The sequence below is a fragment of the Panulirus ornatus genome, chromosome 10 (genome assembly GCF_036320965.1).
Source record: "Panulirus ornatus isolate Po-2019 chromosome 10, ASM3632096v1, whole genome shotgun sequence".
Taxonomy (NCBI): Eukaryota; Metazoa; Arthropoda; class Malacostraca; order Decapoda; family Palinuridae; genus Panulirus; species Panulirus ornatus.
In genome coordinates, this window is record NC_092233.1 from 61,106,942 (window position 1) to 61,176,933 (window position 69,992).

Below are 69,992 nucleotides of genomic sequence, written 5' to 3' on the forward strand. Positions count from 1 at the left end.
CCTCTATAATAACATAAAAGCACATAAACTAAATGCCCTCAGAACACTAAATGGAACTAAATTTCTGTAAGAAAAATACAAACCTCCAACGAACTTGTCCTCTGCTCTACTAGACTACGCCCTACCTGCCTGTTCTTCTGCCCTCTGGAAGGCAAATGTAACGAAAGCTGCAAACCACAAAATGGTGCACTCAAAACGCTTGGTTGCTTAGCAACCATAAACACTCGATACAGTGAAGTAAAGATCATCTTGTAGAGTCCTACCTCAATTCTATGCAGTAGCACCAGACCACTCCATAAGTAACCACCCAAAGCCAAATAGAAAAATAAAGCTTACTACAGCCTCATACGTCAGCAACCTCTACTTACAGATACCCCCCAACACACACGCACACATCAAATACAACACTTACAAAATACATGCATACTGAAGTAACAGGTTCATCGAGCTCCAAACATCAGCAACAAATCACTTCAGAGGTAAATTTCTATACTTTGATGCTGGTAAACATGGAAGACCATGAAATATATATATATATATATATATATATATATATATATATATATATATATATATATATATATATATATATAATCCCCTGATAATGTGATTATTACACGAAAGTGCACTTGGGAACTTATCATGTTTCATTTTCCCCGGGAACGGAAAGTGGGAGACAAAATTGGAGGTGGAAAGATGGAGTGAAAAAGATTTTGAGTGATCGGGGCCTGAACGTGCAGGAGGTTGAAAGGCGTGCAAGGAATAGAGTGAATTGGAATGATGTAGTATACCGAGGTCGACGTGCTGTCAGTGGATTGGACCAGGGGCGTGTGAAGCGTCTGGGGTAAACCATTAAAAGTTCTATGGGGCCTGGATGTGGAAAGGGAGCTGTGGTTTCAGTGCATTATACGTGACAGCTAGAGACTGAGTGTGAACAAATGTGGCCTTTGTTGTCTTTTCTTAGCGCTACCTCGCGCACATGCGTGGGGGAGTGGGTTGTTATTTCATGTGTGGCGGGGTGGCGATGGGAATGAATAAAGGCAGGCAGTATGAATTATGTACATGTGTATATATGTATATGTCTGTGTGTATATATATGTACTCGTTGAGAGGTATAGGTATGTATATTTGCGTGTGTGGACGTGTACGTATATACATGTGTTATGTGGGTGGGTTGGGCCATTCTTTCGTGTGTTTTCTTGCGCTACCTAGCTAACGCGGGAGACAGCGACAAAGCAAATAAAAAATGATATATATATATATATATATATATATATATATATATATATATATATATATATATATATATAAACCAAATACCAAACTTGCAAATTTTAATTATTTTCCACATTTCTCCTGACGGGAAAAGCTGGGATGCCATCGTCAGTGGAAATGGTAAGAACATACTTGGAAGAAATTTCATAAAGATATCAATAATAGAAAAGGGAACATTTGTGTCAGTTCGTGGTAAGACGATTAGTATTCTAGATCTATGCCAAAGTGACTGAAGACAAGTGTAAAGAAAATAAAGTTTTCTAAGAAAATAGCACTCAAGAATCTCGGTGAACAATATCTATAATGATAAAGTTACGTAAATTTGTGTTGTGAAACTGCAGAACCTGTACGTCAATGTGAAGTGTTGATAATGGAAAATACAATTAGAAACCCAAGTGAATTTTAGGAACGTAAGTCTCACCACAAAATCAATCTTTCTGATAATTATGGAAAACGTTATCTTGGTTCAATAGTCTTAAAGGATTGTTTTCCCTCTTATGTACAAATGAAGAAACAGCTCATTTCCTAGATCCAATCCCATCCTTAGAAGAGAATACTCGGCAGCATGATAAGGGAAAACGCTAGAAGAGATATTCTACAGTGTAATAACAGACATTTTCAAGATATACTATCAGCCCTACATGGAATGACAGTGAACTGAATGGCAGCCCCAGATGAGTTTTACTCCCAGAACAATGAAAGCCCAAAATGTCGAATAGATAATCCTTGAATATTCCTTTCATATTATACTATGAAATAATGTTTAGAAGTATTTTGTACAGAAAAAAAGGTTATTTTCTTAACAAAGAAACCCCTCGACCGAGAATTTACTCTCAGATTTCATTTCCGCACTTCCAAGGGTTCTCCAATAAGCCCCTCCAAAATTCCTGAACTCTCAGAATCTGTCTTCAGTTTACGATCAAGAAAAGTATTACTTATTATTACTACACATTCACGGGCTGGAAAAATGTGCAAAAAAAAAGTTGATTTCCATCAAAAGATGTTTCAACAATACTGGAAACGATTGTTGCCTTCTCCAGAGATTCCTTTCCTTGCCTAAAGAGATTGAGGCTTAACAGAACTCTTCTACAAATCATGATCTAAGTGAACGATCAGCGATTTCCAGTCTCGGGCTGGGTACTTCGTGGTAGGAGGGTTCACTGGCCCACCCGAGACACTGTTGGAACGGGCCGGGTGGAGCCGCGGGCGAGCGTTCGTGGCGAGCCGGTGCTAGGCGGCGACGGCACGACCAGCCTCGCCTGTCGCTCCCTCAACCGATTCTCCGCAGGGAGCGGAATACCTTCCTTCGGGACCTCTTTAAGGTCGACAGTGCCTGGAGTCGCCGTGCTTTCGTTGACGGAAAGAGGCCACGCATTCATTACTTTGGTATCATCACCAATAATTTGTTCCAAACTGACCTGTTTCTTGTATCTAGGTATACATTAGATTACATTTGCATGTGTAAGCCTCTTCCTAGCACTACTCTTAATTCGGATAGAGTCAAAACTCAGGCAGCCTTAACCCGTTCATTTAAATTTGCCTTGCAGTTGACCGAGCTTGTGAACTTTAGACTTGACTCGTTACTCTAGGAAGATTTTGACCAGCTGGGATAGCCTTAATTAGAGATGAATTTCAGAATGTCATGGAAATTATGACCGGTGTCTTACGTACGTTATGATTTTCATATCAGCCATGTAATGGGAAAGCGGAAACGGACCATTCAAAGACAATTTCCAGATTTGGAGTGATAAAAGGATGATATTCACTCAAGTAAATTTACGGTAATGATCGCGGGACACAGTAAAAGGAGGCCTTAATATGAATATCATATCGCAGGAATCTGTGGGTGAGAGGTGACTTGGGACTTGATATCTTCCCTAACCTGTTGTCAGAGTCCTCCATTAGGAGAATAGCAAAGGAGACAAAATAGCGACGGGCAAATACTAGAATAGTATTCTAGTACATGGATAAGGAAATATACAGCAGACTGTTCATTTCCTACATAAGGCCAGAATTAGAATAGCTTCTCAGGTTTTAGTTACAGAGCCTGAAGAATAAGCACCAAAGGGTTAATGCAGATCAAGAGGAGAGCAACAAAGATAGTACCAGTATTAAGAGTTGTAGGGACGGGCTTGAAGCCTCATATTTGTCCACCATAGAAGAGCGAATAGTGAGAGGTGACCTCATCAAAGCTAAATTTTCGAGCAAGATTATGACGTGGAGAGTGAACAGTTCTTCGAAAGATGTAAAGACACGACAACCAAAGAATATACCAAGAAACTCGTAACAAAAGATTAGACTTATCTTTATAACACACAAGTGTTGGATTAATGGAATAAAACGAGAGTGCATTTTATGTGAGCAGTACAATGACTTTTAAAAGGTTTTACGATAGCAGCGGATTATCAAGACATGGGGCCCCACGAGTGTAAAACTCTCTGCTCTTTCTGCACAGATATTTGATTACACAAGATGTATGATGATAAATGTGCATATCACAAACATGAGTAGTTTTACTATAACTTCCGTTGCTCGAAGGTGATCCATGAAATATCTCTCCTAATCAATTCTTAAAGACCAAGATGTCAACTACAGGTTTGGCCCACATAGCTACACCTAACCTGACCTTGTCCAGTTCCAGGTATCTGGCACTCCAAACCTTTTCTCTCCGAAGCAGGGACTTGGGTCGAATGTTTGTCACTCGAGTATTCTCTCGCTTTGGTTGGCAAAAGGAAACTCGAAAGCCATAGTGAGCCAGGTAGTGAAACACCACAGTGAGCTACTAAGCCACGTAGCATTCTTATCTGGAATTTCACCCTCTCTGTATCTCGGAATCTTAACCTCACTATACCTCAAAACACAACAGTATAAAACCCGACTCTTCAAGCCGTAATGCCTCGCTTCCTTGGAATGCCAGCAACCCCACCGTCGACAGCAGCGTCAGCGGTAGTCGACGATGTCAGCAAAGTAGCAAAAATATCACGAACAGCAACAATCTCAGCGGTGGGAACAGCAGAAGCAACAGCAACAGAAGTAGGTAACGGCGCTGTGACTACTTTCAGCAGCAGGAAGAGCGTCAGCAGTGGCAACAACGTCAGCAGCAGTAGCGGGACCAGCAGAAGAGAAGCAGGTTACAGCAGAGCGAGGGTAGAAATGAGGGCGAGAGTTGCCTGCAGGAGGCTTGTGTCAACCCGTACCAGGCCAAACCCTCTTGTGTCTACCACCACTACTATTCTACATCTACCGTTATCTTACCTCCCTGCGTCTACCACTACCATCCTACATCTACCAACATCTTACCTCTGCTTCTACCACTGCTACTCTACATCTACCATGACCCTACCTTCCTATGTCTACCGCTGCTACTCTACATCTACCACTTCCGTCCTATATCTACCATCACAAAGTGGTGTGGTGAAAAGAGAAGAGGTGGTCAAAGCCTTATGTAAGGCGAAGTGTGGCTAAGCGGGTAGAGTGGATGGGATTGCAGCTGAATGTCTTAAGAAAGGTGGGTAGGGTGGTACTTGTGTTGTTGATTGTAGTTAGGATTTCCAGCACATCTATGGATCATTTTGAAGTGCCTGGGAATTGGCAGGATGCACGTATAATGAAAGTTCAAATTACAGAGATACAAGTTTATTGAGTGTACGTAGTAAGTTGTAAGGGAGAGTGAAGCTTGTGAAATGAGTCTGTTACTGTTTGCTGATGACACGGTGCTGGTTGCAGATTCAAGCGTTAAACTGATGAAGCAGGTTTTTGTGTCCGTTCGGGTGTTTGAACAGAGAAAGTTGAGAGTAAATGTGAATAAAAGCAAGGTTCTTAGATTTTGCAGCGGAAAAGGACAGGTTACTTGAGGTGTTAATCTGAATGGAGAATTTTTAGAGGAAGTGAAGGGTTTTGTATACCTGGGAGTTGACATGACAGCGAATGGAACCATGGGATCTGGAGCGAGTCATAGGGTGGGTGAGGGGGCGAAGGACCATGCCGCATTGAGGAATCTGTGGTAAGAGGGGTCAGCACCTGCGGTGTCATAGTGGTCTCGAAGGTGATGTAGAATGCGAGGCATGGGCTCTAGAAGACAGATTACTGTAGAGGATGGATCGGTTGGAAAGGAAATGGTTGTGGATGATATGTGGTAAGAGGAGAGCTGAAAGAGTAAGGATTGACAGGGCAAGAGAGATGTGTGGTAGTGAGGAGAGAGAGAGCTGAAGAGGGTGGGCTGAAATTGTTTGGAAATATGGAGAGGATGAGTGAGGAGAGGCGGACTTAGAGGGTATATGTTCCTAGAGTGGAGGGGACAAGGAGAAGGGGGAAACCGAACTGGAGATGGAAGGATGGAGGTTTTGAGGAGTCGGGACCTGAATATACGGGAGGGTGTGAGGCGTGCACGGTATAGAGTGAACTGGAGCAGTATGGTATACAAGGGGTGACGTGCTGTTAGTGGATTGAACTAGGTCATATGAAACAGTCAGGGGAAACCATGGAAAGCCCTGTGGGGACTACAGTTTCAATGCATTATACGCAACAGCTGGAGAATGTATGTGAGCGAATGAGGCCATTCTTCGTCTATTCCTGACGCTACTTTGCTAACGAGAGAAACAGCTAATGTAACACCCACCGAGCCGGCCCACCCCACACCCGTGCCTGGTGCCTGTCGACCTCACCTGTGTCTCCCGGGCCACGCGTCATGACCCCGGGCCAGCCATGGCCACGTTGGCCTCACGGCCCCGTCTCTCCCCTCCAACCCCCCCCCCCCCCCCCAGGAGAACCAACCCATCCCCCTCCCCACGTAAAATATACATCGTCATATAAACTATTCATATTTCTAATCTGGTTTAAGAGACTACGGGTATTGTTGAGACGAGAGGGAGTTGAGGGGTGGGGACACAGAGAGAGAGAGAGAGAGAGAGAGAGAGAGAGAGAGAGAGAGAGAGAGAGAGAGAGAGAGAGAAGAGAGAGGGGGGAGGGGGGGTCAATGATCGTTGATGACTTCAGCATCGTGTGTGCCCTGTGATTGGCTGACACCAGGACACAGAGGTTACTGACCGCAACACAGAGTCATACATACCACACACCTGACCTGGACCTACTGAACCTAGACCTCTTGACTGAGGTTATTATTTTGGTCGTACCCTAATCGTCAGAATCTATGCCATTCTGCATCATATATCTATATACTTATATCAAGGATCTGCATGTTAGTATAACAGAACTATAACCATCACTTCTACCATCATCAGTAGTTAGATAGTGAAACACTTATTGATGTCATAGGATGAAGTGAATACCTTTAGTCCATACTTAAAGATTTATGTGTCTAAATTTATATCCAATATCCATGTTAGGTTTCTATAAAGCTTTGAACATTATTCTTAGATAGACGATAGAGACTGTAAGATTTTGCAAGACTTTCGTAGGAAAATTGGTTAATTCATATTGGATTGTTCTTAAGCGAACGCACATGGTGTTCATTTCACACACACACACACGCGCGCGCATATGTATGTGTGTGTGTGTGTGTGTGTGTGAACAGAAAATCACAACAAACAAGTGACTTCATGTATGCAAAAACATCACCAGGAAAAGAAAACACGAGAATCCTGAGCGCTTTCGTGTATTACCACATCTTCAGAGAACTGGTTACAGAGATGTAACTCTGCCACTAATTCTCTGAAGATGTGGTAATACACGAAAGCGATCAGGATATACATTTATACTCTGTACTTGCTCGCTGTTTCCCCGCGGTAGTGGGTAACAGCAGGACGCTTTTAATGGGTGCCATGCAGGTTCATGCCACTAGGTGACGTTTACGAGCAAAAGGGAAGAGGGAAAAATGAATGGTAGAATGACAGAGGTGTAAGTTACGTTGGGGTGTGGTCGTGTACGTGAGGGCTAGGATAGGGGAAGGTGTTGTGGATGAAGCAGCTGTGACAAGCAGGATAGGCGGCAGACCTGATGTTGGGTCTATGAAACCCAAATGGCTTATTAAGTTATTGGGGGCCCCTGTGGCATATGTCGGCCCCCTGTGGAATATGGGGGGCCCCTGTGGAATATGGGGGCCCCCTGTGGAATATGGGGGCCCCCTGTGGAATATGAGGGCCCTTTGGAGTGTGCAGTAGGAACCTCTTATACAGAAAAGCCATTTTCTTTTCTATTCTACAGGGGCTGAGAGGTCGTTTGTGGCCCGCAGGCTGGAAGTTTCTGTGTACCACAGTCACCACCATGGACACACCTGTTCCTCCGTATCTCCAAATCTCCTACATGACCTCTGTGTGTCTATAGTACAATCACCCGTCCATATAACACCTGTGGACACACATTTTCTATTGTGTCATGAGACGAGGTGTGGCGGGTTATAACCAGGGAGGGTAGGCACAGTGTGGAGGCGACCCCGCCCGTAGCAGGGAAACATCGTCCACGTCACCAAGCCCTCTCGCTCAAAGCTTACCGTGTCACTCCCACCCTTACCTCGCTCACAAGGATGATCTCTCTCTCTCTCTCTCTCTCTCTCTCTCTCTCTCTCTCTCTCTCTCTCTCTCTCTCTCTTAGTTCCTCATATGTGCAACATGTCAAAAATATTGTTCATTCTCTTCTCATTATTCGTTTACCCCACACCCCCGTTCTTTCCTTTGTCCCCAACTTTTGTTTATAATCTCCACGTAAATGCTGTTAGACATAGACTCGTTTTTTAACTTAGTCTACCTATGATGTGGGTCGAGTTCAGTTATCTGGAAGTGATAAATAAGATTTGTTTGTTCTCGAAAGCAAAGCTGTGACGTTGATTTTATCCTCCTCATACCTCTCGTCCGTTCTCCACGTCAATTGGGGGCAGCGCCAGGAAAACGAAAAAAAAAAGAATCCTCATTTGCGCCCGTCCACACTCTGTCTGTCGTGCAGTAATACAAGAAAATAAATGGTCCGTTATCCCCTACCAGGCCCCCGCAGACCTCCCCGTGGTGTCTCCTCGACCGCTTTATACACCCTGGGTCAGACCATTGACCTATGACCCTCTGGTCTTTAGCCGGGACAGAGGGAATCCAGCGGGCTCACTCACAATACGTTAATGTTCATTGAATAACATCAGCTGTTCTTCAGACCAAAAGTGGCCCCATCGTAGTGACTTCCACACCTAAAATATCTGATGATGTCTGCTATGCTCTATCCCTAACACATCGAGATAATTCAAGAGCTGGTGTAGAAATCGACATGCATTATATTCCTGCCGAGTACACACAATATGTCCATGAGTGTAGGTAAGGAACTCCTCGTATATATGTATCTGAAGTGCCATGAAGATCCGGTCAGTGATCTTCGTGAAAGTACTTTGAAATGAGTCTTCAACGCACTATATGTTAGATGTGGTTCGAGGTTGGTTCGGTGTTGGGTTGCCTGGTGAACTGGGAGGGGCTTTAGACCCTATCAGTAGCTTGGGGTCGTTTAAGCCATCATCGTTAAGTTATAACCATCACCCAGAATTATATTTGATACATTTAAATGTTAAAAGGCAGTTTCCTAGGATCACATATACTCTCTCTATGTATATGAAAAGAAGAAAGAGTGTGCTCATAACTCAGAGTTTACTAAGCTGGTTCGAACTCTGGTTTCAACTCAGTTTCGAAACACTTCTGAATCACCACAAGTGACTAAAACTGAACGAGTCTTTCGACTATTCAGTACAGGTGTGTTTATATGTTAGTGACCAACTTTGCCACCCTTGTGTGAGGTGGGCGAGTCAGGAGTGATATTTTTTTTTTTGCTGTTCGTGTTTATGGTTGTTATTCATGTCAGCACTAACCATTATTCTTGCAATTAAAGATCTTTTATCGGGCGAAATCGTCATGGAATGTGATGGTGCATCTTCGGACGACCATGATACAGTCCCATACAGTATACTGTAGTAGGATGCGGTGCGATCTCCCAGGGGACAAAGATAATCATCATGTCATGTTTCACAGTGTATTGACATACTTGATCCTCGTCCAAACAATGGAATCTAATGCTACAAACTAGTAAGAAGATATGGGAAAAGGAGAAAACAACAATAACAACAAAAGACATTTTGATTCACTTCGGGGGTGGTGTACTGGGGAAGGGAGAGGTGTCAGGGAGGGCAGAGAGAGAGAGATAGATAGAGAGAGAGAGAGGGGGGGGTCAGGGAGGAGAGAAAGAGGTGTCAGGGAGAGAGAGAGAGGGGGGGGGGTGTCAGGGAAGAGGAGTAAAAGAAGGATGGAAGGATTCTGTTGGTGGTGGAGGTGGTGGTACCCAGCTCCTCCTTTATGACCCCCTAGATTGATGGAGGTGATGACCTGTGACCCCCAAACTCGACCCGAGTGTGAGGCTGTGCCATTATGATATTGTGGCGGCTGGATGGTTCTTGCGAGTCAAGAGCGACGTGCATGTGGTCAGAAGAAGCGCTGTGGACGATGAGTCGTCACTGTAGGAAGACGGAAGTCAGGACTGTATGAGACGGGGGATCAGGACTGTAGGAGACGGGGGGTCGGGACGGTAGGAGACGGGTCATGAATGCGGTAGACGGGCCGGGAGTGTAAGGAGACCCTTTCGATCACTTGGTGTATCTTAACAAGCAGGGGGTAAGGTGGCGCCAGCCACAGAACACATGAAGAATAGGGAGAAGGTGGTGGAGGAGTCTGTGGTGGTGGTGGTGACGGTGAAGGTGGAGTAGACAGACGACCATATCTTTAAGGCCAGGTGAGGCTGGGGACCCGGGGCCTTAATGCCATCCACTACATCGAAGATGCCACCAGCAGCTGGTCTGGCTTCTCTCCGAAGTTCCTCGTCCACAGACCCGCTCAGAGACAACCTGGAATATCGTTGATATAAATATGATTCATTCCATACTGAGGCAGGTATTCCTTAGGGTAATCATCACTCACGAACGAGAGTCAGGCACTTACGTATCACCCAGCGCCTCAGGGTTAAGTTTCGTGATGGTGGCGACCCTACGTCGACGCTTGGCGCTGCAGACGTTGCTGGAGACGGTGAGGGCGCAGGTGAGGGGCACTGTGGTGGTGGACGTAGTCACCCTGAGGATCGTCGTCGTCTGCTTCTGCGCCAGGAACCGCTCCTCGTCGCCGTGGGCACTGCCGTCCCCCAGCAGCCCTGCCGGGGTACAAGGACTGGTACAGGAACGATGAAAAGGACGCAAGGACTGGTACAAGGACAAGGAAAAGGACGCAAGGACTGGTACAAGGAGGAGGAAAAGAACGCAAGGACTGGTACAGTTCATACTAACTACAGTCACTATGACTTCAGATACAGTCAGTACAGCTATAGCTACAGTCACGAGATATCACCATCAAGAACAGATAATTTTTCAGAACGGAATATTTGGAAAAACAATTTTTTCAAAAGGCAGTTTACTCCGAAGACCATTTTTATTCCCACTACAGCTATGTCCAAGAACAAAATATATTTCCAAAGGCAGTTTATTCCCAAGGACAATGTACTTAAGGCTGACTTTACGTTAAGTAACTGATGCAAGTTATCAGGTTTCATGTACTGAGCACTTAATGCGACACACTTAACACACTTACGAAACACTTGAGTGATAATGATGAAAATCAACCACTTACTTGGCACTTACCGTGAGTCAAACTCAACAGTACTCACCGTGAGACACTTGGCACTCACAGTGAGTCAGACTCAACAGTACTCACCGTGAGACACTTGGTACTCACAGTGAGTCAAACTCAACAGTACTCACCATGAGTAGTGCCCAAGAGAGCAATGAACACAAGTGCTAAGGTTCCCTTCATCCTGTTGGATAGAAATGGTGTTTATGGATCAGTTCTGCTGTTTGTACAAACAAATATACATATATGTGAAGTTGTTACCTACAGCTAGAATTACGTGTGCAATGTTGATGTTTTTGATAAGAATAAAAATTGCTAAATGTTACTAACATATTAAAAAAAAAAATCTACTTAAATGTGCATAATTTTACCTTCTTATTCTTTCCTGTAGAATTCCCACGGTAGTATATTCTCTCCATACAACGTGGTGCTCTCTCTCTCTCTCTCTCTCTCTCTCTCTTGGCATTTTCCCTAACCTTACAGTTGAGCCGGAGGGAGAGGTGGGTAGAGAGGTGCTATCTGCTTTACTATCCTGTCTCCACCACAAATAAGATCATGACCGTAGGACAGTACTACTATCCTCCACGTATGATGATAACCTCGTCATGGACCAACAAGTCTCCTAGTACTTGTCCTCTCCTTGTACCCATGTACCACAGGACCCAGAGATACCTCACTAGTGTCCCAGGTACCCCACCATACCGTAGCTCCTGTACCTCGCCGTACCTTTCCATACCTCACCATACACAGGGGCATCTCATCTGGATTGATCCGAGTCCCTCTAACATAATTTGTTGTGGGAGAGAAAATAAGCCTCATAATTCTTCCATATGTGTGTTCCTTTTAAAGTCGAGTGTGACCTCTAATTGCCCAAGTAAGTATGCTGTTCAAGTATGACTGTGCGGTCTAATGATTGTTTCGAAAAATAATCTAAAAATCGTGAATTATATGAGTTTCTGAGGCAGAAATATACAAAGGTGCATTATATTTTTTTTTTTTAAAGGTGATCGAATCTTCATCAAATAAAAATTTAGATTCCCCTTTTGTCTCCAAGACGATCACGTATCGAATAGTACAAACTTATATTTTACTTATCTGTTACTTAAATTACCTCGTCACACACACAAAAAAAGGCGGACTCACCTTCTGTAGTGATGGCGAAACAAGTGGTAAAATGTCCTCTCCGTCTGGCCTTTTTATACCCGTATCGAGGGCCTGTTTATCATAAAGCAACGCCTGAAGACAGACCCCATGTGTATAGGCCTATGAGTTTCCAGTGGAAAAGGTCCTGGATATTTTCAGTGGTGGGGAGTTTCTCGTACATTTTCCTGAGGCAAAGTCTGCTAGTCCTCACTCTTCGCTATCTACCTGCCGTAGGAGGAGGAGGAGGGGAAGTTCCTGGCGAAGAGTCACCCACCTGCATAATATACGTGACCTGAAAATGCATAGGTGGTGTGTGGGTGTGTCGAATCCCTTGGGTCTTTCCCACATAATGGGGGTGATTCTTACATCAAGTAAACCCCCTACCTACTGGTTGTAGACACCTTTTTGTTATTTTAGGTTGGGGGTCTTCTAAGAAAAGGGCTCTGTATCTAAATCTTTTTTCTAATTATGGTCCGACATCACTAGGTGGTTCCTACAGTAAGCTGGGCCTTAGGTTGGTCTCACACTGGCTGGGTCCTGTAATTCGTGACACACACATAGTGGCTGAGTCTGACAGTGTCTGAGTCGTCCTACACCGAGTGGATTCCACACTAACAGTATTCATACTCAGGACGGAACCTACACAAAGTGTTGAGCAATACGCGAAGCACATGTCGTCAATCTAAGATACGTTTTCTCATGTACTCGGGCTAAATAATACTTACCCTAGGACACAAGTATGCATTATGCATACTTTCGGCATGGATGGTTGGCTGTAAGTATACATATAAGTTAATGTGTTCACTATCAGATATAGGTCTTTTCACGATACGTGTTAACGTCTCGGATTACATGCATTTGTCTTGCTACCACGACACTCATTACCACCATCAGTCCTTCAGAAACTCTTTCACTGTATGTGTGCTACTTCCTATGCTCTCTTACTACATCTACGAGTCAATTCGCCCGTAGTCTACAGGAGCTTGATATAATAAACGTGTTAGAGATTTGGGGTTGGTAATGCGTCTGGTTCTCGATATTCTATGGACTATTTGGGGTTTCACGACGATAAATCGGATCGGAATATGTGTTAAGCAGGATCAGAATGTGTTTAAACCTCACGCCGGATGCAGTCCTGTTTCTGAGTCATATGAGACGTGTCCTCTTCTCTATGAGAAAACAATAACAAACTTGCGTAAAGTAACCTTTCTGTGCTACGCAGATACAGTCTCAAGACTTATTGTCCAGTGTCGCTCACGCGTTTGCTATTTATAGTATACCTACTTACCTACCTGCTCACCTGGTTACTTCCCGTCATCCATACGGAAGATGTTAGTATTTCAGTGATAGGACAGGACGCCCTCACACTGGTGGTAATAAGTTCGAAGACTCCTTCCCTCCATATGTAAGGAAACAGTCTCAAAAGTTTCAAATTTCATGTAAGAATTTTCCTTGAGTTCAGATTACTTCACAGTTTCCAGAGAATGACACTTACTCTAAAGTTAAATAGAATGTCATAATCAGATATTTTCAGTTTACGTGAACGTTTTGCTTGTATGTGCGTTTAATTCCCTCCGTCTGTAGAGTCCTTTTAGAAGTGACGCGATGTTTACGCATTTCTAGGTGTGTAGGTGACGATATGGAACCATACACCGCGTCTATATACAACAGCCTCTCTTATTGACTGTCTCCTGTATCATCCATCCCGTTCCCCTTGTCTACGAGTCTACAGTGATGAAGTGCATCGGTAACACCTCAGACTGCCTCAGTGTCAACTGCCTCTGCGCAACGTAAGTGTTCTGTGATTTTTTTTTTTTTAAGAAAGTGACGCAAAAGGCCAATAGGAAAGATAACTTGTTTAAGTGACACCAGAGACGGTAGGGATAACTGAATCCCTAATCACAGTCAATATATATATATATATATATATATATATATATATATATATATATATATATATATATATATATATATATAAACCAGACGAGTGAATCCCTCACGTCAACGTCTGATGTTTTGTGACCTACGGTGCCATACATATGTAAAGTCCTATATATATATATGACCATTGCGCTTGAGGTAAGATATAAACCAGAGGTAGTTCAAGCAATATATTTAGAAATATTTACATCGTTGACCCCTGTAAAATCAGCTGATGGTATGGTGTACTCGGACATGTGTCGTAAGGTAAGTGTAAGTTATGTCTTGACAGGGACGGTGACCATCCTCAGTGGCGTGTGGATGCAGATAGATAGAGATAGATAGAGATAGATAGGTAGATAGTTAGGGATTCATAGCTATTTGATGGTCACGCCGTGGCTTGAAGCGAGGCTGTGAAGTCCTCCACATCAACGTCTCAGCAGAATTTAAGGTGACATCTTGCATGAGGGAGATACCATTGTAGATATTTTCTGATCCTTGACGAATTCTTCTGTATCTTAGAGAACCTTTTTCATGTCAGACACCCACACACTCACACACTGAGGGCGGTCCGGCCGTCTCCTCCCGTCGAGTCTCCACTCGCCCTTCTGTTCCTAGCCACAGGCAGGAGGGAGCATGGCCCCGTTAACGGTGCAGAAGAAGGAGAGGGAGAAGGTTATGGCGCTGTTGATTGAGGTCGAGGTAACGGTGAAGGTGGAGGACACGGTAGATATAATCCTAATGGCCAGGCGAGGGTCTCGGTCGTCAGAGGGTTCGTTTTCCACCACTTCACTCAGCGACCCGTCGATATCTTGCCTGAAAGATGATTAGGCTACGATGCAGACCAGGCCGAATGTAAAAGTGGTGTTACTCCATTAAATTACATTGATATTGGAAACTATTAAGGCAGTACTAATGTATATGAAGGAACCTTGCTCAATATCCGTCTCTGTAGTAACCCTGTTTGCATACTAAGTATTGAGTAACTTATACTTTAGCCACTTTACACACAGACACAGACAGTTGAAGGGAGGATGATAAGGAGTTGGATCATCATGCAGGATAATGGGGAGATTATTTCGACTTTCGAGGACAGGGAGTGAAGGACGAGTGTCAGAGAAGCTATCGTTGGTGTGAGCTGTGAGTCAGTTATTGCGATATATTTTGAGTAGATTATTCTTAATTCTCTTTTTTCATCTATGAACATCCTTGCAAGAGTGGTTCTCACACTAACGTTGTGCCTTGTTAGCTGTCTCCAACAGCTCAATATACTAAATATGTTAGCTGTCGCCAACAGCTCAATACACCCAATACGTCCCTTGTATTCTACTGGTTTAAGCTCCTTATCTGCTGCTGACTGTTCCTCGTTCCTGAAAACTCCTCCGTGCCATGTTCTCTCTCTCTCTCTCTCTCTCTCTCTCTCTCTCTCTCTCTCTCTCTCTCTCTCTCTCTCTCTCTCCACTGCTACATCAAGCATCACACCTGAGCCTATCACATCCCCCCCCCCCCCACGCCAAACAAGACATTGCTCGCCCTACCTCTCCTGTCCGTAGTCTTGGAGGAGGAGGTCGGAGTAGCGCCTGTAGCGTCGTCTCTGGCAGGCAGCAGCGTTGGTGGCCAGGGCGCAGGTGAAGGGCGTGACGGTCGTGGAGGTGGTGAGGACGATGGCCGTCTTGGTCGTCCTGGACGCTGCGATTCGTGCGTCATCGCTGTCACGACCTGTCCGATGTAAACATACGAATGTAAACATGAGGTCTGTTAGCTAGGGTGTGTGTGTGTGTGTGTGTGTGTATACACTCATTGGACCCTAAGTTGATCCAGTGGCCTCCACACGGCAGGGTCTGGAAACTGAGGGAATTTTAAGCTTCACACACACACACACACACACACCAGAGCTTAAGGAAGGTACCCAAGGGCGAAATAAAAAAGACTGAGTAGGATGTGGGCCAACTCCCGCGCCCAGGAATCGAACCTTAACTATAGCCAGTGACACGAGTGTTATTTGGACAATACTTAATAGAACTTTGTTCCTGTTCCTTATTACAACTTTTGTACTCTAATTCAAATGACATCATATACTCTTTCTAGAGGGGTTTGATATATGGATAGAATCCTTAGACTTGAAAGTGAAAAAGAAGCTCTACTGCTAGTGTATTCAAGAGCCTGTGATTCATTGTAGAATTTGTCACATAAGTTAGATATGATGTATAGGAATATTCTGTGTGAATGAAACCGGTAGGAAGAGAATATATGAAAACCCGAGTGAAAATGGAAATATTTCAATGTGTCCAGAGTGAAAGTGAGAATGTTCAAATGTGACCTGAGTGAAAGAGAGAACGTTGGAATGTAACAAGAGCAAAGACCCTCTGCTTTATGAAGACCCATCACCATCAGTTAATATGTCATTCAGTGACATATTAACTTACAATCTAGCAGTTCGTAGCTGCCTTTGTAATAGTGAAATTGAACTCTTCCGTGACTTAGAGAAATGTCTCCTCTCTTAACGGAGGTAAATCATTTATATTCATAATCAGTTTCTCAGAGCAAAACTATACGAGACCCTTTTTATAGTTTGAAGATTCGGAACCTAATGTCCTTACCTTCTGCCAGGCATAGGATGCCCATGAAGATGCATAGAAGAACGAACCGCTTCATTCTGTAATACAGATAAACAATTTTGGATTAAGTAGTGTGATAAATAGCAGCTCGATATGTACAGGCAGTTGCTCAAGGGAATAAAACAACAACATACAGTTGTTCAGTAATGATACATTGATGTATCAACATCAGTGAAGCATCACAATGTCAGTTACAATCATCAGTATGTTTTTAAAGCCTCGTTAAGGTCGTTCTGAGTCAAACGAAGCAATTTAAGTCAAGTTTAAGTCTTTGCGAGCCATGAGTGAATGTGACCTGTGACACTCACGTAGTACTGGAACATGAAAGAGAAGCGTGAATTTCAGTGCATCGTAATTCTCTTTAAGGTAAGATAAACATAGGTTGAATAAGTGAATGCCTGATTCGTAGTTAGGATAAACATAGGTTGAATATGTGAATGCATGAATCGTAGTTAGGATAAACATATGCTGACTGTGAGTGCATGATTCGTAGTTTGTTATCTTTGTTGACAAACGTTCGTTTCATAGACCAAAGCCATTATTCGTCATTATCTATGTCACACATTCAGGGTTAGGGGTTTACAGGTGTTCTGCTGTGATAAACATCAGGTTAAGGGGCTGCAGGTGTTCTGCTATGATAAACACAAGTTAAGGGGTTCCTCTTAGTGGCCCGTGTTGGATACACAAACGGTTAGGTAGTCTTTCTTCGTCAAGCGAGATGTTCACCGCTGAATCACTTCCCAGCACTTAGCTGAAAAAAAAAATTGAACCATGGCGACCGACTTTATGATTTTTATCCCACTGATTATTTTTTCTCCCTCAATCTCACATAAGTTTCCTTTTTCTCTCTTCTCTCAAAATCAATTCTCTCTCTTTCAGACTTGCATCTGCCTTTGTGTGATTAGGCAAGAGTATACCTACACTTTTCTAATCTCAAGATCCATCCCAAAAACCTGATTGTTTTCCTCTATGAGTGTGTCTCACACAGTTGCAGTAGCAGTGTTGATATCCGCCACTATTTAGCACTCGCATGCAAGTCTCCCACACTTGGCCGAGTCCTCAATTACATTTCTTGGGAATTCTCTGGTCACAGGTCCTTTCACACAATCGACGAATCTTCTTTTCCATTTGCTGGTAATTTCTTAATTCCAGACCCAACCGTCAGCCTCCTTGATCGTCTCCCTGCACGGCCAGCGGCTCCCGAATCAGTTATCCAGCAAACTATTTTTGGTGTGTTATTTGTTCTCCGGATGTATATCTTTGCAGTCTCAAGTGACGAGATTTATATCAACCTATTGCTGCTATCGACGGGTGTGGTTGCACTCGTATTATCTTGTATAACCAATAGTCATATTGGTAACCAATACGGCAGTTCTAAGGTTGGCTGTATTTTTTTTTTTTTTTTCCTCACTTCGCCAAGCTTTAGGAATCATGACCTTCACATATTTCTCCAGACCACTATACAAACTTGCGCCTTTTTTTTTTATCAAGATAGATTTTTCTCGTCTTCAAGAATTCATGGGGTGATTCCTTCCATTTCTTCCTCAGTTCATCGTTATGTCGTCTCAATGAGAAATTTTTGTTCGTGACTGGAGACCTTGATATGAACGACTGCTTGCTCTCTGCAATGGCAAAAGTAACTTGGGTCGTCATATGTATCCGAACTTACTTTTGATTTATGATCTACAATATCAGAGATCACATGAGTCAGTTTGGATGTCATTTTCTACAGTACCATCTATTTACATTCCTTGTTTCACACTTCAGTGTGTGCGTGAATGTATTGAAAACCAATGACAGCGTTTAGTTGCACTGAACATTGTGATATTTAACCTGGTGACGGTGTTCAGCTGTGCTGAACATAATGTTTATAACCTGATGACGATGTTCACTTGTATTTAACATAGTGTTCTAACTTTAGGACGATGTTCACTTGTCCAGAACCTGTTCTTCACTGGTCAGAAGTTCTTGAAGACGATAGAAAAAAAAAGGGTACGTTTTTTTCCAAAGTCTACCATAGTGACTTAAGCCTTATTTCCATGTGTAAACTCAACGTTCTGTTTACGTTTTTTTTTTTTATCTAAAAGAGAGCATAGCACACTAATCAGGTAATTACGGCTTATCAGCAGGTGTCTGTGCGTTCACGATTCACAAATTACAGTTTCACAATTTCATTGTATTCTCATTCCAGATTTTGCAGGACATCATCTTGCAGAATGCAGTGCATTTCAACTTTTTTAAAGTTCAAACAAATTATATTCGTCTTCGTCAATCGTGTTATTTCTTTGTGGGCGTTTGCATGTGATGGTTAATCATTTACGTCTTATGGGAAGTCATGCAGCGTTCGAGGCTCCGCTACACTTAGGAGCAGGGTAAGGTCGGTTCCCTTGGGTCGAGAAGGTCCTTGACGACTCTCTCCTCGTTTCCCTCTATCTCTGACGATGATCGGACCCTCGTCCATGGTGATTAACACGTCCTCCGTGCGAACACTTGCAGGCGATAACAAGCATACGATAATCCATACTGATATGCGAAAAAGATAAGAAATTTGATACTGAGTTTTTTGAAGTAGAATGTCTGCGGGTGTCTCGGCCACTCGAATCCGGCCGGTGCCTTATTGCTATTTTGTTTTATCTCTAAAGTAAAAGGAAGAATCTTCTCTTTTTTTTCTTAAAGGAACGCCATCACTATGAGTGAGGAGCCTTCGTACCCCGTTCAAGCCGAGAGACCTTCGCCAGGTCAGGGTAGGATGATGTGTGACTTACATCGTTGCCTGGTAGAGGGTGTGTGTGTGTGTGGGTGTGTGTATGTACGTATCCAGCCGACGGGGAATCGAAGCCCCGACTGTCGCCCGGGTTATATACCACTCGTTGTAGACGTACCGTCTCGTCGATTCGTATAGCTTTTTTCCTTCACCACAAAAGGAAAGAAGGGAAAGAAAGAGAGAAAAAAGAGAATTTAAAAGTAATGTAGATCTGTATCATGTGCCTGGCTGTTATAATAATCGACCTGTAATACCATTACTGATATCAGTTGGTAGACGTCTGACTAGGGTACACAACTTATCCTGTTTACATCATACTGATCTAAAAAATCGAAGATAAAGAAAAAAATATATAGATAGAGATGAGTAAATAAACCTCACAAGTTTCCTGATGGGATCTGTGCATCTCTGTGTCTATCCTGAGGTCTGTGTGTGAAGCTATATTTAGCGTCAGGGGACGCCCATGGCCGGCGAAACGAGTACAGAGGGTCGAGTCTGTGAGCAGCTACAGTGCAGAGGGTCTTGTGTCCAGCTACAGTGCAGAGGGTCGAGTTTGTGCTTAACTGCAATGCACATGGACGAGTCTGTACCCCAGCTACAGTGCAGAGAGACGTGGCTGTACCCTAGCTACAGTGCAAAGGACGAGTCTACACCGTAGCGAGACAAAAAAAAAAAAAAAGTTTGTATCCCATCTGCGGTAGAGAAGGACATGTGTATATACCAACTATGGTGTAAAAGGACATGTCTGTATCCCACCTATGGTGTAGAAGAACGTGTCTATACTCCATCTATGGTGTAATAGGACGTGTCTATCCCGTGTATGGTATAGACGGATGGGTCTGTTACCTCACCTACAGCATATAGTAACAAGTCTACACTGACAATATTTTTTTCCCCTCTGAGCCATTATGTAATACTCAACAACAAAGAAATAGAATAAGACTCAATATGAAAAAAAAAAAAATCAGAATCTCGTAGAAAGTAAAACATAAAAAAGGGGGAAGTAAAACCAGGAAATAACGAATGATTATTTTGTGCTGCTTTATCTGCAACCATCATCCCCTCCACGATTCGATCTAATCTACTCAGAATCATCAGTTTCTACGAAGGATTTACAGAAGGAATTCAAACAGCAACAGACCCCCGGGTCCTCTCGAGGTTGTCTATGATGGATGATGTTGCAAGGAACTCACAGATCAGTGTGGTAAGACTTGGACATCCATACAGACAGATGTTTTGAAAAGAGGAAAAAAAAAAAATGTTGCAGACTTTTCGTGTGACTAAAAAGGTGCAGATAATGTCAGTCGTGGACCTGAAGGGAAATATTTATGAAATCTCTTCCAGAACATGTCTGTGGCACTACTTTCAACCCACTCACTCATTAGAAGAAAAAGTATTTGGTCTCATTTGAGGTAAAATGTTTTCCCACGAGTTGGTGTCCATTGCCAGGAGTATAATCAGGCGAAACAACTCCTTTAAGTAGCTGCTTAGATCGAGATAATCGAAGCCTTTGATGATTCTAGATGCCTGTGTTAGATCACCTCTTAACCTTCTCTTTTGTTAAGGTAAACAGTTTGAAGTCTATGAGTCGATTTGCATAGGATTTGTATCTCATTCTGGGAATCATCTTGGTAGTTCGACGCTGCATTCTCTCTTTCCATGACTTTTTTTCTAAGTAGGATGACCAAGACAGACAAATAGTCAAGATGAGGACGCACCAGCGAACTTAAAAAAGTGACGATGGTTTCCATGCACCGTTTACTGCCTCTATACACTGCTCACTTGGCTTTAGGTCACCAGAGATCATTATACCGTCTATTTTTTTTCTTCATGTTTATTTATATAACGCAATAGATCTCATATTGTAACTTGTCTTCCCCTTCTCACAATCGATATGTAAAGCTTTTCACTCAGCGATATTAGTATACATTTGCAACCCAATGGTTTATATTAATTCATCTATGTCAGTTTAAAGCCACAGACGTTCGTTTTTTTTTTTATATATTTATTTTTCGACTTGATATCGTCTGCGAATTTCGTTATATTATTACAATGCAGTCCATTGTCAATATCATTTATGTACATGAGAAAGAAAACTGATCCCAAGACAGATCCTTGCGGCACTCCACTTGTTACGTCTAACCATTCTGAGGTTTGACCATTCATCATACCTCTTTGTTTACAACCAGTCAACCTGCGTCCTGACCATCGCACTGTCCGACATGAGCTATTTTATCGAAAGCCATATCGAGGATCGTTCATCAAGCGATGGTTTTCTAGATAGTTTAAAGTCTTTTCCTTGAATGATGGTTTCCATTAAGTTTTCCCAACTACAGACGTGAAGCTAATTCGACGATATATTCCGGGCAGTGACTGACTGTCTTTTCATCTTTTGAATACTGGCGTAGCACTGGCAAACATCCAGTCATCTGGAACTTTTCCTGCAGTAAGTGAAGAGGTTATTGGGATGAAATCAGAGCGATGAACTGCTCATTCCAAAGGAGTCCATCTTCCCTTCCCTGCGACTCATTTATCTGAATTTCATACGTAGGTCAGGCTTGTGACACAGGCCGTAGTGATAAGATGATAAGGAAAAATAGAATATAGTTTCGAAGCAAATTATTTTTTCTTCTTTTTTTTACACATTTTCAAGAAAAAACATTTGATGCTTTTTTTACAACAACATTGAAAACAGGGGAGAAATAACGATACAAAGATGTATATAAACGTATATACATATTTACATAATTGACCTCTGTATAGAAACTATCCTTATCCATCAGTAAGACTTAAAAATCTAAAGAAGAAAAAAAAGATATGAATACGTCTCAGTCCGTTGCAAAAGGTTGATTGGTTGTTTGCAAGTAAACTGCTGGTTCTCCGACGCCTTGCTGAGGTTTCTGGGGTGTTCTTTAGCTGCTGTTCCTGGAAGCTCCTTGTCCTCCGCACCCTCTCGGTCCATCGACCGAATACATGGAGCTGGGACTCATCTACATCACGTTTCTTCTCTGGAAAACAGTCGTAGCGACAGCGTCCCTCCGCCGACGCGTCTGTAAAAGCCTTCATCGTCCTTCCCTTGTGTGTGTGTGTGTGTGTGGGTGTGTGTGGTGTCAAGTCACTGGACCCAAGAACTCTAGCCGCAGGCGGGTGGCAGAGCGGCGCCGTTGACGGTGCAGAAGAAGGAGAGGGAGAAGGTGGTGGAGCTGTTGATGGAGGTGGCGGTGACGGTGAAGGTGGAGGAGAGGGTCGTCCAGACTACCAGGGCGACCCGTCCCTCCCTCGGGTTGGCGAGGGGTCGTCCACCTCCCTCCCCGACCACGTCATCGTCCATGGACCCGTCAAGGAGCAGCCTGTAAATACACGAATTTTTTCCCCGCCATTTAGTAACAGCATTGACAGGGCGGTGCCCCTCTGCAGTCCCTCCCTCCCTCCCTCACGTGCAGCAGTGGTGAGGTGATCTGTCATCTCATGGGTGACGCAGGTGGGGTAGTGATAAATAATCTTTGTTAATGTCGTTTCCACTGTGTCACAGGCACTTAATGCCTCGTAACACACCCTGTAACGGGCATACTGTGTCACAGGCACTTCATGCCTCGTAACACACTCTGTAACGGGCACTTCATGCCTCATAACACACTCTATAACTGACACTTAGCCTCGTAACACACTCAGTAACAGGCACTTAGTGCCTCGTAACAGACACTGTAACAGGCACCTAGTGTCTCGTAACAAATTCATCAGTGACCAGCTCTCTCATCTCCCTATATGAACCCAAGAATCACCCTTTCCTCACACCATATAGTTACCCTATATCCACTCTCCCATCACGCTATAAACACCACACGTAATCACCCTCTCATAACGCTATAAAGACCGTATAATCACCCCCTTATAAACACCCATAGAGAACTTCAGACTCTTTGAGTATTCACTCACCCGTCGGCCGCCAGCGTGTGGGTGTTGAGGCTGGAGTAGCGCCTGTAGCGTCGCCTCTGGCAGGCGGCGGCGTTGGTGGCCAGGGCGCAGGTGAAGGGGGCCGCTGTCGTGGAGGTGGTCAGGACGATCGCTGTCTTTGTGGAGCGAGCAGCAATGAGCCGTCCGTCCTCGGCCTCGCGACCTATCGTGACATGAACACACACATCAAGACATTCATACGAGTCTACGGGGAAAATTGGGAACTTATCGTGTTTCATTTGATTATTTCTGAACACATACGATAAGTGACCCATACTTTTGTCTTTATGTATTATTATATTTGATAAGTGAGGGTTGGTAACTAGGGAGATTTAATTAATTGTCACCAGCTGGACAGGTGAGGGACGTGACTGTTTTGAGAATGAGAACTCCTTGGTTTAGTCGTATTTCGGAAGGGAGAAATGACTCAACCAGTGAAAGAAGTGATGGAAATGAGGGAACTTGTGAAAGAAGAGGTGGGAAATGAAAGCGAAATTAGTGTGTGTTTGTGTGTGTGTGTGTGTGTGTGTGTGTGTGTGTGTGTGTGTGTGTGTGTGTAGACAGACGTAACTGGTGAGACTTGAGTATGTTCGTTGAGCTGAAAATTTCTGTATCGCTCACATTACTGTAACTCCGACACAAGAGGATATGCAATTCTGTAGCAACGTTGAATACCATGTAACTCATGATCTTATGTTGTGAGTGTTACCTCACAATCCTCATAATCTCTGGCTCCCTCATGAATGTCTCTTTGAGGTCATTTATATCAGACGTGTGTGCAGTATTTGACGTACCCTCACAGTTAAATGTATTGGATGTGTTTCCTCACCTTGAGCCAAACACAGGAGACATAGCAAGCTGCCGACAGCCAACCACTTCATTCTGAAAACAAAAACAAAAAGGAAAGTGAATACATATTAGTGTACGAGATGATAGAACGAGCCCAGCAGGTGATTCGAGGGAAGTTATTCAAATGGCCAAGATAAACTAACCTCGCACAGACGGATTCCAGGGTCAGTGTTCTCTCTCTCTCTCTCTCTCTCTCTCTCTCTCTCTCTCTCTCTCTCTCTCTCTCTCTCTCTCTCTCTCTCTCTCTCTCTCTCTCTCTCTCTCTCTCTCTCTCTCTCTCTCTCCCAAGGAGCAGTCCTCTCTCTCTAACCCTCTTCAGTCACTCCTTACAATGACCCCACCGCCATCACCACTTGCAGACCACAGCGTGAAATTCCTCTCGGATTGCAGACGACCTCGCCCTCACATCACGCCACCAGTGTACACACTGCTCATACAACATCACAAAAACACGCAACACTACATTACGCAGTTAGAATATTGGCTCACTCAAGACCGAACGTCCACATCGTCAACGAAATCTACCCTCACCTTCTTAAACCCCTGACAGACGTAAATCTATTCCTACTTAGCGGAAATCCGGCCATATTAGGCACACACACACACACACACACACACACACACACACACACACACACACACACACACACACACACACACACACACACACATCGTATCAGAAGCAAATATAACAAAGCAACAGACCAGAGAACTCAGAACAATCACCAGCTGCCTGAGAAAACAGCAGACACTCAATACTTGCACCATAACACAAAAGTACTCTCAATACAATATCACCTCAAGTCGCGTAGCACCCAGGTCTTTACTACAACACTAGACTCCTCAAAAGTCCCACCAGCCTTCAAGGAGCTCTTACCCCATCAAACACAACATCGACAGAGCATTTACACACTGTATTAAACACAGCAGACCACACACCCGACCCAGTTATAATCTCCACTCCACCAAATATACACCCATCTGAAACTACAATCCCCAGGCATATACTAGTTACACTTTCTCCTTTGCGCTCTGGACATCACTCATCTCTCCCACACTACAAACACTTATTCAACATTTCTCAAGAATCCCTATAGTCCCAAGATGCATCTTTCATAATAACGACACTAAGTACGTCCTCCTCCACCGTCTCACACCCATCCCTCAAAGACGAACACGCATCATCATCATCATCATCATTGCACTTTGTTACTACGAAGGTGTTTGTTCTTGCGTATTGTTCATGCCGAACGCATGAACGCACATTATAGAACAGTGAGGATTTTTATGAATGACCAGCTGTTGACCTTGTCTTAATCTCATTCAATCGCGTCAACCATCCATCCACTGTTGGAGGCTCTGGCCAGCGTACGACAGTAAACCATGCCATGGTGCATCATGAATTGCGATGATATAATCAAATGTTAATTGCACCTCCTGGTCATAATTCAGCCATGGTGTTGACGTAATGGTGGCACGGTATACGCAACAAAATACCAGGAATGATGGTACAGTAACCACCGGTGTTTTCAGCCGTAGACTTAACTGCCTATGGTGCTGGTCTGTCAGTAAGTAGGGGAGGGAAGGGGATGGATGGATGGTTGAGCTCGGGGTGGCGTTATCTGTGATGGGAGAACCAATCTCAAACGCTACAGCTAAACGAGATGAGAGTCATAGTATATACACCTCACGTCGACTGCACCTCACTGCTATATCGAGAACGGGGTTAGACTCGGGTTATATCTCCAGTAGAAACCTTAAGTATATCCTTGAGACGGGTGTCTCCCACCTCCAGAGCTACGAGGGTTATATACCTCCACTGATATGCTGCCTGCCAGCCGAGTGAGGACACGCAATCTATATATAGCTTTGCTTGCAACTTCCCTCTACTGTGTTGGGCGGTGGTGTAGACGCACTCAGTCAGCCTCCGTCCAACGTGTCGCTATAACCCAGCAAGTTATTCCGTAAATCTGGTATTCCAGATGTGCTTTACGACACGGTGTTGACATCTGTCCTTCTTCATTCACCTCACGAGAGATGGTATTCCACAAACGTGTAGGGGATGGGAAAGAAGGTAACTTCGATGCGCAATTATACATTCAAGTTTTCCTGAGAACGTATTTAGCTGAGGTTTTATCCTGGACGCTGTGAATTCTGGGTTGTAATTATATTTCTCGCTCGACAGCGTTAGGGTCCAGCTGTGTTCTGTTCACACACCTTGTGACAGCACTCCCGCTGGCGCTCTCGCCCCTCCCCTCGATGTACAGTTACACTCTCGTGCTTCTCCTGTGAACCTGTTTGTAAAAGTGTCCCTTGAAAGTAGAGAAGTAACTGTTCCATTGCTACGTACGGCCTTATCCCGCCAATATATAGACTCGAACGCGTGAAAATCTGTCTAGAAGTGATATATGGTCACTGGAAGAGAAGAGAGAAGAGTATATATATATATATATATATATATATATATATATATATATATATATATATATATATATATATATGAATTTAGATGCGTCTGATGTTATTTTGAATCAATCATGCATGGATAGTGTGGTTATGGGGTCTTAATGACCCATGTATGAGGATGTATGACATGTATATAGTGCCCCGGCGCATGACATGATCCGCCTAAGTATACAGGGAGACTACTGTATGATGGCTGTATCATAACCCATCATGAAGCAGGCTAACCTAAACACCCGAAAAAAAAACAAAAGGGTGTTGTAAAATATCTCGAATGGTTGTTACAACTTCAACGGCCTTAATGACCCTGGTAATTGATATTCGTATAGTCCTACATAATGAGCCTAGTCAGTCGAGCAGCCAATATGCTTCGTTTCCGTCCATTAGCCGCTGGAACATGAAAGGTGAATCTGCGCTCCTGGAACGGAGCCTAAGGCATTCATATCCGTGGTCGAGGGTACAGACGCAGGAGGAAAACTCAATCAAGAAAAAGAGAAAACATCCAGAATGAAAGTTGTACAATATATATTTACGTATTTACATAATTGACCCCTATATATTAACAAATGATTGTAACAGTGAAGTTTGAAGTAACGTAGAACATATGAGGAAGACACAAACGAGTGGTCGGGTTTGGACAGACCAAATCCTCCAGACACGGCAGGTGAAGACTCCTTGCAGCCCAGAGTATAGTACTGGAAGACCTCGCTGCTCACAATGTGAGTTATCACGTTTCCAGCAGCATCAGAGGGGCATGAAGGAAGTCTTCAATACCTAACACCCATGCATTATGAAGGCTTCGGTCCGTTCCTTTTGGTCCTTGCGTCCGTTTCAGATCCGTCCGTTCCTTTAGTCCGGACGTCCGTTTCAGATACGTCCGTTCCTTTGGTCCGGACGTCCGTTTCCGATCCGTCCGTTCCTTTGGTCCGGACGTCCGTTTCAGATCCGTCCGTTCCCTCCCTTAGCCACAAGCGGGAGGGAAGGCGACTCCGTTGACAGTACAGTAGAAGGAGAGGGAGAAGGTGATGGCGGTGTTGATGGACGTGGAGGTCACGGTGAAGGTGGAGGAACTTGTGGTCCAGATGGTCAGGGCGATGCGCGGGTCGCGTTCTTCCGCTGGGGCGTCCCGCTCCGATCGGCTGTGTTCCTCATCGTCCGCCAAAGAGCCGTCCAGCAGTGCCCTGGAAATACAGAAGATGCCGGTTACGTCCATTCTCATTCTCTCCTGGAATTCTGGAGGCAGAATGGAAACATTCTGTCGAATAGATCATTAGCGACGCCATTTGGTAAATGGCGTCCTAGCTTCGCCTCTTCGATGTATATTAACTGACTTCTATTTCTCTCTTGTGTCTCCCCAGATGACGTGATTATTACACGAAAGTGCACTTGGGAACTTATCGTGTTTCATTTTCCCCGTGGACTCGTAGGAATATATATATATATATATATATATATATATATATATATATATATATATATATATATATATATATATATATATATATATATATATATATATATATATATAGATAGATAGATAGATATATATATAGATATATATATATATATATCCCTTATTTCACCTAGGTCTTGATGTGTGTGGCAATAAAAAAGTTATGACTGACTTGACACCGTTGTCATCTGGATTATATCATCATCCACTCCATTTCCTTCGGCTCCCGCAGTTTTCCATCAAATTCCAGTCACTCACCATTTGTCCCTGCCATTGTGGAACACTTATTAAGAATAGTGTTCTCCTACGCAACATTTCTCACCTCTTCATCATGGACTTTGCGAGTCCTAAATGAGGCAACGTAAGGGAATTACGATATATCCTCCCCGAGGTCGCCTCACTTTGATGATAGTAGTCTTGGCGGCGTCTGTACAACTCCCTCACAACATCGTCTCCTCCAAGTACACGTTTCACCACCACAACACAACTCACAATCACCCATAACACCCGTGCAAATATCTGTCTGTCTCTTCAGAATATTCTACAATCTTCTCTCTCCTCACTCTACCCGTCTGCCTGACCTAGATCGGACTAGAATAACACGGCATCCATCCTCAAACGCTGTAAAATATGTCTTACTTTTTCAGTAGTCTGTAGTAGAATGACCTCCAGCAACCCACACGTCAAGGTAAATGTCTTACCCCCAGCAAACTGATTTACATTGTCCAAGCACCACTTCAATGCAAATTTACGAGCAGACGAGCCAATGGAACACGGTCTGTCATACTATCAGTACTGTCATTACGATCAATGTTTACTACAGTAATCCCATCACCGCATCACTGTGTACTACAGTGGTACCGTCACCACAACAGTTACCACAATAACCCTATCACCACAGCAACGTATGCTACAATAACACCTTACTCCGTCAGCGTCACTCACTCATCCTCCTGCAGGTGGTTCTCGTTGATGGCGGTGTAGCGCCTGTAGCGACGCCTCTGGCAGGTGGCGGCATTCGTCAGGAGGGCGCAGGTGAAGGGCGTCGTTGTGGTCGAAGTGGTCAAGATGATGGCCGTCTTGGTCGACCTGGTGGCTATGACTCGGGCATCTTCGCTGTCTCGACCTGAAGGAGGGGACGTCGAAGTGTGTCATCCAATTTTGGTAACCTCTGTCTACCCTTAGAGGGAACGTATTCACTAAACTCTATGTGTATTATACATTACGCCTCTTACCTGCATGAGATGTATGGAGGAAGTGAGTTCATTCCCACAACTTCCAAGTTAAGTCTTTGAAAGTGACGCATCACTGACGAAGGGAGAGAAGAAAAAGAAAATAAATAAATGGTCTGACTACTTGGAAAGAGAGGCTGTAAAATGAATCGCAATTGTATCAAGAAGTTGCGATTTAGACCAAACGCGTATGTCTAGAGTCTCAGTAACTCAGTAAACAACTCAGTTTGAAAGTCTTGGGGAAGTCTCGCACTCCAAGTAGCTTACAGCCACCATATACAGCACAGAGGCAACCGTGTGCGAGAGATACTGTTTAACAGACCTCCAGTGTCTCACAAATGAGGTAAGTCAAGAACCTATGTTTAACCTAGATAGTCGAGAACCTATTTTAATCTTAACCTTAAGATTACGAGCACAAGAAAGTGTTTTTTTGCCAACTGCAGGTTCGTCTGTCTTACCTTCAGCCAAGCAAAAGATGACTAAGAAGATGCCCAGAACCAACCACTTCATTCTGTAAAAGATAAAAGTGAACCAGTTAGATAAAGATATTAAAAAGATACTATAGTGGCATCTGAGGCTACAGGGCCGGCGTGTCAAATCAGACTTCGAACCACCGTTCGAAGCTGTTTCATGTGGTCGATACCAGCCTTTGAACACTCGGGTGGTGTCTTTGATTCCAAAATGTTCCCGATTGTCTTCATCAAACTCCAATCATGACATAGGTTACGAGAAGTTGTGCCTTACAGGAATGTCATCGAAAGAAGGTAATTACATGCTCAAAATCTGGAAGTGTCAACCACGAAAGATCTTTATCAGATGAGGAATATTTTGCGTGCTAGAATACTACTCAGTGTTTTTTCTACTTTTTTTTTCACTGCACCATATACTCGCCTCCTTCCACTCGCCCGAGCAAACATGCGAACCATATCAGTCACAAGACAAGCTGCTTTCAGAACAAGATTAACTTACTCATGTACAACACATGTGCTTTTCCATGGTTTATCATGTCCAGGTTCAGCCCATTGAGAACAAACTCTCACTCGTTCACCTCGTTCATCTCATTTCGCTCTGTCCCATGCATGCCTCTCACCCTCCTACATGTTCAGGTCGCCAAACACTTAACGCATCTTTCACTCTCTCCTTTCCTATGCTCTACCTCCCCTTACCCTCGTTCCCTCCACTTCTCACACACAGATCCTCTTAGTCACTCTCTGTTTACTTAACCTTTCCATACATCCGGACAATTTCAGAACAGCTATCTCAACCATACTCAACATACCACTACCACACACACCTCTCTCTTTTACACTCTCATTTCTTAAAGGCTCACACGATTAAGCCACACCACATATCGTCCTCGAGCATTTCATTTCTAACCCATCCACTATTCCGTTCTCGTGCGACTCGTCCCCATACAGTATCGTAGTGAATACTGAACCCTCAAACACACCAGTTATAGTCCACTCACCCACCCTGTGGTTCACTAGATCCCCATCGTTCCATCCGCTGTCATTTCTGCAGTTTGGTGTCTGAAACATTCCACTTCCCTCAGGTTCTCTTCATCCAAACTCATACTCAAACCACCTTGTCTCTCTCTCGCCTGCTAAACCTCATAGTCATACTCTTATTCACATTTAAGTCTCAAACCCCTCCTTTCTCACTCTTTTCCAAACTCAGGCACCAACTTCTGCAATTCAAGTGTGCCATCAGATCCGCGTCATCCACAAACAGCAGTTGACTCACCTCCCAGGCACTTCTAATGCTTCTGGTAGTTTTCCTCCTATTCCACACATTCGTAGCACCTTTTGCAAAGCATCTCTTTCAACCCTATCATGCGCCCTCTCCAGATCTATAGATACCTCATACAAATCCGTCTCTTCCTCCAAGTAATTCTCTCACGCTTATTTTTCAAAGTAAACACCTGATCCACACATCCTCTATCACTCCTGATGTTGTCACTGTTTCAATCATCACATTCCCGCGCAACGTACAGAGTATACCCAACAGACTTTGTCTCTCTTACTTTCATATATAATGACATTGTAATGACACTCCACCAGTACTCAGAGACATTATCTTGAGTCACATTTCCCTTGAAAACTCTGACTATCGAATCAACAACGTTGTCATCCCTCTCTTTGAGATACAATCCTATCCACAGCAGCCGCTTTGCCACACTTCATCTTACGTAAGACTTTCACCACCTCTTCTCTTTTCGCTAATCCATTCGCCATGAATCTTTCGTTCCGCATACAATCCTTCAATATACTCTCTCTATCACCTTTTCACCCCTTCTTTGTGTGTTATCACTTCCCCATCTGCTTCCCCCTCCTTCACTGATGCTCCCATTCATTCTCTTGTTCTCTTCACACTATTCACCTTCCGAAGCATTTTCGTATTACCCCCCCAAAGTTTATCGAAAATCTCTCATCCTTTCTCATTTGCAATCATCTTCAGCTTCCGCACCGCCCATTTAGACGTGCTGTTGCAAATTACAGACGTTCTGTTGCCCGTCGATTTGCAGTGTTGCACGATGTCCAGGTAAACGAAGTCGTTCAAAACACTGAATCACCACATCAGAGTGACTTCAGCACTCCTGTGTGTACATAGGCAGTGAACTGTGAGATATCTAGGACTTCGAAAAAACAGGATTTACTGTAATGATTTTGACCTCAACAGAAACCGCACGTTGGGTACTACGACACAGAGCACTAAAAGGCAAAAGTTAGATCGAGAATATATACGTTTACCACGGCAACACTTCCCTGGGGACCCCTGCACCGATTTAACTGTAATGGTTTATAGGAACATCTGCAGCGTTCGAGCCTTCAACATCCATGGCGACGTCTGTGGCGGCATTTTTGATCATAACTTGTAACCTGGTGTGTTGTCTGGAGTTACCGAACGTGAACCACAGGATTAATCAATGACCAGCGTTTCTTCCTATCTTACGAGGGAAGCATCTCTCATTCCAAGTTTCCATCCTATCCTACAAGGGGACTATACCCCTATCCTATCCTACAAGGGGACTATCCCCCTATCCTATCCTACAAGGGGACTATCCCCCTATCCTATCCTACAAGGGGACTATCTCAACTTTCTCCCTATTCTACAAAGAGACTATCCCTAAACCTCGGGCCATCACCCTGTCTTCATCCTAACCCCCACACTAGGTCAGGGTGAGGAGGAAAGGTGAGGACATATCTGGCTATCTCCACAGAGAGGGAGCTGTCAAGGACGATTGACAGATTTACGGGAAATCGTTTACAAGACTCGTATTACTTAAACCCCTTAATTCATTTTAGGTCATACAGACGGTCAGAGATGACTACATGTTGGTGGAACGTCTCGTACTTATTGCAGTTAATCCGGGAACCTCTCGTTTGTAACGAGATGCTCAAACAGTAGGATTTACGACGACTGTCAAGCGTGTTCGACCTGCTAACCCGCTCAAACATCGTCTGAACGCGTTCGGACGCTAAGTTTTGTGCGAGGCAATCTACACTGAATGTTGTTTTGGAGCTGTTGGAACATACGGGAGAAAGAGTGTTGAATGTTGCCTGGCTTAGACGGTCTTGGCTTACAATACCGTAAATCATAGGTATTTTAGTCTTATCTGGAAGTAGATTGAACCTTGAGACCACATGAAGCAAACGGAAGAGATTCATGGTTCTTAAAACCCCTTAGAGAGACGAAGGACGTTGAATATACGGGGCGAAGTTACTGATCAGACATGTGAATGAATCGCTCAGTTTAGGACGTCAAGAGGTACCCTATTTCATCGAGGTAGACCCTATTAGATACGTTCACCACACTCAGGTGAAGTCACAGTCTGGTGAAAACTAACATTACCTCCACTCTGTGAGTCGCTACTCCGCTCGACCTTACGTATACGATCATATCGACACAAACTATGGACATTTCACAGGATAATGACACTGTCGCGAGACATTTGTTTAAGGCGAAGTAATGTCGGGGTAAACCTTTAGTCTCAACCACCAATTCCAGTTACCAGTACTGTTATTGTAAGAGGGAAGCAACACGTAGAGACTTTCATATATGGATGTACTTATGAGGATTCAAGACAACAAAGAGCCATCTATGATAACCTGAGTATATCCTGGCGAAGGAATGGGAACTGAAGCCTCCGATGTTGCCCTGTTTATATACCTGTGGTAGTATGCGATCCACTTCCTCGTTGTCAGTATACTAAGACAGGGAGGGAAGAGAGAGAGAGAGGGGGTCCACTTCCCTATACACTTACCTCCCATATACATATTTTTTTTTCTCTCTCTCTCATCCAGGAAAATATTATTCTACAACTATTTCCTGTCGACTTCGTCTTTGTCTTTTTCTCTGGAAGAGTTTCATTACCGCCATCCCTAAAAGGAGACATGATTAATCATCAGCAAATGGATGTTATGTGCTCTAAGTCACCACAGTGTGTCGAGATGAAGGAGGTCCTACATTATCATCAAGAGCTCCTCTCTCAGGATTCCTCTGGCAGCACCAGGAAAAAGACGAGGGGTCGATGTGGGACATTGCAGCGTGACCCATACACCCGTTGACAGCCCAGCGTCTCGGCACGGCTTCCCCACCACACACGCACACACGCACTCCCTCTCGTCCGTCCACAGCTTCCCCACCACACACTCTCTCTCTCTCGTCCGTCGCGACCAGACGTGGGACCATGGCTGGGAATAGCCAGTCGCCTTGTGTCTGGTTGTTTTCAGTCACGCGTTACTACCCAAAATGATGCGTAAGATGGGTTTTACTTTAACGTGGGCAAGCGTCACTGGTGTGGAGAACTTGATCCTGGAGCCTTGTAACTTTCCAGGGGCGCCCCCCCCCCCCCTTTTTGTGGTGGGGTGGGCTCTCGCAGCGCTCAGGAAGTCTGCCACGTTCACCGGCCAGGATCACAGGTCGTGTAAAGTACCACTAAGGCAGCTGTAGAAGTCCCCTTAAAGACGTTCCGCTGATTAAACATCACTGTAGGAGTCCCTTCATGAAGTTCTACTATCACAGCATCAATGTAGAAGCCCCTTAAGGAAGGTCCATTGATGTAGCATCACTGTAGAAGCCCCTTGAGGAAGGTCCATTGATGCAGCATCAATGTAGAAGCCCCTGAAGGAAGGGCCATTGATGTAGCATCATTGTAGAAGCCCCCGAAGAAAGGTCCATTGATGCAGCATCACTGTAGAAGCCCCCGAAGGAAGGTCCATCGATGCAGCATCACTGTAGAAGCCCCCGAAGGAAGGTCCATCGATGCAGCATCACTGTAGAAGCCCCCGAAGGAAGGTCCATTGATGCAGCATCACTGTAGAAGCCCCCGAAGGAAGTTCCATTGATGCAGCATCACTGTAGAAGCCCCTTAAAAAAGAAGGTTCCACTGGAGCAGCACCAATGTGATGGCCCCTATTAAAGACGTACCACTGAAGCAGCCGCCTCACAGAATCTCACCACTGGAGAATCATCCCTTCTGCAGCCCTCCCCGCTACCCACCTTTCCCCTTTAAAAGAAGTACTACAAACGAAGGATCAGTGAAGCGTCTTCACAAAAGACGATGATGCTAGGACAGCAACACAAGCTGTTACACGTACAGAAAGAGATTACCTCTCAGTCCTTCCGTGGGGAGGAGTGGATGAAGGCAGGAAGGTACCCATTTTATCAACGAACACTTAGGGTTGGATGAACAGCTGCTGGGTTTACTGTGGACCGACTGCAACGACCAGGATTCGAACTTATGCACTCAACTATGGCCTTCCCGGGAATGCATCACGGTCAAGAACGCTAGCCACAACACCATGGATGTCCCTGTGTCTTACACCCATTGTTTCAAAGTACCGAATGAAAGACTCTCAACTGATTAAATGATGTCTGATCTGGATTCATTATTCTCCTTGTGATTTGATCAACAGTCATTGTAGGATCCGAGCAGTTATGTTTGGCATTCAGGAGTTTTTAGTGTCTATTTCACTGTATTTCTTGTTTCACATGCCTGCAAATGTATACCTTTCAGATCTAATGTATAACACATATTTTAATTTTCGGTTTTCTATCCAATGGGGATGTAAATCGTTGGTGTATATATATATATATATATATATATATATATATATATATATATATATATATATATATATATATATATATATATATATATATATCCTTTAATAACACATGCTGTAAAAGACGATAACGTAACAGATCGCCTTAGATATAAATGTTTCTCATCTGTGTATATAAAGAAAATAATGGGAAAATGTCCCCGATCTGTTCACCAGTAAATAGGAAACACGTTCTATTCTTCCCTCATCAACCACTGGAACACGGAGGGTCCAGCTCACCTCCCAGTGTCAGAACGTAAATGATTTGCTTAATGAAGTGGATTTGCCCCTGAATATGTTTGCTAATGATCCTCAAGTCATGCAAGGCGTTGCTACGCCCCAGGAACTGTGAAGTATTACAAAGGGACCTCGACAAGATGTAGCATTAAACAGAGACTGCTAAAGATTACAAAGGGACCTCGACAAAATGCAGCATCAAACAGAGACTGCTAAAGATTACAAAGGGACTTCGACAAAATGCAGCATTAAACAGAGACTGCTAAAGATTACAAAGGGACCTCGACAAGATGCAGCATTAAACACAGACTGCTAAAGATTACAAAGGGACCTCGACAAAACGTAGCATTAAACAGAGACTGCTGAAGATTACAAAGGGACCTCGACAAAATGCAGCATTAAACAGAGACTGCTAAAATTACAAAGGGACCTCAACAAAATGCAGCATTAAACAGAGACTGCTAAAGATTACAAAGGGACCTCGACAAGATGCAGCATTAAACACAGACTGCTAAAGATTACAAAGGGACCTCGACAAAACGTAGCATTAAACAGAGACTGCTGAAGATTACAAAGGGACCTCGACAAGATGTAGCATTAAACAGAGACTGCTAAAGATTACAAAGGGACCTCAACAAGATGTAGCACAGGTCGGACATACATTATCTAACTCATGAGATCTAACGGTGGAAAATTGAAGGCCATTGGAGGAATAGAAACAGACCCACTGCATCAGGTGAACTGGAATATCTTCCAACTGCAAGAGGGACCTAAGATCTGTTGACATCACACCGATCTGGTCGCGAAGACAAGTGAAAACAATCGTGAGAGAAGCGAAAAAAAAAAAAATATATATATTATAATCCGTCGGTGTCAAATAATTTGCGGATGTTTTGAATGATGTCCACGACCAGTCTGGTCTCTTCACTTGGAGAATCACTTCGAATTTTTCGAGAGGAAAGCTCGCATTGCCCATACTGGAGGAGAGAAGAGTTAGGGGAGATATGAGAACTGTGTATGGATTTCAAGGACGCCATTGCCATCACTGACAAGACAGGAAGTTAGGGGAGAGGGGAGGCGTACGGAGGGGCGTGAGGTGGTGTACGGAGGGACGTGAAGAGGTGTACGGAGGAAGGACGTGAGGAAGGAAGGATGTCTGTCTGTCTGTCCCGGAAAACCTTTTAAAAGACCATAAAACCCAAAATGGCATTACTGGAACCTGTATGTGTGTGTGTGTGTGTGCGTGTGTGGTCACCTCCCTCGCCATACCATCATATTTCATATCTTCCCCGATGGGGAAATAACCAGTCGTGTGGGGGATATTCTTTTCCCCCCACTTTTTTAAAATCATTTTTCAGCGTCTTTTTCCTGAACGCACATGACGAGGAATGAGAAAGAGAGGAAATACTAGATTTATTTGCTCATAAAGTGTGAGGCATACACACACACACACACACACACACACACACACACACACACACACACAAGGTATATAAAAGCAGGCAATATGGACGACCCTCTCTGCTTTCATGCCTTGTGCTTGGATAGATTCAGGTGATGAAGATCGTGTTGTTCCTACAGTGTTGCTGCTGTGTTGGTCTGGCAGTGAGGTGTACAGAGTGTACGGTGTAGTACAGATGGTGTACATAAAGTTATTTCGAGGTGTGTAAATGTGTGGGTTTTTTTTTTTAAGATGATAAAGAAGGATGCTAATCTCTGAGCACTCCTCAGATGGCTGTCCAGGACGATAACTGGAGTTTGAAGCCAAAACAGACGAGGAAGGACGAAGATAACTGGATTTATTTATTCATTAAAAGAGAAAAAATTCTTAAAAAAACGAAATTTCTTAAAAGAACGAAAGCAAAGTATGTATATTTTTTCTTTAGAATGACGAAGAAAATGACAGTCCTTTTTTTCTTAAAAGATTGAAGACAAAGAGTCGATTTTTACTCCGTTTTTTAAAATTGATGAAGAAAATGACCAATTCCAGTTATGATTTTTTTCTTAAAAGAACGAAGACTGAGGGTTGATCTTATACAGATATCTACATAAACAAAAGACACGACTGGGTTAGATATTTATTTCGAAGAAATTGTATGTCTGATAAGCGAAAAAATGTATGGTTTCCATCTGATAGGGACGTAAGTACATTTCAATAAACAACCTCTCAGTTATAGACCAAAAGGCCAACTATATATATATATATATATATATATATATATATATATATATATATATATATATATTTCGTCCTGATAATGAAAAGAATTATTGGTTCTGATTTCAATCTATTGCAGGATGAAGTGGGTGATTCTCGCCGTGTCCTTCCTTAGTTTCCTGGGAGCGACGCAAGGTGAGGCTGTAGACATACCTCTCTCTCTCTCTCTCTCTCTCTCTCTCTCTCTCTCTCTCTCTCTCTCTCTCTCTCTCTCTCTCTCTCTCTCTCTCTCTCTCTCTCTCTCACATACACACACCTCATCTTTCCACGCATTATCTCATTCGTTCTTTTCCCAAGAAATAACGCAGCAGATTTTCAGACCTCACCGAGAATTGATCAGGCATTCCATTTTGAAAAAATTTTCCCCCCCCTTTTTTTTTTTAAAAAAAAAAAAATTTGGGGGCCCCCCCACACCCCCCCCCCCACACCCCCCCAAAAAAAAAAAAGGGAAAAAAAAGATTTTTTTTTGGTTTTTTTTTTTTTTGGGGGGGGGGGGGGGGGGCCCCCCCCCCCCGGGCCCGGGCCGGGGGAAATTAAAAAAAAACCCCCCCCGGGGGTTTTTTGGGTTTTTTTTTTTTTTAAAAAAAAAAACCCTTCCAAATTTTTGGGTTCCCCAAGGGAAAAAAGGGTTTTTCCCAAAGGGGGGGGGGGGGAAAATTTTTTTTTTTGGGGGAAAAATTTTAAAAAAAAATTTTAAAAAAAACCAAAAATAATTTTTGGGGGGGGAAAGAAAAAAAATTTTTTTTGGGGGGTTGTTTTTTTTTAAAAAAGGAAAAAAAAAATTGGGGAAAATTTTTTTTAAAAAAAAGGGGGGGGGGGAAATTTTAAAAAAAAAAAAGGGGGTTTTTTTTTTTAAAAGGGGAAATTTTTTAAAGGGAAAAAGGGGGGGAAAAAATTTTGGAATTTTTAAAAAAATTTTTAAAAAAAACCCAAATTTTAAAAAAAAAATTTTTTTAAAAATAAAAATTTTTTTTTTTTTAAAAAAAAAAATAAATTTTTTTAAAAAAATTTTTTTTTGGGGAAAAAAAAATTTTTTTTTTAAATTTTAAAAAGGGGGGGGGGGGGTTTTTTTTTGGGGGGAAAAAGGGTTTTTTTTTTTTTTTTTCCCCCCCCCTTTTTTTTTTTCCCCCCCCCTTTTTTTTTTTCCCTTTTTTAAAAAAAACCTTTTCCCCCAAAAAAATTTTTTTTTGGGGGGGGGTTTAAAACCCCGGGGTTTTTAAAAATTTTTTTTTTAAAAAAAAAGCCCCCCCCCCCCCCCCCCCCCCCCCCCCCCCCCCCCCCCCCCCCCCCCCCCCCCCCCCCCCCCCCCCCCCCCCCCCTTTTTTTTTTTTTTTTTTTTTTTTTTTTTTTTTTTTTTTTTTTTTTTTTTTTTTTTTTTTTTTTTTTTTTTTTTTTTTTTTTTTTTTTTTTTTTTTTTTTTTTTTTTTTTTTTTTTTTTTTTTTTTTTTTTTTTTTTTTTTTTTTTTTTTTTTTTTTTTTTTTTTTTTTTTTTTTTTTTTTTTTTTTTTTTTTTTTTTTTTTTTTTTTTTTTTTTTTTTTTTTTTTTTTTTTTTTTTTTTTTTTTTTTTTTTTTTTTTTTTTTTTTTTTTTTTTTTTTTTTTTTTTTTTTTTTTTTTTTTTTTTTTTTTTTTTTTTTTTTTTTTTTTTTTTTTTTTTTTTTTTTTTTTTTTTTTTTTTTTTTTTTTTTTTTTTTTTTTTTTTTTTTTTTTTTTTTTTTTTTTTTTTTTTTTTTTTTTTTTTTTTTTTTTTTTTTTTTTTTTTTTTTTTTTTTTTTAGGGGTAGGGTTATTGGGTTAAACGGGAGTTGGGGGTTGGGTTTTCCCGGATGATGGGGGGGAAAAAGGGTTTTGGGTGGGGGGAATGGGGAAAAGGGGGGGTGGATTGGGTTTTGGGTGTTGGGGTGAAAAAGGGTTTTCCCCCGGGTTTTGGGGGATTAAGGGGTTAATTCAAAATTTTGGGGGAATGGGGAATTCAGGGGATGGGGGGAAAAAGGGCAGGGTTTTTAGGGGGTATGGGGGTTTTTACAGGGGTTTTGGGGGATAAAAAGGGGTTTTTACAGGAGTATGGGGGATAAAGGGTTTTTTTACAGGATGTATGGGGGTAAAGGGGGATTACAGGGTTATGGGGTGAATTAAGGGTTATTACAGGGGAAAAAGGGGGGATATAAAGGGGTTTTTACGGATGTATGGGGGGATATAAGGGTTATTAAAGGGTTATTGGGGGATATAAGGGTTTTTACGGATGTATGGGGTGATATAAAGGGGTTTTTAAGGATGTATGGGGTGATATAAGGGTTATTACAGGATGTATGGGGTGATATAAGGGTTATTACAGGATGTATGGGGTGATATAAGGGTTATTACAGGATGTATGGGGTGATATAAGGGTTATTACAGGATGTATGGGGTTTATATAAGGGTTTTTTACAGGATTTGGGGGATTTAAGGGTTATTACAGGGGTTTTGGGGGATATAAGGGTTAATTCAGGATGTTGGGGTGATTAAAAAGGGGTTTTTAAAAATTATGGGGTGATAAAGGGTTTTCAGGAAATTTGGGGATTTGGGAAAAAAAAAAAAGGGAAAAAAAAAATTAAAAAAAAAAAAAAATTTTAAAAAAAATTTTTAAAAAAAAAAAAAAAAAAAATTTTTTTTAAAAACAAAATTTTTTTAAAATTTTTTGGGGGGAAAAAAATTTTTAAGGGTTTTTTGGGGGGGTTATTTTTTTTTTTTAAAAAATTTTTTTAAAAAGGGGGGGGCCCTTTTTGGGGGGTTTAAAAAAAAGGGGGTTTTAATAATTTTGGGGTTTTGGGGGGTAAAAAGGGGGGAAAGGGGGGGGGGAAAAATTTTTTTTTTAATTTTAAAATTTTTTTTTTAAAAAAATTTTTTTTTTGGGGGGGGGAAAAAAGGGGGGAAAAGGGGGTTAAAAAGGGGGGGGGAAAAAAGGGGGGGAAAAGGGGGGGGGGGGGAAAAGGGGGGGGGAAAAGGGGGGTTTTAAAAAAAAGGGGGGGAAAAAAAAAGGGGGGGGGGGAAAAGGGTTTTTTTTTTTTTTTTCCCCCCGGGGGGGTTAAAAATTTTTTTTTTAAAAAAGGGGGTTTTTTTGGGGGGGAAAAGGGGGTTTTTCAAAATTTGGGTAAATTGGGGTTTTAGGGGGGTTTTTTTTTTGGGGGGGAAAAAAGGGAATTTGGGGGGTTTAAAAAATTTTTGGGGGGGGCCCCCCTTTTTCCCCCCCCCCCCCCGGGGGGCCCCCCCCCCCCAACCCCCCCCCCCTTTTTTTTCCCTTCCCCCCCCCCCCCCCCCCCCCCCCCCCCCCCCCCCCCCCCCCCCCCCCCCCCCCCCCCCCCCCCCCCCCCCCCCCCCCCCCCCATTTTTAAAAAAGGGGGGGGGGGGGGGGGGGGGGCCCCCCCCCCCCCGGGCCTTTCCCAAAAAATTTTTTAATTGGGGCCCCCCCCCCCCCCCCCCCCACGAAAGTAACTCTTTTTTGGGCCCATTCACGGGCATGTGTTTTTTTTTTTTTTTGGGGGAAAAAAAAAATTTTAAAAAAACTCGTTTCCCTTGGGGTTTTTTTTAAAATTTTATGGGTTTTAAAAAAAAAATTTTTTATATAAACGTGTGTGTTTTTTTTTTTCCCCTTCCCCAAAAGTCGACCTTAAGGAATCCTACGAACCATAATGAACAGACGGGAAGATGAGACAGGAGGTTCATCAGACAGACCAAAGTCTACTACAGACGGAGGTCAAGATAATGATACAGGTTCAATAAAGAGGCATACCTAGATATATTTACGGGCGTTGATACGTTCAAAGTGCCCGGGGTTGTCATCTGCATGAGTCCACGTGAGGCAATTTACGACAGCAGGTTTTTTATTATTATAAGCCAAACGATGGTTCATCTAATCAAAGCTAAAATATTTTGCTTTTTAATTATAGTTTTTTTTATATTTTATTCCACTACGGAGACGGAAGGTCAAGCGTGAATGTATATCACGAATTCATTGACTTTTTTTTTTCCTTCCGTCTCGAACGCACACGAGAGCTCCCTTCGTCAGCCAGAATGTAAACACTTGTTTGACGAAGCAAGGGAGAGACTCTGTTGTCTTTTTACCTCCTGTTCTGACGATCTAGAAACCCTTTTCGTTGTGTCGGGATAAACATAGAAAAAGGATTTTAAAAGTGATTTATTATTGTTGATAAAGAAGGAAAATAAATGAGGAGGAGAATCAGGTTTTACAATATATTCTATCCAAACATCACTCACACATCCACTCGCTCATTCTCCTCACCCCACCTCCGAAACAGTGTGGTATTACCAGGTATGTGGCCATGTGGTATTGCTACGTTATCATGTTTTATACGAGGTGTGTGGCCATGTGATATTGTTACGCTATCATGTTTTATACGAGGTATGTGGCCATGTGATATGGTTACGTTATCATGTATTACGAGGTATGTGGCCATATGGCATTATTACTAGGCATATGGCCATGTGGTATTTCTATGTTATCATGTGGTGTTACGAGGTATGTGGCCATGTGGTATTGCTACATTATGTTGTATTTCTAGGTATGTGGCCATGTGGTATTACTACGTATAGGGCCATGTGGTATTTCTATGTTATAATGTGGTGTTACGAGGTATGTGGCCATGTGGTATTGCTACGTTATCATATATTACGAGGTATATGGCCGTGTGGTATTATTACTAGGTATATGGCCATGTGGTATTTCTATTTTATCTTGTGGTGTTACGAGGTATGTGGCCATGTGATACTACTATGTTATCATGTGGTATTACGAGGTATGTGTCTATGTGGTATTACTAGGTATATGGCCATGTGGTATTGCTACGTTATCATGTTGTATTTCTAGGTATGTGGCCGTGTGGTATTATTAGGTATATGGTCATGTGGTATTACTATGCTATCATGTGGTATTACGAGGTATGTGGCCATGTGGTATTGCTATGGTATCATGTTGTATTACTAGGTACGTGCCCTGGTATTACTAGGTACTAGTAGGTGGTTGTCAGTGGTAGGTGAGTTGTCATTGGTGTGTGTTGGTGGTAAGTGGGATATCAGGGGTCAGTGAGTTTCAGTGGTAGGTGAACGTAAATAGTAAGTGGGTCTTGTTGGTTAGCTGGGGTATCAGCAGTAGGTGGCTGTCCATGACTAGGTGGTGGCAGTGGTGGTGGTGGTGGTGTTGGCAGGCAAGTACACAGGGGGATGACTTCCTCCATCCTGCGGATTGTAGCGCATCAGGACCACCAAACCCTCGGGCTTGTACACTCTTGAAGACGTTTAGGGAGAAAGAAAGAAAGAGACGACACATTCAGGTGATGATCCATGGCGAACTCCTGTGTTTATAACCGTATGTCAACCTGGGGTTGGTGTTGTTAATTATCATGACTACGAGAGGATACAGACATGGTAGAGATTTTGGTTATACCACTCTCTCTCTCTCTCTCTCTCTCCCTCTCTCTCTCTCTCTCTCTCTCTCTCTCTCTCTCTCTCTCTCTCTCTCTCTCTCTCTCACCCCTACCCCTCGTTCCATGCTCCCTACCCACCCTTATGCTCCCTTTTTACCCACACACTCCTTTCCCTCTCCCTTTCCCTCTCCTCATCTTCCCTCCCTCTCTCTCTCTCTCTCTCCCTGTGGTACAGACGAAGGGGACTCACGAGAAGGGGGAGGTCGGCCAGGCCACCAGCAGGAGCGGGGTGCCGCCCCACCTCAGCCTCCACACCAGCTTGTGGTGTCCGCGCACGTCCAGGTTCCACAGCCTCAGACACTGTGGGCACAGACGCACACACACACACAACACCATTAGTAACACACAGTGGAAATACGTGTATGTGATGGATGGAAATACGTGTATGTGACTAGCGAGTGGTTATATCGTCTTATAACACACTTAGTGAGTATCTAGACGTACTTATTTTGTAAGTACCGAGTGAGTACATGGATTGACTCACTAGTAAGTACAATGTGTAAGTGGATGAAATACCTCATATATGATTGGTGATGGACGAATCGAGTTATATGCGCAGTAAGTAAATCAGATGGACTTGCTCGCGCAGTGAGGGAGATAAACAGTTGTACTTACCGATAAGACGCCTAAGACAGTGTAGTCGTCCACCATCTCATTCATCTTGATCCACAGTATGTGATGAGTGGTCTGTGGGGGTCAGAGAGGGAGAGAGTGAGTGGTTTGTAGGGGAAGAGATGGATGGTGAGGGTTTGTGGGACTCAGAGATGGATAGTGAGGGTTTGTGGGACTCAGAGATGGATAGTGAGGGTTTGTGAGACTCGGAGATGGATAGTGAGGGTCTATGACACTCAGAGATGGATAGTGAGGGTCTCTGTGACTTAGACATGGATAGGTGACTGAGGCTGGAGATGAATAGAAGGAACTTGATATTTATCTTTGGATATCGTGAGCAATTCTTCTCATCAAGATCTGTCATGTTCTACCAAGTGTCTGTGAGGACGTACGGAGTTGCGAGGTAGGAAGTCACTACTGCAGGGGTTGACGTCGCTGCCGTTCAGGTGCTTCCCGCCCTCCAGCAGCTCCTGCAGAAGGGCGTCGTATGTCTCGGGGCCAAGCCTGGAGGGGTTAGAGGAGAGAGGTAGATGTGTGTGAGTTAACCACGCGGACAAAGAGGACAGTGTCTCTGAGAGAGGTCGTGGTGGACTGAGGAGAATCGAGGTGATGACTGCTAACTCAGGACGCCTGAGACCTCATCTGGGACACTGGTGCCCTCAGAATAACGTTGGCTGAGAGGAATATTCTCAGCGGAAACTTACTCTCAGTTCCGACATCGTCACGATACTAGAAACAAGGAAGAGCGTTTCTGTGGTGACGATAGTGCAAGAATACTTGTTTGTTTTTGCATCATAAGGCAAGAAAGTTGCACTATACGTTCTTTTAGAGTAAGGATATGCATATAAGTATAGTATAGATATAGGTATAGTATAGATATAGGTATACGTATAGGTATACGTTTGGTATAGACACAGGCAAGATAAGGCAGACGAGAGGATGGCTTGTATGTTTCTAGGAGGAAGGGTTGTGAAGGATACGTATCTGTGTATGATGTAGGACAGGCTTGGCTGGCAGATGGTTTAACAGATCAAATGGTTGTAATGAAGAAAACAAGGTTGAGAAGGAATGAAAGTTAGATAGTTGAGTATTGAGATTTGGAAACGTAATTTCTAAGATGAATTGAATGTCGACATGATTGGACTGGGAGAGGAGGAGGAGGGTGAAGTGCTGAGGTAGCTTAAATTGACATTACTGGTAGCAGCCGGGCAGGTGTGTAGCGCTGGGTGTATAGGTTAGAGAGAGAGAGAGAGAGAGAGAGAGAGAGAGAGAGAGAGAGAGAGAGAGAGAGAGAGAGAGAGTTTAGAAGGTGAAGGTGTTGAATATTTTGGCGTCATTCGAAGACTGAATAGTGAGGCTCCACTTGGACACGTCTTGCCCTGAATTTTCTGAGGTGATTCGCCTGTACTGCCCTCTTGCTTGTGAAGACCCTTATACCATCACCTGCATCCACTCACCTGTAGAGGACCATGGGACTGGCACCAGCCACCAGCATCCACTCACCTGTGGAGGTCTCTAAGCCTGACGGCTGAGCGGGTGTTGAAGGACGTGTTGGCATAGTAGGTGGACTGGAAGTAAGCCGTGAGGTGCGCTCCAGTGGTTCCATAGTGGAAGGTCCTGGAAACCTCTGGAACTAGGCATTCCCGACCTCTCTGTTGTGCTGGAAGCCGCATCCACATATCCCAGTCCGTGAACTGTGGGGGAGGGAGGAGATGGTGGAGTGAGTGGTGAGGGAGGGAATGGTGGAGTGGGTGGTGGATCTGTGGCTTACTGTTGGAGGAGGGAAGGAATAGTGGAGTGGGTGGTGGAGCTGTGGCTGACTGTGGGAGGGAGTAAAAGGGGACGATGAGGGTTGAATTGTGGGGTGAATGGTGAACTTGATACCGCGACTGTGGGAGAATGATGGTGTTATGAGAAAGGTGATGGGGCTGTGGGAGGAGAGGTGATGGGGCTGTGGGAGGAGAGGTGATGGGGCTGTGGGAGGAGAACATGAGCATTTCACAGCCAATCGTGTGAACTGACCTGGTTAAGGACTTAACAACACACCTTCTCGTAAGCCGGCCATTTAGGTATGATTTCCTCGTATATTCTCCTGGACAGTAACCACCCTAGGCCAGCCATGGTCTCAGACCTCATGACCAGCGCTGGGTCGCCCCCAGCGCCGGCCTGACCCAAGTCGTTCCAGGCCGAGATGCAGTAGAGTGTATGGTCGCCTTCCAGGAGAGGGGCAGTCTGTGCGAAGAATCTGGAATATATGAAGGAAAAAAGACTGTAAGGTTAGTTTGGTCTAATGAACTAGAAGTAAATAATCTTTAAGGATGCAGAGACTAACTGGAAGATGAAAGAAGAGGATTGAGGTCAAGGAGTTTACATGGATCGAGAGGTGTAGAGGTCTGGAAGTAGCTGGAACATCAGAAGATGGTATAGGGTCTGGAAGTCAGGTTGAAGTACCTGGAACATCAGAAGAAGGTATAGGGTCTGGAAGTCAGGTTGAAGTACCTGGAACATCAGAAGATGGTATAGGGTCTGGAAGCCAGTTTGAAGTACCTGGAACATCAGAAAGTATAGAGTATGGAAATCAGTATGAAATACCTGGAACATCAGAAAGTACCTGGAAATCAGGTTGAAGTATCTGGAACATCAGAAAGTACCTGGAAATCAGGTTGAAGTACCTGGAACATCAGAAAGTACCTGGAAATCAGGTTGAAGTACCTGGAACATTAGAAAGTACCTGGAAATCAGGTTGAAGTACCTGGAACATCAGAAAGTACCTGGAAATCAGGTTGAAGTACCTGGAACATCAGAAAGTACCTGGAAATCAGGTTGAAGTACCTGGAACATCAGAAAGTACCTGGAAATCAGGTTGAAGTACCTGGAACATCAGAAAGTATGAGATCTGGAAATACTGGAATCTACCTTATATTTACCTATTTGTAATCACCTATTTGTACTGTATGGAGAAGCGGGGGAAGGAGATATAACATTCATGGGACCCGACCTCTTCACCACTCTCCTGTCTCCTGTCGGCTGATTTAACTTTGTCTCTTACTCTATAAAGGATCTTACTCGCTGGAGTCTTCCCTCTCGCCGAAGTTCCTCACCTGTAGAAGTCACTGGCGACGTACAGGTCCTCCTCTAGGATGATGACCTCCCTAGCCTTGGGGAAGGCGCTGAAGGCAGACTCCATGACCTTCTTGTAGTGGCGGGTGATGCGCAAGGTCACGTTGTTTCCCCCAGCATCGTGACCTATGAACTGTGAGGTGGGGTGAGAGGTCAGCTGACTGAGGAAGGAAGTCATATGGTTTAAGGGTCACTGACTGAGGAAGGAGGTCATATGGTTGAAGGTCAGCCCTCAGGTGTTGGGATCAGGAGATAAAGAGGTCAGAGGGATGAAGGATGTAAACTAGAAAGGTCAGGTCGTTAAGTGATTGCTGGGTGGGGGGTCACATGAGAGGGAGGTGAAGTGGCTGACCAATAGGGTCAAGCCAGTGAGTGGTTACTTTAAGAGGTCAGACAGGCTAGGGGTCATTGGCAATAAAATCAGCAGTAATCATTAATTACTCGACCTGAGGACAAATTGAACAAAGTTCCAATTTTGACGATAGTTTGAATGACAGTGATTACGACGAGCTCACAAATCCGTCCAATCACAGACGAAGGACGTTCAGTCCTGACCTTCATGCCATAAAGGCTGACCAGTTCTCTGACCTCCCTCAGGCCCTCGTCTGGGTCACCGTCAGCCACCACTAGCGTCAGACGAGGATGACCCCCGGAAACAGAGGTCAGTCGACGGAGGCACCTGCAACGAGGCAGTACGGAACAGTTCCCTGGGTCAAAGGTTAGCGGAAACCAAAGATAATTGATAATTAATGACCTGTTTCATCAAGCATTTGGTAACGGTGAAGGTTGAGTGGCGTATGGATCGCCAGTGAGAGATTTTTGCGAACTGTTGTATATACACACAAAGCTATAATACCAGCCAAAATCAAATTACTGTTTGATATATGAATCTCGTCATTAGAAAAAATGTTTATATATATAAAGATTTGTTAAGTGTTTATGAATTGACTTACACGGCGTGTTGGGGAAAAACAAAAACAAAAGATGGAGGGGCTGGATACTTACTTATACTTACGAGTACTTACTTACGAGGTATTACGAGATACACTGAGGGATGACAGACAGACAGACAGAGAGACAAAAAGACAGACTGACTTACCTATCTAGACAGAGAGGTCGCTGGCTGGCCACCACCACTGTGGGTATATCAACCTCCTCCTCTTCCTCCTCCTCCTCCTCTGCCACCTGCGGTGAACAACAGACTGATGATCCAACCGAGGAACTGAATGAAATTGTTAATATATCCCTTTTCGCTGGTGTCTGGGGTCAAAACAGTATCCCGCAAGCCAATATTATCAGTCACGTACTTATATATATATATATATATATATATATATATATATATATATATATATATATATATATATATATATATATATATATGGGTTTGTGTAGTGTGTCATGTTACTAAAAACATATATTGTAATATATCAGATTTCATAACACATATCATATATATAATTAATACACTTAGCGGTATCAAACAGCTTAATTATCGTAATTATTCAACTTCACAACGAGCATGAACAGTAAGGTCGTAACAGCCTTAAGATGAATGACCTTGTTGTAATGAGATGGTTGTGGGGTCAGGAGACGGGGTCGTTCACACGAACAGAGATCACCGTATCCCTCATACCGCTGGCAGAACTCACGTCTCGCGTGCCACTCCCTCTCCCGAGGCCACGTCTCGCACTCGCTCTCTGCCGACGAGAACGGAAGGCTCAGAGTGTGTCAGGCAAGGGATTAACACACTCTAACCACTAACGCAGGGGCAGTAACACACCCTAGCCACTAACACAGAGGCATTAACACACCCTAGCCACTAACACAGGGGCATTAACACACTCGAACCACTAACACAGGGGCATTAACACACTCGAACCACTAACACAGGGGCATTAACACACTCGAACCACTAACACAGGGGCATTAACACACTCGAACCACTAACACAGGGGCATTAACACACTCGAACCACTAACACAGGGGCATTAACAAACTCGAACCACTAACACAGGTGGCATTAACACACTCGAACCACTAACACAGGGGCATTAACACACTCGAACCACTAACACAGGTGGCATTAACACACTCGAACCACTAACACAGGGGCATTAACACACTCGAACCACTAACACAGGGGCATTAACACACTCGAACCACTAACACAGGGGCATTAACACACTCGAACCACTAACACAGGTGGCATTAACACACTCGAACCACTAACACAGGGGCATTAACACACTCGAACCACTAAAATACTGGACCATCAACACAACCCAACCACTTAACACAGCCGTAATGAAGAGACAGACGAGGAGCAAAGGAGAACGAGTGGAAACTGAAAACAGTTTGTATCTCGTGTCGTCTGCAGTGCAGCACAGTTCTATGGAACACTTATGGCGCTTGTAGCACTGTTCCATGGAACACTTGTGTCGTCTGCTGTGCTACACAGTTCTATGGAACACTCGTGTCGTCTACTGTGCTACACAGTTCTATGGAACACTCGTGTCGTCTGCTGTGCTACACAGTTCTGTGGAACACTCGTGTCGTCTGCTGTGCTACACAGTTACTGGGAAAGACATGAGCTTTGGGTATACTATTTGGGAAATATTAAGTTCCAATGCCAAAACTGGTGTCATTAAGTTATGTGAGTCAATCTAAGTCCCAGGTTAAAGTTATGTGAGTCAATCTAAGTCCCAGGTTAAAGTTATGTGAGTCAATCTAAGTCCCAGGTTAAAGTTATGTGAGTCAATCTAAGTCCCAGGTTAAAGTTATGTGAGCCAATCTAAGTCCCAGGTTAAAGTTATGTGAGTCAATCTAAGTCCCAGGTTAAAGTTATGTCAGTCAATCTAAGTCCCAGGTTAAAGTTATGTGAGCCAATCTAAGTCCCAGGTTAAAGTTATGTGAGTCAATCTAAGTCCCAGGTTAAAGTTATGTCAGTCAATCTAAGTCCCAGGTTAAAGTTATGTCAGTCAATCTAAGTCCCAGGTTGTGCCTTTGTATATGGGTCATAACTTTAGGGAGAATCCTAACCGGAGTTATGGGTCTGAAGGTATTCGGCTGTATGAAGTTTGATGAGTTACCTGGTGGAAACTTCCCAAGTTATAAGCAGGACAAGTTATGGTCGGGTCAAGTTATGACCAGGCTGAGTTATGACCTGGCCAAGTTATGAGCAGGTCAAGTTATGACCAGGCGAAGTTATGACCAGGCCAAGTTATAACCAGGCCAACTTATGACCAGGCCTAGTTATAACATGGACAAGTTATGAGCAGGTCAAGTTATGAGCACTCCAAGTTATAATCAGGTCAAGTTATTCCCCAGGATTAAGGTGAGGGATGATTCCCGACTACATGTGATCACGGACGAAGGACGTATTGACCAATGGACGGACAGTCCCTCAAAATCTCTTGCCACTGCCACGCAGGCGACGGAGGAAGTACATACAAGTTGTACTGGCGATTTGCTTATACTCAACCAGGCTGCTACTCCAGCCATACATCCTCCTCCTCCTTAGTCGAACTCTATGTCTGCTTTCCCCCTTGACTTACCAGGTCGCGAGGAGCGGGGGACCTGGACCTGCAGGCGAACGGGTCCAGCTTGCTTGACGAAGTTGTCTGGGTGGGTAGAGAACACAGCCCCCTCCGCCCATGTTCTTCCACCTTTCGTCCAGATCCATGCCCACCTGGAATACATTCATACCACAAATATCATACCATCATCACTGAGGAACATGATTATCAACACTTAGTTTGTAAAGACGATGAGTAACATCATGACACGACTTTGAGTGACGGAGGAACAGACATACGACCCCGCGTCGTTGGACAGAAGGTGAGGGACGTTCACCTGTCTCCCATGGTCATGTCCTTGGCGGCCAGGGACCCACAAGTCCTAAGGAAGTCCAGGAAGTCCTCCGACACTTGCATGAATCCTTCGTGCTGGGTGGAGAGATAAGATAAGCCTGTCAAGTGACATCTTCGTACGCACACAGGTTCACAGATAAGTCTCACAGCAGATGACGCTGTCGCCCCAACGCCAGTGATATGGAACAGGGAAGAAGAGGAGGTCTTGGAAAGCATTGAAATTTTTAAGGGAGACATTAACAGGATTACTGAAAGGTGTTGAAGAGGCTCTTTTTCCCCAGTGAGACGTTCTCTTAGAGAATCAATTCTTAGATACGTGTGATTAATAAGGTAAACATTCCATTCTAGATAGGTACTGATTGGCAAGAAAAGCTAATGACTGAAGGAATGATGTGAACAAATACCTATCTGCCAAACTGATAGCGTATTCGTCCTTAAAAAAAATCTATTCCTGTATAGAATTAGATTCTAAGCTCTAGATTACGTATAGAAAAAAGGACTGATAATCAGATATAGTTCACTTATCGTAGTAAGCCACAGGTATGTAATATATGCGTCCATCTTGATCTTACAAGAGGAAATCTATATTTTTTTCCCCCGCTTCTGAGTATGACTCGTTGCTACCTACCATAGCAGCTAGGATGACTATCCTCCCGGGTTGAACGCCCAGCAACACCCTCCATAGGTCGTCCTCGCCAGACACCTCGAAGGTCCTGTGTCTAGAGGAGTGCATGAGGTCGGCGGTGGCCTGGTGGAGCACCGTCAGGTACAAGCCGCCCTTCCTCATGTGCCTCACGTCAGACAGAGCCATCGTCTCTCGCACCACCTGCGACATGGGTAGAGATCGACGTCAGCTCTCTCTCTCTCTCTCTCTCTCTCTCTCTCTCTCTCTCTCTCTCTCTCTCTCTCTCTCTCTCAGAGGTCATGCTATTCTCCGTACAGTGGGACAGATTACCTTCCTTCCATCGGCTGTGATCAGCAGACTCCATTTGCCAACAGTGACCTCGATACGAATGTCCTGTGGAGCCAATTTTCCAAACACTTCATCCAGTTCCTCTTCGTCTGACGCATCGGCCCCTCTCCGTCGACCCTCCTCAAGCGCATCTCTCGTCGATGGTCTTTCCTCCGCGTCACCAACACCGACCCCCGTCGCTATGACCGGGTCTTGAGCATCTTCTTCCCGCCTTGTCATATACCATAAACCGCCGTTTTCTGTTGCAGCCAATGAGACGTGGGGGTCATCATCTTTGGGGTCATACGCATGCGCTTTGCTGCCCGCCAGCTTCGTAATGTCGTCTGTTGAAATTATAAAGAGAGCATATAGGACGTTGTATAATATCTATATCTATGTCTGTATTTAGATTCTGTATCTAATATTCATCAATACCTATTAAATAGGTGGGTGTGGAGTGGGAGGGGGACTTGAACATTGTTTAACCATATCGCTATCCCTTCCCACCTCTCCAGTGGAGAACATAGCTCGCAAAGACTGATAAAGATACGTTGATATATTTCATCTTTAACAATTGTACTTAATTTCCTATTAACCCCCATTTTTGTCTCTCAAATGATTATGATGTGATAGATATTGACAGATACAAAACTGGTCTTTGACTGTCATTGCCTGGGGTAGACATCTGAACTCGAAATATCATTGTAGCTTAACTCACGCACTTGACCACCTCATTAGACATGAGTTCACTTCCCGAACGAGCTAGTTGACTTCATGACCTCACTTGACACGCCTGTTGACCTCATGACCTCACTAAACACACGCATGTAGACTAAGATTAATACGTCACACCTGTAGACCTACAAAGTAACGCAGGTAAAAGGACTTCGTGACTTCCTAAACCTGTAACGGAGTGAATAACTCTACGTACGTAATAAGGACTCAGGTCACGTTATAACCCGGTCGTTACGAGTGGTCGAATCCGCCAGGATTTCCCGCGCTTGTGACGTAACGCGGCGCTCTCTGTCAGGCCCCGTGGGAGGATCCGAAGCTTCGGACTTGTTACTGTGTTTTGTTATATTACTATATCATGTTAAGTTTTCATGTTATCCTTATCATTACATTATCAAATTGTACTTTTGTACGTCTTATAGTACTGGAATTCCTGTAGAGTAGTTCAGTATTAGTGTAAAGTTTGGAAGAATAGCATTGGTTCCGAAGCGACTCTGGTTCGACTTTGCTGTGTCGAACAAGAAGGGATTTTGGTGGTAGTCTGAACCCTGAAGCCCAGGCAGTGTGCAGCGGACCAGCTCCTAGCTAAGTTGTTTATATTTGTAATTCTGATATATATATATATATATATATATATATATATATATATATATATATATATATATATATATATATATATATATATATATATATAGAACGTGTTACATCGAGTATAGGCATATATTTACACCAACGAAGCTGTGTTACGAACATTGCTGTCAACGGTTTGTGCGAAAGCTTGTAACATTGTTCGTAACGAAGTTGAAAGTGAATCCAGACCAACGTAACAACGCTTTGGTAACGCTGTGGACAACGCTGTTAATAGCTGTAGTGATTTTACGGTCCACACCAGTGGTGGTAACGACCAGTGTTACGAACGATAAGATCGTCAGTGGATGACATTTGCGTTATCAATATTATCCCTAGTTATGATCGTGAATGCGTTACTGCATTGCTGATAATACCGCAGCTCACACACGTTACCAGTGATAACAATGCTCCTAACATTCGTTACCACTGATAACAACGCTCCTAACACTCGTTCCCACTGGTAACAAGGCTCCTCACACTCGTTACCACTGATAACAACGTAGTTAACACTCGTTCCTACTGATAACAACGTAGCTAACACACGTTACCACTGATAATAACGCTCCTAACATTCGTTACAACTGGTAACAACACACGTTACCACCAACACTTGTTCCCGTTGGATCCACAAAGTCGTAACACGACTATCAACAGGGTCGTTCTGTATGGGGAAATAACGATGCCATTAAATTGTTACACACACACACACACACACACACACACACACACACACACACTGCTAATTATAACAAGCTATTATCTTCTAGTCCCGATCCTAAAAGGCTTCACAACGTCTCCTATTTCATATGATAATTGGCTAATTGGTTATCGTAAACACAAAATATTTGAATTGGTTTAATCTACTCCGATAAGGTAATCTTTTACAGTAAACTTTTGACAATAGTTTAGATTACTTGATATTTTTTTCATTGGGGTTTGTTTAGATTGCTCTCTTTGGCCAATCTTTAGGGGGTTGTAAACACCTGAAAGTTTACCTTGTAAACACCTGTATACTCACTGATTCAGTATTCAGTAAACCTGTTGGTTGATCGACTCGCAACGAAGACGTGTGATTCATTAAGAGTTTACTTAAGAAACTTGAAAGTTTACCATTTAAACTCTCGAACTCGAGAGATGCACATACTCTCTTAGCTTGTTAAGTTTACATGTAAACTCCCTAATTCCACTCACGTGCAGACTTCCTCATTCCCTAAATACAGTTGTAAACTCGATTAACTCCCTCATCCCATTGCAAAACTAATTTGTTAGTTTACCCAACACTCGGGCAGACTAAAGCCACTTGGTTTACCCTACAGACACATCAGTTTACTTAGTACACCTGTACAAACTAATAAGTCAGTACACCAGTTTCCTTAGAACACCTGTTGACTTAAAGTAAACACCTGTAAACCCCTTGGAGCAAGATTTAACATATGTTAAAAGTTACCACCCCAGTAGAGCAAGAATAACATATGTTAAAAGTTACCAACCCAAACCTACGTTTCCAAACCCTTATCTGTCATATGACACTCGAGTCACAAGACTTACCTGGCATGAACAGATGGCTATACTTGTAGAGCAGTAGGGTCAAAATCACAAAGTAAAAGAAGGCGACGGCGACCGTCGCCGTTGCCCATACTTTCTGCACGGACAGGAGATAAAGAAAATGGGAGGAGGCATGAGTAGACATTGTTGTTATTCATATATTTCAAGATAAAAGATAGTATTTTGGGAGTGAATAATGAGAGGTAGTTTGGGGGTTGTCCTTAACCCCTCTATAGTAGAGGTTTATAGTCCTATTTAAAAAATATATCACTCTATAGCTTCTAATTGTGGCCCTAGTTAGGAATATAACCTCATATGATAACAATTATGATCCATGATACGAAAATTGTACTAAAATGACCATTTCTCAACCTTTCCCTCCATCTCAAACATAGATTGGATTAAAGTAAACGATGAACAAGAATGAACATACCTTCATATCAATTCACTTTTGGATCTAATGTGTTGAATTAGAATGTTTTTTTTTTTCGTAATGGATTAAGAATCATAACTGTTCTTCACATCAGTCGTCACTCGCGAAACCATTATCCTGGTCCAAATCTTCCTTAAAAATCAGTTTTCAGTCGCGAAGGAAACGAAATGCATTTCTCTCATTATTCACTTGTTATAGAGCTGAGCAATCACTGTTTTTTTTTCACTGTTTCACTTCATGTGCATTTTGTTTACTGGCCTCTAGCTAGATCACTGTCCTGAACATTACAGATCCAACATCCTGACTGACCGAGTTGCCCTCGAGCAATGGGATTGCTTACGTGGTACGTTTTCTCTAATGCGATAATTGAAGTCTAAGAAAACGAGGCAGGAGGAGATAGTTGGGTAACTTTGTTATATTGGCTTCCTAGCTATTTTTCACGTAAAGGAGATAAGTTCACATTTAATTCGTGGTCTTCATTCGTAGGGAATACTATAGACGCTGTGACTTTAATTCGTCAACCCTCTCTGTCTCTTTCTGTCTGTCTGTGGCAATATTTTTGGGGTTTTCTGTAGGTTATGAAAAACGGGTGTTCGTTAAGTTTTAGTCTATTTTTTTTTTTTCTTTACGCAAGTCGAGGAATTTTATATTTTTGTATGACTCACTTGGAGCTTAGTGGCCGGCCATCCTTACTCACGGAGTTTAGAGACTTGTTGATCAGAAGTCTTGGTGTTGAAGACCATAAGGTCAATGGTTTAACTATATCGACGAAAAATATTTAGAACATTATTCACGTCATTTCCCCCTGTGACATAGAGAGAACAGGAACTTTATATTTTGATTTTGACCTGATCCTTCCCTCAAGGCTTTTGACCTGATCCTTCCCTCAAGGTTTTTGACCTGGTCCTTCCTCGAGGCTTTTGACCTGGTCCTTCCTCGAGGTTTTTGACCTGATCCATCCTCAAGGCTTTTGACCTGATCCTTTCCCGAAGGCTTTTGACCTGATACTTCCTCGAGGCTTTTGACCTGGTCCTTCCTCGAGGCTTTTGACCTGGTCCTTCCTCGAGGCTTTTGACCTGGTCCTTCCTCGAGGCTTTTGACCTGGTCCTTCCTCGAGGCTTTTGACCTGGTCCTTCCTCGAGGCTTTTGACCTGGTCCTTCCTCGAGGCTTTTGACCTGGTCCTTCCTCGAGGCTTTTGACCTGGTCCTTCCTCGAGGCTTTTGACCTGGTCCTTCCTCGAGGCTTTTGACCTGGTCCTTCCTCGAGGCTTTTGACCTGGTCCTTCCTCGAGGCTTTTGACCTGGTCCTTCCTCGAGGCTTTTGACCTGGTCCTTCCTCGAGGCTTTTGACCTGGTCCTTCCTCGAGGCTTTTGACCTGGTCCTTCCTCGAGGCTTTTGACCTGGTCCTTCCTCGAGGCTTTTGACCTGGTCCTTCCTCGAGGCTTTTGACCTGGTCCTTCCTCGAGGCTTTTGACCTGGTCCTTCCTCGAGGCTTTTGACCTGGTCCTTCCTCGAGGCTTTTGACCTGGTCCTTCCTCGAGGCTTTTGACCTGGTCCTTCCTCGAGGCTTTTGACCTGGTCCTTCCTCGAGGCTTTTGACCTGGTCCTTCCTCGAGGCTTTTGACCTGGTCCTTCCTCGAGGCTTTTGACCTGGTCCTTCCTCGAGGCTTTTGACCTGGTCCTTCCTCGAGGCTTTTGACCTGGTCCTTCCTCGAGGCTTTTGACCTGGTCCTTCCTCGAGGCTTTTGACCTGGTCCTTCCTCGAGGCTTTTGACCTGGTCCTTCCTCGAGGCTTTTGACCTGGTCCTTCCTCGAGGCTTTTGACCTGGTCCTTCCTCGAGGCTTTTGACCTGGTCCTTCCTCGAGGCTTTTGACCTGGTCCTTCCTCGAGGCTTTTGACCTGGTCCTTCCTCGAGGCTTTTGACCTGGTCCTTCCTCGAGGCTTTTGACCTGGTCCTTCCTCGAGGCTTTTGACCTGGTCCTTCCTCGAGGCTTTTGACCTGGTCCTTCCTCGAGGCTTTTGACCTGGTCCTTCCTCGAGGCTTTTGACCTGGTCCTTCCTCGAGGCTTTTGACCTGGTCCTTCCTCGAGGCTTTTGACCTGGTCCTTCCTCGAGGCTTTTGACCTGGTCCTTCCTCGAGGCTTTTGACCTGGTCCTTCCTCGAGGCTTTTGACCTGGTCCTTCCTCGAGGCTTTTGACCTGGTCCTTCCTCGAGGCTTTTGACCTGGTCCTTCCTCGAGGCTTTTGACCTGGTCCTTCCTCGAGGCTTTTGACCTGGTCCTTCCTCGAGGCTTTTGACCTGGTCCTTCCTCGAGGCTTTTGACCTGGTCCTTCCTCGAGGCTTTTGACCTGGTCCTTCCTCGAGGCTTTTGACCTGGTCCTTCCTCGAGGCTTTTGACCTGGTCCTTCCTCGAGGCTTTTGACCTGGTCCTTCCTCGAGGCTTTTGACCTGGTCCTTCCTCGAGGCTTTTGACCTGGTCCTTCCTCGAGGCTTTTGACCTGGTCCTTCCTCGAGGCTTTTGACCTGGTCCTTCCTCGAGGCTTTTGACCTGGTCCTTCCTCGAGGCTTTTGACCTGGTCCTTCCTCGAGGCTTTTGACCTGGTCCTTCCTCGAGGCTTTTGACCTGGTCCTTCCTCGAGGCTTTTGACCTGGTCCTTCCTCGAGGCTTTTGACCTGGTCCTTCCTCGAGGCTTTTGACCTGGTCCTTCCTCGAGGCTTTTGACCTGGTCCTTCCTCGAGGCTTTTGACCTGGTCCTTCCTCGAGGCTTTTGACCTGGTCCTTCCTCGAGGCTTTTGACCTGGTCCTTCCTCGAGGCTTTTGACCTGGTCCTTCCTCGAGGCTTTTGACCTGGTCCTTCCTCGAGGCTTTTGACCTGGTCCTTCCTCGAGGCTTTTGACCTGGTCCTTCCTCGAGGCTTTTGACCTGGTCCTTCCTCGAGGCTTTTGACCTGGTCCTTCCTCGAGGCTTTTGACCTGGTCCTTCCTCGAGGCTTTTGACCTGGTCCTTCCTCGAGGCTTTTGACCTGGTCCTTCCTCGAGGCTTTTGACCTGGTCCTTCCTCGAGGCTTTTGACCTGGTCCTTCCTCGAGGCTTTTGACCTGGTCCTTCCTCGAGGCTTTTGACCTGGTCCTTCCTCGAGGCTTTTGACCTGGTCCTTCCTCGAGGCTTTTGACCTGGTCCTTCCTCGAGGCTTTTGACCTGGTCCTTCCTCGAGGCTTTTGACCTGGTCCTTCCTCGAGGCTTTTGACCTGGTCCTTCCTCGAGGCTTTTGACCTGGTCCTTCCTCGAGGCTTTTGACCTGGTCCTTCCTCGAGGCTTTTGACCTGGTCCTTCCTCGAGGCTTTTGACCTGGTCCTTCCTCGAGGCTTTTGACCTGGTCCTTCCTCGAGGCTTTTGACCTGGTCCTTCCTCGAGGCTTTTGACCTGGTCCTTCCTCGAGGCTTTTGACCTGGTCCTTCCTCGAGGCTTTTGACCTGGTCCTTCCTCGAGGCTTTTGACCTGGTCCTTCCTCGAGGCTTTTGACCTGGTCCTTCCTCGAGGCTTTTGACCTGGTCCTTCCTCGAGGCTTTTGACCTGGTCCTTCCTCGAGGCTTTTGACCTGGTCCTTCCTCGAGGCTTTTGACCTGGTCCTTCCTCGAGGCTTTTGACCTGGTCCTTCCTCGAGGCTTTTGACCTGGTCCTTCCTCGAGGCTTTTGACCTGGTCCTTCCTCGAGGCTTTTGACCTGGTCCTTCCTCGAGGCTTTTGACCTGGTCCTTCCTCGAGGCTTTTGACCTGGTCCTTCCTCGAGGCTTTTGACCTGGTCCTTCCTCGAGGCTTTTGACCTGGTCCTTCCTCGAGGCTTTTGACCTGGTCCTTCCTCGAGGCTTTTGACCTGGTCCTTCCTCGAGGCTTTTGACCTGGTCCTTCCTCGAGGCTTTTGACCTGGTCCTTCCTCGAGGCTTTTGACCTGGTCCTTCCTCGAGGCTTTTGACCTGGTCCTTCCTCGAGGCTTTTGACCTGGTCCTTCCTCGAGGCTTTTGACCTGGTCCTTCCTCGAGGCTTTTGACCTGGTCCTTCCTCGAGGCTTTTGACCTGGTCCTTCCTCGAGGCTTTTGACCTGGTCCTTCCTCGAGGCTTTTGACCTGGTCCTTCCTCGAGGCTTTTGACCTGGTCCTTCCTCGAGGCTTTTGACCTGGTCCTTCCTCGAGGCTTTTGACCTGGTCCTTCCTCGAGGCTTTTGACCTGGTCCTTCCTCGAGGCTTTTGACCTGGTCCTTCCTCGAGGCTTTTGACCTGGTCCTTCCTCGAGGCTTTTGACCTGGTCCTTCCTCGAGGCTTTTGACCTGGTCCTTCCTCGAGGCTTTTGACCTGGTCCTTCCTCGAGGCTTTTGACCTGGTCCTTCCTCGAGGCTTTTGACCTGGTCCTTCCTCGAGGCTTTTGACCTGGTCCTTCCTCGAGGCTTTTGACCTGGTCCTTCCTCGAGGCTTTTGACCTGGTCCTTCCTCGAGGCTTTTGACCTGGTCCTTCCTCGAGGCTTTTGACCTGGTCCTTCCTCGAGGCTTTTGACCTGGTCCTTCCTCGAGGCTTTTGACCTGGTCCTTCCTCGAGGCTTTTGACCTGGTCCTTCCTCGAGGCTTTTGACCTGGTCCTTCCTCGAGGCTTTTGACCTGGTCCTTCCTCGAGGCTTTTGACCTGGTCCTTCCTCGAGGCTTTTGACCTGGTCCTTCCTCGAGGCTTTTGACCTGGTCCTTCCTCGAGGCTTTTGACCTGGTCCTTCCTCGAGGCTTTTGACCTGGTCCTTCCTCGAGGCTTTTGACCTGGTCCTTCCTCGAGGCTTTTGACCTGGTCCTTCCTCGAGGCTTTTGACCTGGTCCTTCCTCGAGGCTTTTGACCTGGTCCTTCCTCGAGGCTTTTGACCTGGTCCTTCCTCGAGGCTTTTGACCTGGTCCTTCCTCGAGGCTTTTGACCTGGTCCTTCCTCGAGGCTTTTGACCTGGTCCTTCCTCGAGGCTTTTGACCTGGTCCTTCCTCGAGGCTTTTGACCTGGTCCTTCCTCGAGGCTTTTGACCTGGTCCTTCCTCGAGGCTTTTGACCTGGTCCTTCCTCGAGGCTTTTGACCTGGTCCTTCCTCGAGGCTTTTGACCTGGTCCTTCCTCGAGGCTTTTGACCTGGTCCTTCCTCGAGGCTTTTGACCTGGTCCTTCCTCGAGGCTTTTGACCTGGTCCTTCCTCGAGGCTTTTGACCTGGTCCTTCCTCGAGGCTTTTGACCTGGTCCTTCCTCGAGGCTTTTGACCTGGTCCTTCCTCGAGGCTTTTGACCTGGTCCTTCCTCGAGGCTTTTGACCTGGTCCTTCCTCGAGGCTTTTGACCTGGTCCTTCCTCGAGGCTTTTGACCTGGTCCTTCCTCGAGGCTTTTGACCTGGTCCTTCCTCGAGGCTTTTGACCTGGTCCTTCCTCGAGGCTTTTGACCTGGTCCTTCCTCGAGGCTTTTGACCTGGTCCTTCCTCGAGGCTTTTGACCTGGTCCTTCCTCGAGGCTTTTGACCTGGTCCTTCCTCGAGGCTTTTGACCTGGTCCTTCCTCGAGGCTTTTGACCTGGTCCTTCCTCGAGGCTTTTGACCTGGTCCTTCCTCGAGGCTTTTGACCTGGTCCTTCCTCGAGGCTTTTGACCTGGTCCTTCCTCGAGGCTTTTGACCTGGTCCTTCCTCGAGGCTTTTGACCTGGTCCTTCCTCGAGGCTTTTGACCTGGTCCTTCCTCGAGGCTTTTGACCTGGTCCTTCCTCGAGGCTTTTGACCTGGTCCTTCCTCGAGGCTTTTGACCTGGTCCTTCCTCGAGGCTTTTGACCTGGTCCTTCCTCGAGGCTTTTGACCTGTAAATATAAAAAAACAGTTGTGTAAATGGCTAAGGATAATCTACTCCCTGCCGTATGACAACATTTCCCAGACTATGGCATCGAGGTCTTGTTATTTTTTTTTTCTCTCCCTCATAGAGAACCCAAGACTTGTATGCTTTGATCATTACCGTCGTTGTAATAAATGATCGCTGGAATGCCCGGGACACACACACACACTCGTACCCCTCAAGGCCCACTTCCAAATACGCTGGACCTGCGTCCTTAGGTCTTATTTCATTGGTACACCCGGCAGCCAGCGAAACGAATTAATTATTTCGTTTTAGTGAACGTGACTCTCTCTCTCTCTCTCTCTCTCTCTCTCTCTCTCTCTCTCTCTCTCTCTCTCTCTCTCTCTCTCTCTCTCTCTCTCTCTCTCGTACGGCTGCTTATAGATCATTAGTCTTACTTGGAGCCAACAATGGAGCTGGTTGTAAACAGAGCCTGGCCTGGGATATATAGTTAAGCCTGGTTTGGGATATATAGTTAAACATGACCTCGGATATAGTTAAACCTAGCCTGGGATTTGGTTAGATTGTCCTGGGGTTTGGTTAACCAAACAGTGAGAAACAGTGTAGGCCTATAAACAGTCTCCTGTTGGACGTTGTACAGTCTCCTGTTGGATTTATACAGCCTCCTGTTGGTCACCTGTTCATTGTGGTTAGGAATTAGTCTCTTTTTTTGAGGTCTGTAGAATGTCTGTGTGGGTTTCGATACGATTTTGACGCCGAACTGCAACTTGGGAACGAGGGATCTCCTGTGGCATCGAGGTGACGGTGGCGTGGTGATGCAGTGACTTTATCATCCTGAAGTGTCGGATGAGGAGATGATGATGGCTTAGAGAGAGTCGAGAGGATCAGTGTCGTGATTAGGGTGTGTAAAAACGGACTGGAGAATGATCTTGGACACTCTTTTCTGGACTTTTTCTAGTAGCCACTGACGTGTTTGGAAACAGGAGACCTGGGCTAGGGAAAGACACGGGTGAGTTTGGTGTGTTTGTGTATGGGATGGAACGTCCTTTTGCTTCGCTTTAGAACTCTCCTTTGGGACAGGAAGGTAAACTTAGGTTTTGTAGTAGAACTTGAGAACAGCAGAAATGGTCTGTTTATAGAATAGATTGTATAGCAGGAGGTAAACTTGTTCAAGGATGAGAGGTAAACTCAAAGGGGCAGGTAAACCATGACCCCGACACGTAAACTTCTAGAGTCAGGGTAAACTTGGAAGTCGTGAAGTAAACTTTCAGTTGAACGTCAAATTCTTATGAGGATGTCAGGAAAAGTAAACTTAGAAGTCGGGAAGTAGATGTGGACGATGATGTAAACCAAGGTTCGATGGTAAACCATGGTGGTAGCAACACGGGAGTTAAGTAAAAGTGACCTGATGGTAAACTGACTCGGAACGTAACCATTAAAACAAAATTGTAAACTTAAACGAAAAATAACGAAAGAATTTACATCGTAAGTCAAATAGAAAAAGCATTTCCATAATTCTAAGTAAAAGGTTTAGAACAAGAGGATGATGGCACCGGATCGCAAAGTTCTGAACCGCGAAGCTCCGGATCGCAAAGTTCTGAACCGCGAAGCTCCGGATCGCAAAGCTTTGAACCGCGAAGCTCCGGATCGCAAAGCTTTGAACCGCGAAGCTCCGGATCGCAAAGATTTGAACCGCGAAGCTCCGGATCACAGTGATCTGAAGCACGCAAGTCAAAACTGTGGGTTCATTGTGGCTGTAGGTCGCTCTCTCTCTCTTTCTCCGTGTAGTATAATGATTAATTTAATTTGATACTTTCTATCGCTTATAAAACACATGTTCTAACCGCCCCACTGACCATGGAAGGTAATTAGGGTACCAGATGCCCGCAATTACGGCTGGACGAACCATCTTACTCTGTAGGGGGAGAGGGGGTAAAGAAAAGGAAGGGGTGGAAGGATGGGGGCAGGAGGAAGGGGTAAGGGTGGAGGAGAGGGTGGAGGTTGGAAGGGGTATGATTGAGGAGGTGGAACCCTGAGGTAACTCCGAGTCTGGCTGTCCCTATTTGATGGATCTTAGCGACGCCAATCCGCGCTACCAGAGTCCAGCTTAGGAGAAGACGTCATTATTTCTGCACGATATTACCACCTGGACACCAGAGGACTTGGGCGTGTCTCTCCAGGCCTGCCTCTGTATCCCTCTGAGAACGACGTCACTTCGAGTCCATGATCGCCGGGGGGGACTTCGCTTCACTCGCAACTGAAATCCATAAGTCATCGGCTCTTGTGTTCGCTCGTCGTCACGAACACACCAGTTCGAGCCTCATCCCAGAGCCATAACTCATCGCTTGAGGACCGACCCTCACCCTCTTCCCCGAGGTTGTAGGTATAACAGGCCAGGGCTTCGGTCCACCATCGCCTACTGAAGTACCGGAGGGAGGCGGAAAAAAAAAAAAAAAGAGAGAGGGTGTTTCAAGCGGCTGTATGATCATCGTCGTCCCCCTCTGGCGGCGGCAATAGGCCGCTCAGCCACACTCCCTCGCCCCTTCAAGGTCATGCCTCCCTCCCTGTGTCTGAGAGGGAGAGTGCTGCTATGGACCGGCTGACGTTATCTGGGGCAGCGGTTGCGACGCTCACCTCGATGACCAACACTACCTCCTCCTCCTCCTCCTCCCAAGCCAGCCAGCCAGCAGGGTAGGCAGGATATGGCGGTGTGTAACACCTTCCATGCATGCTAATAGGAGGGCCAGGGGTGGGAACCCGTGAACCTTGGACGGGAGAGAATGCCCCAGCGATGGATTACACAACGCACAAGGCAACCAACGCACACTAGAAGAAAGCAGTGGCAATTATAATCCCAAGATGGCGAGACTTTCACACTGATGAGGTTCTATACGCCGCTAATTTGGCACTCGTTCCCTGTGTGGTAGCGCCATGGACAGCACTTCTCCTTCAGACATGAATGATGTGTGGGTAAGCCAGACGTCTGACGAAACACTGAGACTTTCAACCCTTGGGTGGTGCAAGTCTGCTGCTTCCTGCTCGGATCCCGTCATCCGGCGATATATAACAGCATCTGGCGATATATGACTGTACCTAGCGTCCCTCCAATCAAGTCCTGACTCCTGGCGATATATGACAGCATCTGGCGATATATGACAGCATCTGGCGATATATGACGGCACTTAGCGTCCCTCCAATCAAGTCCTGACTCCTGGCGATATATGACAGCATCTGGCGATATATGACACCGTCTGGCGATATATGACAGCACCTGGCGATATATGACAGCACCTGGCGATATATGACAGCACCTGGCGATATATGACAGTACCTGACGTCCGTCCAATCAAGTCCTCCTCACACCTGGTGATATATGACAGCACCTGGCGATATATGACAGCATCTGGCGATATGACAGCATCTGGCGATATATGACAGAACATGGCGATATATGACAGCATCTGGCGATATGTGACAGCACCTGACGTGCGTGGCAATCCACCCAGTGTGACACGTTGTCACAGAGGCTTCTCTGCTCTGGCCTCCCTGCCTCCCTCCCTCCTCAAAACCTCACCCTGTGTTTAGGACGACGTACCTCACTCGGGTCCCACATGTGGCACGAGAGGCGAGAAGGTGTTGGTAGACAGGTGTTTACAGCTGCCCCAACACCTGCCCTAACTAATCGTTTAGCTGAAAATACTTTAAGATGGAAGGGGATATCTATACATTAGGGCAGACCTAACCGAATATGGCGGATGCATTTATCATCACATAAGGATAATGTATATAGTCTTTGCGAAGAAAATACTAGGTCTGCTCTGCGTCAGTCTCGTAAATGAACATTTGCGTCGCTGGTGACTGCGTTACTCGTCATACGCCTGGCACGTCTGTCCAGCCAAGACAGATGGTTTTGGAAAATTTAGGTAATATCGCTCTCTAAGACTGGTGTGATGCCAGAATGAAAACGCCAAATAGTATCTATTTTAGTTGCTATTTATCGCCTGCTCTGTTGTTATTTTGTTTTTATAGTTTCGGGGAAGAAGAGTCACGTATTATGGATATGGTGTTGGTGGATGGGAGAGCTGTTTCGTCTGCATTGGGGGAAAAAAAGTAGAATTATACCCAGTTATCATTTACTTTAGTTTACGTTAAACTGTTCTCTACGCGTTTACGAAGCTCGCCGTTAAGATGGCGCTAGTAGCAATTTTTTGACACCTGTATAAAGGCATTAGTTATCCGAGTAGTCGTCCTTCTTAAATAAATACCCCGTCACACTGGTGGCACTTGTGCAGCTGGTGAGAGTGTATCTGTGTTTGTCTGTGTTTCATCGTTTTCCGAGGCAGTGTTGCGTTGTGAAGACTATGTTTACATAGCAGCGGATAGAAGAACAATTGCCGGTAATCCTGAAGCATCTGTATTCGGTGTGAAAACATTTCTTAAAGCGTAAACTTTCGTTTGTAAACATGTAGCCATGGACGCCCTGAAGTTCGCAAATGGACGCCATAAGATCACAGTGTCGTCCATTGCTATGATGAAGCGATGTTTGAGGATGACGGAGGCGAGAGGATCTTGATGGGGGTAAGAATTTGACTCCGAGTTCATGGAAATGTTCGACACCAGCGGGGAATGACTGAACGAGACCTCGAAGCCTAGGTAGGTTGTTCAATTGTTTCTCGTATATTTATGATCAAATTCTGATGAATTTATATAGACAGTATAAGTCAACTGTTATGTTTTGTATAGATGATGTAGAAGCTATGTATATTTGTTCTTAATTCCGAGAATTTAAGTGATTTGTGATATTTTCTATGGATTTTCTTTGTCTATTTGTGACCATTTGCTGAAAATACGGTGGCGATAACCTTCTCGAAATCGAATTCGTGTGAAGAATAATGGTATCTTTATCTGCTATAATGTAATTCATCAAGAAATTACTATAAACATAATGACTTATCGCTTGCATCATGCACATCGAGTCTTGATTACGATGGCTGGTGTCGTCTGTGTACGTCAACCTGACATATCGCGTACGATAACCTAAATAACTTTTCGAGGACGATCATCTTCCACCCACTGAGTACGATAACTTATCTTTTTTTTTTTCTTTCCAAAGATTTTTCAACTTGAACCAGTTGACCGCATAACTTTAAGTCACCCTTGATGATATACGTCAGTTTTTGAGAAACTACGTCCTAACTCGTATACTGTAAAGTAACCCTCGTTAACAACCGTTTCCGAACACATAACAACCCTTTAACTGCCCTGAGTACATAGGCTTAACTGTAAGGCAGATGGGGAAACGACATTACAGGCTACAGCACACGATAGCTACAGCTACTGTCGACACGGAGGAGAGAAAAGTAGAGAAAGTTGATGTGTTTGACAAAGAACAACGTAAGTGAGGGATTAACACATTACGTGTTCGGTTTGTTGGTTTGTGTGTGTGTGTATGTGTGTGTGTTTGTGTGTGTGTAGGGGTGGACACGCGTACATGCTTGTGTGTGTACTTTTGTGCGTTTACATTTGTGTGTATATGTATGTACGTATTTTGTGTGTGTGTGTGTGTGTGTGTGCAGAAAGGCGGGCACGTGTAAATGCTTATGTGTTTGTGTATGTACTTTTGTGTGTGCACATGTCTGTGTATTATTTATGTATGTATTTTATGTGTGTGTGTGTATGTGTGTCACTCTAAGCGAAAGAAGTTTCGGTGAAGGATGAGAGGTTTCACTCGCTGCTCCTCTTCAAGTTTGTTTAACCATTGCTCTTACGAATAGTCAACTGCGAAGCCTTGCTTCTCTCTCTCTCTCTCTCTCTCTCTCTCTACACGTGTTGCCGGAGGTGGCCTGCTTTCACAGGCGTGTGCCTTTGCGTGTGTGTGTGTGTGTGTGTGTGTGTGTGTGAGGGCAGGCATGGACGCTCGCGGGTATACACAGTCGCTGTGTGCATCTGTAAACAGCATCTGCTTGACTGTGGCTGCACGAACAAACTGGTTGTACGATGTAGGTGATGTAATTTCTCTTATTTCCTCCGCTCTCTCTCTCTCTCTCTCTCTCTCTCTCTCTCTCTCTCTCTCTCTCTCTCTCTCTCTCTCTCCAGCACTCTGTGCGTATGTGATATTGTATGGGACTGTATTGTATTGTGATGTTGTATGGGACTGTATTGTATTGTGATATTGTATGGGATCGTATTGTATTGTGATATTGTATGGGATCGTATTGTATTGTGATGTTGTATGGGATCGTATTGTATTGTGATATTGTATAGGATCGTATTGTATTGTGATATTGTATGGGATCGTATTGTATTGTGATATTGTATGGGATCGTATTGTATTGTGATATTGTATAGGATATTGTCGTGCTGCCGTCCTGTGTGTATGAGAGGTACGGGTAGGAAGATTGGCGGGATGAGTGGTTGGAACTACTAAACAATGCCATCCGCCATTCAGGGTGAGGTGGTCTGGGGAGGCAAAAGGGCCATCCAGGGGCTTGAGGGTCCTGAAGGGGGAGGGACGTGGAGGAAGTGTGTAGGTGGAGGGAGAGTGGATGGCAGAGATGAGAATGGGAGGGCGGGGGGACCAGGGAGGGGAGTGCAACATGGGGGAGGGAGGGCAGTCTGTGTAGGGGAAGTTTGTTTAGGGGGTAGGAATCGGGGGAGGAGAGGGTCGACCGTGCAGGGAATAGAAGGGGGTCATACAATGGAGGAAGTGTTCGCATGGTTCGCGTCCTGCAACCAAAGCGCCCAGAATTATCGAAGCTTCACAGCGCCCCAAAAATGATTGAAGCTTCGAAACTAGGCTCAACGCTGGCCGTATCGAAGCTTCAAAGCGCCCCAAAAGTGATTGAAGCTTCGAAACTAGGCTCAACATTGGCCGTATCGAAGCTTCAAAGCGCCCCAAAAGTGATTGAAGCTTCGAAACTAGGCTCGATGCTGGCCGAGGAAGCCAGTGCACACGATGCACATACGTTGTGAACATGTTCGTGAGCGAGTGTTTCTCCTCCATGCCTAACCCTTGTCCTGCGATGCTCATATGTTAGTCGACTCTGACTTTCGAAACCCTTCAGGTTTCTCTTCTTCCTTTTCAATATTTTTCGCTCTATTGTCCCCCTCGTAACGTAAGATTACTGGTGGTAACAGTAGACTCGTTCCCCGAGGTTTTGTGATCCTGTGTGTCTGTCTGCCACTCCTCTGCTGTGAGTAGTTAAGTGAAAAATGCTATTTCGTCGTTCATATGTTTCCATCACGACGTCTCCAGTCTACTCTTGCTAGGTCAGAGATGGATGTGACCTCGGGTGTCAGGAGCGCGACCCTTTCCCCCCTAAACCCCCCATCACCACCCCCATCCATCCCCATCCTCCATACACGCGAGACACGACCCGTAACCTCATCTCCTCCTTTTCTTTTCCACTCTCCCCACTGAAATCCACACCTCTCGCACTCTCTGTATGACATGGGCTGACATCACCACCTCAGAAATATCTACACTACGTAGTGCCATTACCTCCCTAAGACATAACCCACATCTGCGCCTCTCCCCACTCGTAAGTAATTCAACTCTAAACGATGATGGTAGATTGTGGTGGTAGATTGTGTGGTGGTGGTGGATTGTGGTGGTGGTGGTCGGTTATGCGATGGTGGTAGCAGGCTGTAGTGATGGTGGAAGTAGGCTTTTGGTGATGGTGGTGCCTGGTGATGGCAGTGGCTGGTGATGGCAGTGGCTGGTGATGGCTGGTGGCTGGTGATGGTGGTGCCTGGTGATGGCAGTGGCTGGTGATGGCAGTGGCTGGTGATGGTGGTGCCTGGTGATGGTGAACAGTCATGTTTAATTCACTAGTTCCTCCTGGACACCATTACTGGACGGTAGATGTCAGTTCTGCTCTGTCAAATGTCGAACAATGTTCGAGAATTGAAGACGCGCGTAGCAGCTACTTATTGACGCGTCACACTTGATGTCTTTAAGTCTCACTTCTCTATTGAAAGTCTTCATAACTTCCCACCTTCGTGACACGACCTGCTTCACTATCAACATTCAGCTGCCGTAACGAGTCAGTACGTCTTCGCCTGATGGCTGTTGTCTTGACACGCTGACGACCCTAACGACCCTGGTAGTCGAATTGCCTTTACCCTAGACTGCGAACTGGTTAACCAACATTTAGAACAACAGCACAGGCTCTGTCTCGCGGTGATGCTCTCAAATCAGCTCGTTACGGGTCGGGGGTTAAACGAGGCAGTTGCTTGTTGGAGGCGAGGTCGGCGATGCAACCCGATGGCGCGTAATGCTGAACACATGCAACACTTGGCCTGCCCCCACTCCTCCCCGCCCACGCCATCAAGGAGGAAATCGTAGGCGTTGGTTCCCTTTCCCACGGCGGGGGGGAGGGGAGGAGGGAGAGGGGGGGGGGGGAGGAGGAGGAAGAAAGGGGAGGGTCATTCATCAAGAGGCGTTGTTGACCTGTGACCTCAGGGAACTACGCTTTTAACTTAACGTTGTGGGATTGGTTAAAAAAAAAAATAGGAGGATTCCTGTACGATGAATGAACTATGGGATGGGGTGGTTCTGTAGTGTAGTTCCCAGGCTGTCTTTAAGCTCTCTCTCTGTCTCTCTCTCTCTCTCTCTCTCTCTCTACACCCCCCCACTTCCTTCTGTTATCACTGGGAGGTTGGGGCCCCCAACCCCTCACTCCCGCCACACCCCTGATCTCACACACACACACGCCCCCTCACTCTCTCCTCCTCAGTCCCGGGCGCCCTCCTCACCCTCGGCCGGCTGAGGGTGAGGGTCAACAGAGGCTGCGGCCAATGTTTGAGGAGGACCTGAGGCAAGGTAGAGGGAGGAGGGGCGGTGATGACGCGTGTGTACATAGCAACAGTCGAGACGTAAAGCTAACACGCTCTCTCTCTCTCTCTCTCTCTCTCTCTCTCTCTCTCTCTCTCTCTCTCTCTCTCTC

At 44.9% G+C, this 69,992-nt stretch overlaps 5 protein-coding genes and 1 long non-coding RNA gene across 9 annotated transcripts; 1 reads left to right on the plus strand and 5 right to left on the minus strand.

The window, feature by feature from the left end:
- Positions 1–9,217: 9,217 nt before the first annotated feature.
- Positions 9,218–12,066, minus strand: LOC139751015 (uncharacterized). The gene is made up of 4 exons (XM_071666090.1): positions 12,012–12,066; positions 11,000–11,052; positions 10,191–10,395; positions 9,218–10,096 (listed from the first exon to the last, which is right to left on the minus strand). Exons 2-4 carry the CDS (start codon positions 11,049–11,051, stop codon positions 9,853–9,855), a joined length of 501 nt encoding a protein of 166 aa, XP_071522191.1. The 5' UTR covers position 11,052; positions 12,012–12,066; the 3' UTR covers positions 9,218–9,852.
- A 152-nt stretch (positions 12,067–12,218) lies between these two features.
- On the plus strand, positions 12,219–38,138 carry LOC139751016 (uncharacterized). Its single transcript, XR_011713260.1, has 3 exons — positions 12,219–13,416; positions 13,635–13,801; positions 37,906–38,138. It is a non-coding gene; the product is annotated as an uncharacterized lncRNA (long non-coding RNA).
- Positions 14,114–19,394, minus strand: LOC139751013 (uncharacterized). The gene is made up of 4 exons (XM_071666087.1): positions 19,315–19,394; positions 16,532–16,587; positions 15,470–15,650; positions 14,114–14,747 (listed from the first exon to the last, which is right to left on the minus strand). Exons 2-4 carry the CDS (start codon positions 16,584–16,586, stop codon positions 14,546–14,548), a joined length of 438 nt encoding a protein of 145 aa, XP_071522188.1. The 5' UTR covers position 16,587; positions 19,315–19,394; the 3' UTR covers positions 14,114–14,545.
- On the minus strand, positions 21,711–26,495 carry LOC139751012 (uncharacterized). 3 transcript variants are annotated; one of them, XM_071666085.1, is made up of 4 exons: positions 25,803–26,495; positions 24,097–24,149; positions 23,250–23,430; positions 21,711–22,663 (listed from the first exon to the last, which is right to left on the minus strand). In XM_071666085.1, exons 2-4 carry the CDS (start codon positions 24,146–24,148, stop codon positions 22,447–22,449), a joined length of 450 nt encoding a protein of 149 aa, XP_071522186.1. In that variant the 5' UTR covers position 24,149; positions 25,803–26,495; the 3' UTR covers positions 21,711–22,446. The 3 variants fall into 3 exon arrangements, with proteins under 3 accessions (XP_071522186.1, XP_071522187.1, XP_071522185.1); XM_071666086.1 differs by having other exon boundaries at positions 25,873–25,925; XM_071666084.1 differs by lacking the exon at positions 25,803–26,495 and having other exon boundaries at positions 24,097–25,794.
- On the minus strand, positions 27,088–33,472 carry LOC139751014 (uncharacterized). The gene is made up of 4 exons (XM_071666089.1): positions 33,374–33,472; positions 29,723–29,775; positions 28,978–29,158; positions 27,088–27,760 (listed from the first exon to the last, which is right to left on the minus strand). The coding sequence occupies exons 2-4, from the start codon at positions 29,772–29,774 to the stop codon at positions 27,541–27,543; spliced, it is 453 nt and encodes a 150-aa protein (XP_071522190.1). The 5' UTR covers position 29,775; positions 33,374–33,472; the 3' UTR covers positions 27,088–27,540.
- Positions 38,139–41,568: 3,430 nt separating the features above from the next.
- Positions 41,569–56,153, minus strand: LOC139751017 (protein O-linked-mannose beta-1,2-N-acetylglucosaminyltransferase 1-like). 2 transcript variants are annotated; one of them, XM_071666091.1, is made up of 16 exons: positions 55,201–56,151; positions 54,771–54,864; positions 51,864–52,204; positions 51,537–51,734; positions 50,892–50,983; positions 50,594–50,727; positions 48,597–48,736; positions 48,136–48,221; positions 47,592–47,715; positions 47,018–47,169; positions 45,963–46,161; positions 45,420–45,610; positions 44,309–44,420; positions 43,920–43,991; positions 43,495–43,604; positions 41,570–43,105 (listed from the first exon to the last, which is right to left on the minus strand). In XM_071666091.1, exons 1-16 carry the CDS (start codon positions 55,204–55,206, stop codon positions 42,988–42,990), a joined length of 2,169 nt encoding a protein of 722 aa, XP_071522192.1. In that variant the 5' UTR covers positions 55,207–56,151; the 3' UTR covers positions 41,570–42,987. The 2 variants fall into 2 exon arrangements, with proteins under 2 accessions (XP_071522193.1, XP_071522192.1); XM_071666092.1 differs by lacking the exon at positions 43,495–43,604 and having other exon boundaries at positions 41,569–43,105; positions 55,201–56,153.
- Positions 56,154–69,992: the final 13,839 nt, after the last annotated feature.

What these genes read in the sequence shown, in the direction of transcription:
- LOC139751013 (XM_071666087.1), bottom strand. Translation starts at nt 16,586, where the DNA reads ATGAAGCGGTTCGTTCTTCTATGCATCTTCATGGGCATCCTATGCCTG. An exon ending in CATCCTATGCCTGGCAGAAG is followed by an intron (nt 15,651 to 16,531) that starts GTAAGGACATTA and finishes TACATCGGACAG; the next exon opens with GTCGTGACAGCGATGACGCA. An exon ending in CAAGACTACGGACAGGAGAG is followed by an intron (nt 14,748 to 15,469) that starts GTAGGGCGAGCA and finishes ATCATCTTTCAG; the next exon opens with GCAAGATATCGACGGGTCGC.
- LOC139751012 (XM_071666085.1), bottom strand. Translation starts at nt 24,148, where the DNA reads ATGAAGTGGTTGGCTGTCGGCAGCTTGCTATGTCTCCTGTGTTTGGCT. An exon ending in TCTCCTGTGTTTGGCTCAAG is followed by an intron (nt 23,431 to 24,096) that starts GTGAGGAAACAC and finishes ATGTCACGATAG; the next exon opens with GTCGCGAGGCCGAGGACGGA. An exon ending in CACACGCTGGCGGCCGACGG is followed by an intron (nt 22,664 to 23,249) that starts GTGAGTGAATAC and finishes GTGTATTTACAG; the next exon opens with GCTGCTCCTTGACGGGTCCA.
- LOC139751017 (XM_071666091.1), bottom strand. An exon ending in TAGTCATCCTAGCTGCTATG is followed by an intron (nt 50,984 to 51,536) that starts GTAGGTAGCAAC and finishes CTCTCCACCCAG; the next exon opens with CACGAAGGATTCATGCAAGT. An exon ending in CGACCTCTCTGTCTAGATAG is followed by an intron (nt 47,716 to 48,135) that starts GTAAGTCAGTCT and finishes GCCTCGTTGCAG; the next exon opens with GTGCCTCCGTCGACTGACCT.
- LOC139751014 (XM_071666089.1), bottom strand. Translation starts at nt 29,774, where the DNA reads ATGAAGTGGTTGGTTCTGGGCATCTTCTTAGTCATCTTTTGCTTGGCT. An exon ending in CATCTTTTGCTTGGCTGAAG is followed by an intron (nt 29,159 to 29,722) that starts GTAAGACAGACG and finishes CCCCTCCTTCAG; the next exon opens with GTCGAGACAGCGAAGATGCC. An exon ending in AACCACCTGCAGGAGGATGA is followed by an intron (nt 27,761 to 28,977) that starts GTGAGTGACGCT and finishes CTGTATTTCCAG; the next exon opens with GGCACTGCTGGACGGCTCTT.
- LOC139751015 (XM_071666090.1), bottom strand. Translation starts at nt 11,051, where the DNA reads ATGAAGGGAACCTTAGCACTTGTGTTCATTGCTCTCTTGGGCACTACT. An exon ending in TCTCTTGGGCACTACTCATG is followed by an intron (nt 10,396 to 10,999) that starts GTGAGTACTGTT and finishes GTACCCCGGCAG; the next exon opens with GGCTGCTGGGGGACGGCAGT. An exon ending in CCTGAGGCGCTGGGTGATAC is followed by an intron (nt 10,097 to 10,190) that starts GTAAGTGCCTGA and finishes ACGATATTCCAG; the next exon opens with GTTGTCTCTGAGCGGGTCTG.